The sequence below is a fragment of the Moschus berezovskii genome, chromosome 21 (assembly GCF_049115385.1).
Source record: "Moschus berezovskii isolate FMDL1 chromosome 21, NW_MosBer_1.0, whole genome shotgun sequence".
NCBI classification, from domain to species: domain Eukaryota; kingdom Metazoa; phylum Chordata; class Mammalia; order Artiodactyla; family Moschidae; genus Moschus; species Moschus berezovskii.
Window position 1 is genome coordinate 43,882,509 of NC_142480.1, and position 71,764 is coordinate 43,954,272.

The window sequence follows — 71,764 nt, forward strand, 5'->3', positions numbered from 1 at the left end:
CCTGGAAAGAGTAGCCGTGTCTAAGCATTTGCAAATGAATAGGTTATAACAGAGACTAGAAAATTGGAACTAAAAAATTACAATATTCTGTATAATTAAAATATTGCTCTGTCCAAAGACCTGGGTTAAAAAAAAGACTGCAATAGGTTCAAATCCAGGAGACAATTAAGTGTAATGGAGCCTGAAGGGCTTAAAATGAGAGAGATGAGCTATTGAAAGTATTAACGAAGTCAAGGCTTTGATAAAGTTTGAAGCTAAGATGAACTTCTAATTGAACTCACCTTTAGTGAGATTTAAGCGAGACCCCTAGGCCACTATAAGCCATATGTTTCATGAAGATTTATCCTTAATGGAAGATCCCTAACTCGCAACGCAGACATTTTTTTAAATTTAATAATTTAAAATTATATTCTTTTCATTACATGGTAATTATACATGACTAAGTTTCATTTTGAGATACTTATGCCTCATCTTCCTAACTGTCATGCAAAATGTATTAGAGCATCAGATTAAACGGCCAACTTTCGAACCTCACCTCTGGCTCTTCTTGTGACGTGGTTGCTGTTAGTCACTCATTTCAGTTCAGTTCAGTTCAGTCGCTCAGTCATGTCCGACTCTTTGCTACCCCATGAACTGCAGCACGCCAGGCCTCTCTGTCCATCACCAACTGCTGGAGTCTACCCAAACCCATGTCCATTGAGTCGGTGATGCCGTCCAACCATCTCATTCTCTGTCGTCCCCTTCTCCTCCTGCCCTCAATCTTTCCCAGCATCTTCTCAGGGTCTTTTCAAATGAGTCAGCTCTTCGCATCAGGTGGCCAAAGGATTGGAGTTTCAGCTTCAACATCAGTCTTTCCAATGAACACCCAGGACTGATCTCCTTTAGGATGGACTGGTTGGATCTCCTGGCAGTCCAAGGGACTCTCAAGAGTCTTCGCCAGCACCACAGTTCAAAAGCATCAATTCTTTGGTGCTCAACTTTCTTTATAGTCCAACTCTCACATCCATACATGACTACTGGAAAAACCATAGTCTTGACGAGACAGATCTTTGTTGACAATGTAATGTCTCTGATTTTTAATATGCTGTCTAGATTGGTCATAACTTTCCTTTCAAGGAGTAAGCGTCTTTTAATTTCTTGGCTGCAGTCACCATCTGCAGTGATTCTGGAGCACAAAAAAGTCAGCCACTTTTTCCACTGTTTCCCCATCTATTTGTCATGAAGTGATGGGACCGGATGCCGTGGTCTTAGTTTTCTGAATGTTGAGCTTCAAGCCAACTTTTTCACACTCCTCTTTCACTTTCATCAAGAGGCTCTTTAGTTCTTCACTTTCTGCACTCAGTCGTGTCCAATTCTTTGGGACCACCAGGCTCCTCTGTCCAAGGAATTCTCCAGGCAAGAATACTGGATTGGGTTGCCACTCCCTTCTCCAGTTTGATCTCCAAGAGATCAAACCCAGGTCTCCTGCACTACAGGAAGATTCTTTACCATCTGATCCACCAGGTAAAGTGTGGAGCAATTAACTCCAACTAGATGAAGCATAGTAACATGCCTCTCTCCCACCTCTTCTGCTATCCTGTCAATCCTAAAGGAAATGAAGCCTGAATATTCACTGAAGGACTGATGCTGAAGCTGAAGGTCCAATGCTTTCGCCATCTGATGCGAAGAGCCGACTCATTGGAAAAGATCCTGATGCTTGGAAAGATTGAGGTCAGAAGGAGAAGGGTGAGCCAAACTGCCTAGTTGCTGAAGCCCCTCAATGCCCCCAGGACCCCCTAAATCTTGCTTGTCTGGGAGCTTGGGGCCAATGGGAGTCAGAGAGCCCCAGTGAGGAAAGGAGGACAGCTGAGAGTCTAGCAGGTGCTGATGTGTTCATGAGGAATGGTCAACATAGCATAGCTTCCTGCTCACCTTCCTGCTGACTTGAAGGGTATTTGCTTATACTTAGTTTTTTTACCTGTCTAATAAAGGGGAGATATTCAGCCAATACTAGACCTTTTTTAAAAGTCATATTTATTTATTTTATTTGGGTGGTGGGAGGCTGTGCTGGTTCTTTACTTTGTTGTGCCATGAAGGCTAAGTTGCCCATGGCATGTATAATAGTGTATCATTGAAATACTTTCAGCTGAGAGTTAACATGATCTGATACAGATCTTAAGATCTCTCTGGCTACTGTATGTGAAATGTCAAGAAGGAAGGAGGCAAGAGTAAAAACAGTCATAGGATGAAGGTAACCTAAACGAAGGGCTTCTCAGGTAGCACTGGTGGTAAAGAACCCACCTCCAATGCAGGAGATGCAAGAGACACAGGTTTAATCCCTGGGTCGGCAAGGTCTCCTAGAGGAGGAAACGACAACCCTCTCCAGTATTCTTGCCTGGAGAATTCCATGGACAGAGGAGCCTGGCGGGCTACAGTCCATGGGGTCACAAAGAGCAGACATGACTGAGTAACTGAACAAAACATGTAGAATCCTAGTTCCTTGACCAGGAGTTGAACCCACATCCCCTGCATTGCAAAGTGGATTCTTAACCACTGGACCCCCAGGGAAGTTCCCCAATACAGTGCCTTTGTAGTGAGAAGCTAAAGTGCAATGGAACGGAGTAGGAGGTGGGATTGAGGAAACTCACCTGGACAGTTGCAGGCCTTATACCTCATGTCAGACTCTTCGCTGGTCCCTCTGACCCCGCTGTCCACAAAGCCTGCCCCTGTAAAATCTCTGCCAACAGTCTGACCTTTCCTTGTTCTGTGTTTTGGAGCAGTTGGGACCTGCCCCACCTGTGAGATCACCACATTCCACTAATGACTATAATGGCTTAATTTTTCTGCCATCTGTGCCCAGCCTCAGTAATGATGCTGAGTGGAGGCAAGGAGCCCGTGAGTTGGTGATTGTGATGTTTGAGGAATGCTTCCCAGATGCAGAGGGGCACAGGATGGCCAAGAATCCAAAGGCTGTCTTCAGGAGCTCTCCCCTTGGGCCGGGAAGTGGGTGTTGCAGACTTGAGGAGTCTGATGTTGGTGCACATTATCATGTGGCAATACCTCCAGAGTAAAGTCCCTTGTCTTAACCATATTGAAAAAAGAAAACTTCAGACTTACAGGAGAAAATAATATGAAGACATGTTGTCCCCTCCAGGAAGTGGAACTTTTTTTAAGGTTCCCCCCCCGATGGGGACCATTTTAAAAGTCTTTACTGAATTTATTATAATATTGCTTCTGTTTTATGCTTTGGTTTTTTGACCCCCAGACATATGGGATCGAACCCGCACCCTCTGTATTTGGAAGGTGAAGTCTTAACCCCCTGCTGGATTAAGTCTGGGCTATCAGAGAAGTCCTGAGTAGGTGGAACTTTGTGCAAAATAGAACTCCCTTCCTCCAACAGACACGGCACACAGAGGGTGGACACCTTGGCCTCTTGGCTGAGTGTAGCACAGCCTTACAGGCTCACATAGTGGCTGTATTCATGGTCCTGCACAATCTGGTCTTGAATTGTCCTGGCTTCATCTCCCATTGCTCCCTTTTTTGTTGGGGGACCATCAGACAACGCTCCTGCCCACCGTGACGTGGGCTCTGTAAGGCCCGTATCTCTGATGCCCTTCTCCCTTCTCTGCTTGGTGGAGTCCTCTATACTGTATTTTCCCCCCAGTAATTTTTGTCTCTTCTTAAAAATTATTGTGAAATGTAACACACAGGAAAAAAGTGCATAAAATATAAATTCACAGCTCCGTGGATTATTATAAAGCAAATATCCAAGTAACAACACCTACTTCAAGAAATAGAACCTCCTTAGTTGGCCAGCGTCGCCACCTCCAGCTTCAATTTTCCTCCCCCAAGCCTTTTCTAATTACAATCCTCTCTCTCCATCATCCTGACTTTAATGTAAACCACGTCCCTTTTTTTCTTGTTACCACATAGGAATGCAGCCCTAAATTCTACCATTGAGTTTTGCCTGTTTCAAGCACTGTATCTATGGAATCACGCAGAATGTCCTTTTATGTTTGGTTTCTCTGCCTCAGTTGTGGCCTCATGAGATTCATCGAGGTTGTTGTGCATAGCTGCAGGTAGTTCACTTACGAAGTTGCATAGATTTCCTTCGTATAAATACACCACAGATTATTTTTCCATTCTACGGTGACAGGCGTTTGGATTATTTCTGTTTTTGCTGACTGTGAATAACGTTACTGTGGATATTCTTTAGCACCTCTGCTGTTCTATGCACACCTTCATTTCTGCTGGAGACATGCCTTAGAGTGGGATTTTTGGATCTTAGGGTATGCGTGTTCCCCACTGGAACAGATCCAGCGTACTAGTGATTGTATCAGTTTATGTTCCCATCAGAAGGTTACGGGAGTAGAGGCTGCTCTGTATCTGTGCCAACACTTGGTATTGTTGGTCTTTTAAGTTTTAGCCATTCTGGTGGGAGTAAATGGCTTTAATTTGCATTTCTCTGATGATTAGTGAAATTGAACACCTTTATATCTATTTATTGGCCCTTTAGTATTCTCTATTGCAAAGTGCTCATCCAAGTCTTTCACTAACTTTTTTTATTGTGTACTCTTTCCTTATTCTAGATATATATATATCTGGGATGATATATATATATATATAGAATAATATATAATAAAATAATAATTGATATATATACATGTGTGCGTAAATATGCATTTATTTCATATGTGTGTATATATATGTATCCATAATAAAATATATAGCAATAAATAAAATAAAAAATATATATGTGTGCATGTGTCTGTAAATGTACATATTTTTATACATGTATGTATAGATATCTGGAGGAGGGCATGACAACACTCCAGTATTCTTGCTTGGAGAATTCCATGGACAGAGGAGCCTGGTCGGCTATAGTCCATAGGATCGCAAAGAGTTGGATATGACTAAAGTGACTCAACATGCATGCTCCTCTGAGAGCTTAAGTATACAACTCAGGGAATTTTTACAGAGTACAAACCCATGTAATCACCACTCAGATCAAGACAGAAACTTACAGCAAACAGAAAAACTTCCCAGTGTCTTTTCAAATCACTTAGCCTCCTTGCTAAGAGAACTACTATTCTAAATCTGTTTCTCTCTTCTCTGTTGGGGGCTATCTGAGTTGTTTCAGTTTTTGACTAAAATGAATAAGTTGCTATGAACACTCTCTTATACACAGCTCCAAGTACATCTTTCCTAAGCTGCAGACCCCTTGGACTGCCTCCCTTGGATATTCCTGCAGCATGTCCTAGGCAGCTCTCCTCCTGTCCACAAGACATGCCCTCCTTCTTGGGTGTTGAGAGTGTGTCCTTTCCCTTATGTGCCCCTCCAGCTTCCTCATCCCCCTGTCGCTAGTTGTTGCTGGTCTGCTTCACAAATGCCTCTCCCCCATCTTTTCCTCTCTATCCTCAGGAGCTCTACTTTTATTTGCGTCCCGAGCATCTCTCTCCTAGTTATACAAGCATTGTGTGTGTGCATGCTCAGTCGTGTCCGACTCTTTGCTACCCTATGGACTGTAGTTCACCAGGCTCCTCTGTCCATGGGATTCTCCAGGCAAGAATACTGGAGTGGGTTGCCATGTCCTGCTCCATGGTGTCTCTTCTGTCTCCTGCATTGGTGGGCAGGTTTTTTTTTTACCATTAGCGCCACCTAGGAAGCCCACACAAGCATTACAAAATTACGAAAGAATCCTAGGTCTTCCCTAGGGGTTCAGTGGCTAAGACTCCACACTCCCAATGCAGGGCCCCTGGGTTTTATCCTTGAGCATGGAACTAGATCCCTCATGGCTCCATAAAGACCTGTTGCAGCCAAATAATTAAAAATGAATATTGAAAAGAAAAAAACCTAAAGCATCCTACCCGGCCTTCATCCTTTCCAGTCCTCTCCCATACAGAGTCTCCTCTGTTCCTGAAATGTTCTTTCTCAAATGCAGATCTGACCTTGTCAATGCCCTACTTCAAGCCCCACCATCCACAGGATAAGTGCTACTCTTGTTAGTATGGCTTAAGACTCTATGACTGGGGCCCCTGACCACTGCTCCCCTTTCTTCCCCTGGTTTTTGAGTCTCCGTTTGTAGGGCACTGGGTGATATTGAGCTTGCCCCTGATGTCTATTCTCTTTCCCACCCCATCTCTCCACGTCTCAGCCTGAGAAACTCCTACACGTGCTGGAGTGCCAGTTCCCTGGTAATCTCGTGGGGAGTCTCTCCAACCTGCCCTGTGTTCCCTTCTATCAGAGCACTTGGCACATGGGATTACAATGCTCAAGAACTTGGCCATCTCCTTTCTAGACTGTGAACAACTCAAAGGACAACCTCTTTCCTCCCATATCTCTGGTGTCTCCCAAACAGCTGTGACAGACAGGGGATTTCTTAAAATACAAAGGACTTTATTGTAAACAAAAGAGATAGCCACTTAGATTTGCAGGTGCTTCCCCATGAAGGGTTGCTATTGCCCTTGCCAGGGGCTTGGATTTTTTCAGTCCAAGCCAAATCTTGCACTGCAGCCCTTTTCACACAACATTGTTGGTGGTATTCAGTCGCTCAGTCGTGTCCAACTCTTTTCGATTCCATGGCCTGCAGCTTGCCAGGGTTTCTTGTCTTTCACTATCTCCCAGAGTTTGCTCAAACTCGTGTCCATTGCGTCAGTGATGCTATCTAACCATCTGATCCTCTGTCATCCCCTTCTCCTCCTGCCTTCAATCTTTCCCGGCATCAGGGTCTTCTCCAAAGAGTTGGCTCTTCGCATCAGGTGGCCAAAGTACTGGAGCTTCAGCTTCAGGATTGGTCGTTCCAATGAATATTCAGGGTTGATTTCCTTTAGGATTGACTGGTTTAACTCCTGCATTGGCAGGCAGATTCTTTACCATCTGAGTCACCAGGGAACCCCCTCTCTGAATATTAAACCTAGGCAAAGGCTTCTGTTCCTCCACTGCAGTCCCACCTGGAAACACGAGGTGGCGATCTCCGGAGGCCAGTGGAGGTAGGTTCTGGGCTAGGAGCTTGCCTAGTCCAGCAACAAAGGAGCCCCGATGATCCGGAACAAAACTGACAATTCACGTGTTTGTCATGATGAATAGAGGTAACAGATGTTTGCATCTCTTCATTTGTGTGTGTATGTGAATGAAAGAAAAACTTACAGGCAGCATTTTATATATGTATTTTGGATTCAGGCCATGCTGGTTTACTCCTGGTTCTGCTGCTTCTAGCTGTGTTACCTGTCAGGTTTTGGGGGCAGGTTCCATCCCAGTGGAACAGAGTTGATTCTTCTATGAGCTTTGAATGAAATGAGGTTTTCAAGGTTTCTGGCATCCTTTCTGGCACATGCTGGATGTTCAAAAAATATTCATTTTCCTTTTAAGCATTTTTGTATCACTATCTATGCCTCCTTGACACTCACTGCTTTCTATTTTCTTTTCTTTTTTTTAGTTCTACCAGTTTATTGCTACCAACCTATTTCCCTTCACCCTCATGCACGCATGCTCAGTTATGTAACCCTATAGACTGCAGCCCTCCAGGCTCCTCTGTCCACAGACTTTTCCAAGAAAGAGTACTGGAGTAGGTTGCCATTTCCTCCTCTATTTTCTTTTTTAATAGCTTCTATATCTGTCTCAGGCTCCCCAGGTGGCTCACTGGTAAAGAATCTGCCTGCTAAACAGGAGACGTGGGTTCGATCCCTGGGCCAGAAAGATCCCCAGGAGAAGGAAACAGCAACACACTCCAGTTTTCTTGCCTGGGAAATCCCATGGACAGAGGAGCCTGGCAGGCTACAGTCCACGGGGTCATAAAGAGTCAGACACGACTTAGCCACTCAATAAGAACATCATCTGTCTTGTTGCTGCTGCTGCTAAGTCACTTCAGTCGTGTTCGACTCTGTGAGACCCCATAGATGGAAGCCCACCAGGTTCCCCCGTCCCTGGGATTCTCCAGGCAAGAACACTGGAGTGGGTTGCCATTTCCTTCTCCAATGTGTGAAAGTGAAAAGTGAAAGTGAAGTCGCTCAGTTGTGTCCGACCCTTAGCGACCCCACAGACTACAGCCAACCAGGCTCCTCCATCCATGGGATTTCCTAGGCAATAGTACTGGAGTGGCTTGCCATTGCCTTCTCCGGTCTTGTTGCTACTTAATCTAATCTGAGAACTCCTTGAGGGCAGGGCTTGTCTGATCTTTCTCTAACTTCAGCAGGCAGCTCAGAACCAGGTACATAGTGGATATTTGGAAAATATTCCATGAAATGATATTAACTAAACACAGCACTCTTTTCCCTTCCCTCTCCCATAATCCTCCCCTGGCACCAGTGTCCAGATAAAAACCTAAGTTATTCAGGTCTAGGTTCATGGCTATTTTTTTGCATAAAACACACAAAGGGGAAAATCTGGTAAAATCTGAACTGATACTTATGCTGCCAGCAAGCCTGGAGGCTTGTTTGGCTGCAGGCACCATCTGCAGCCTGCCTGCAGTCCCATGGTTGGAAAAGCAGTCCCGTGATTGGAAAGGCCGCCCTCCTGGGCTGTGCACAGGTGCACAGCTCCTCAAGGTAGATGCATACTCACCTGTTGTGGGCAGGAGCCAGTAGGTGGCCCTTACAAACCTGGCTTGCTGGGCAGGGAGCGCACAGAGCCAGAGAGGGCGCGTGGGCTGGGGTTGCCCTCCTTCTGTTTAGGGTTCTGTTTTTTTCTTTTTTTAATATTTATTTGACTGCACCAGGTCTTAGTTGTAGCCCATGGGATCAAGTCCTGGGGTTCTGTTTCAGTTTCAGTAATCCTGCCAGCAGGTGGCTCAGTGGTAAAGAACCTGCCTGCCAATATGTAGGAGACGCAGGTTCAATCCTTGGGTCAGGAAGATCCCCAGAGGAGGAAATGACAACCCACTCCAGTATTCTTGCCTGGGAAATCACAGGGACAGAAGAGCCCAGTGGGCTACAGTCCAAGGGGTTGCAAAGAGTCGCACATGACTTAGCGACTAATCCAAAAGTAATCCTGAAAACCCTTTTTTCCCCCGAGGGAAGAGGTTCAGTCATCTCCCTGGGAGCCCTTTCCTAGGTCTGGAGAGAAGAGCACGTGCCCTTGGGTTTGCCAGCCCAGCCAGGTTGGCAATGGGGAGTGACCTCAAGTCCTCTCAGGCTGAGGCAAGAGCTGAGCAGCTAACCCCGAACTGCAACCAGTTCACCAGTGAGCAGCTCCCCTGGGAGGTTTCCTTAAAACCCCTAACTTGGCTGACCCTGGATTTGAGTTTTCCCCTGCTTGTGACTTTTTCCTTTAGAAATGTGATAGTTCATCTCTTGAGAAATGGGAAGTGGGAATTGAAGATTCTGGAAAGTCCCCAAGCTTTTCTAACACTGGAGCAGCATAGTAGCCGAAGCTGTCTGTCCCAGGGATGGAGATGCAGATGCCAAGGGTGACAAAGAGAGGGGCTTTCCTTTGGAAGGTACCTGTTATTAGGATGGTTACTTCTCGAGGGTGCCAGAAAACGAAGATCATAGAGACACTCAAATTCAATGGAACTTTTATTAAAAAAAAAAAAAGACAAAAAACCATTTTTTAGCATAGAATTTAAAACAATTTGTATTTATTTTTGTGCTGGGTCTTCATTGCTGCATGCGGGCTTTCTCTAGTTTGAGTGAAAGGGGCCACTCTCTAGTTGTCGTCCACAGGCTTCTTGTTTTGGTGACTTTTCTTGTTGCAGAGCACGGGCACTAGGTGCTCAGGCTTCAGTAGTTGCAGCACATGAGCTCAGTACTTTCGGCTCTCAGGCTCTAGAGGACAGGCTAAATATTTGTGGTGCGTGGGTTTAGTTTCCCCAAGGCATGTGGGATCTTCCTGGATCAGGGATTGAACCCATGTCTCCTGCATTGGTAGGCAGATTCTTCACCACTGAGCCACATGAGAAACCCTAGCGTAGAAAAACGGAGTTAATAACATACACAAGGTAGAGAGACTAGAGAACTCCCAAGTGCTCCTCAGCCAGCTTCACATATTTCCAGCCTTTTGCCTAGCTTGTTTCATCTCTCTCCCGACTTCTCCCTGCCCCCACCTTTTTGTTAGAGTAGCCACTACTCGACTTATTTTAGAAGGCTAATAAGGCCTTATAAGAATTTAAGATAAGGATTGAAGAGTTTGTGGAGGTAGAAGGGAATCTGAAAATGTTCTGGTCCAACATTCTTAGGTTGTTGTTTAGTCGTTCAGTTGTGTCCGACTCTTTACGACCCCATGGACTATAGCCCACCAGCCTCCTCTGTCCATGGGGATTCTCCAGGCAAGAATACTGGAGTAGGTTGCCATTTCCTTCTCCAGGGGATCTTCCTGACCCAGGGATCGAATCCATGTCTCCTGCCTTAGCAGGCAGTTCTTTACCACTGAGCCACCAGGGAAGCCTTTCTTAGGTTTCAGGTGCAAAAACTGAGGCCCTATAAGGAAAATGGGCCAAGAAACCAGGTCTGGGCATTCCCAGTGTCATGGACTCTTCTGGTTCCAGGCAATGAAAGGCCACTGGCCCCTGCAGCAAAATCTACTGTGAAGAAGGGAAAATGTTAGGAGCACTCAAATCCCAGAGGCCTGAGAGCACAAAGAAGCAGCTCACACTGACATGGAGCAGCTCGTTATGGAATTTGGTTATGGAGTTTGATCCCCACATCTATAACGGTAGGTGTTATCATTCTAGGGACTTCCCAGGTGGCGCTAGTGGTAAAGAATCCACCTGCCAATGCAGGAGACACAGGAGACTTGGGTTTGATCCCTGAGTCAGGAAGATCCCCTGCAAAAGGGAACGGCTACCCACTCCAGTATTCTTGCCTAGAGAATCCCACGGACAGAGGGGTTCAGGGGGTCACAGTTCATGGGGTCACAAAGAGTCGGACACGACTGAGCGCACAGTGTGTATATATGTCAGTGCTAATCTCCCAATTCTTCCTGCCCTCCCCTTCCTCCCCTGTGGCCACTAAAGCCATAGAAGCTTCTGGAAGGTAAAGGGGTTTAAGTGAGTGGTAAAGCCAGGACTAATACCCAGATCTGAGAACATCTTTCCCAGCCCCAGGGCCATTCTCTCATCTGGGCTGTGTCCCCGCTGGAAGGTGGGGGTAGGGCTTTACTGCTGGGTCCCTGTTCTCTGAAGTCCAAGAGCCTTGGGCCTCCAAGGACTAATTATAGCCTCTCCTTGAAGAAGAAAACCCACAGAGTCAGTAGCTTTGTCAGGGGAGGGAATCTGTTCTCCTTTGAGAGATCTGCTCATGGCTGATGCCACAGTGACTTCTGACTAAGGCCAGGGTGCAGGGGTTCCCCCTCAAGCAAGAGAGCATCTTCCTGCTTCCTGGTGCAGCGGAGCAAAAGAGCATCCCAGAAACTTTTGGGTATGAAGAAACACAGGCTTTTTCCAGAGTGAGTCTTCTCCTTCACTGCCCACTGGGAGGTATCCTGAAAGGCAGGGGAGGGGCTAAGACCCTGTGCTCCCAATGCAGGGTGCCTGGGTTCCATCCCTGGTCAGGGCAATTCAGATCCCACATGCCACAACTAAAGACTGCCCGCATGTTGCTGCAATAAGGATAGAAGATCCCGCATGCAGCAATCAAGACCCAGTGCAACCAAAAATAATACTACTACTAATAATAATGGAGGTCATGAGACCACCATTCCACACTGGAAAGGGAGAAACACCGGACCTGACACTCACAATGCATCCAGCTCATGGCAGCCACTGTTCACCTCCCTCGATGATGAACTGTGTTTTGCAGGACACTTTAATCTGGACCATTTTTTTTTCAGGAAAGTTCTTAGCAGAGACAAAACCTGCTCTTCTGCTGGCGCTGTGTTGGGGAAATACATTTGTTTGAAGCCCTTCTATGAAACAAATCTAACTTTGACAAGAAGGAAAATTTATTGGGCTTCCCTGGTGGTCCAATGGTTAAAAATCCACCTTGCAACACAGGGGACACCAGGTTAATCCCTGGTTCAGGAACATCCCACATGCCTTGGAGCTAAGCCTATGAGCCACAACTACTGAGCCCATGTACCTCAACCACTAAAGCCTGCATGCCCTAAAGCCCGTTCTCCACAACAAGAGAAGCCACCGCAATGAGAAGCCCACATACCCCACCCAACTAGAGAGTAGCCCCCTCTCGCTGCTACTAGAGAAAGCCTGCATGTAGCAACTGAGACCCAGAGCAGCCAATAATAATTTTTTTTTAAAGAATTTATAGGAAGCCCCCTGAGATGTCTCAGATACCTGAACAGGGATGGAACAACTGGAACAAAGGATTGGAAGGCCTCAGGGACCCTCTCACCATCTGTTAGCCCCCCTGCTTTCTGCACATGGGCTTCATTCACTTTCACCAACTTCCTTCCCAAAGCAGGAAGTATGGCCACATCCCAGCCTTCTCTGGGAAGTCCTTACTTTCTCCTTCAGGCTGAACTTTCATGTCTCGGAGTCTCGTGGCACTTATTCTGCATTTGAATTTTCCAGTGGTTTTATGTGAGATCCCCTTACACCTGTGTTAATGAAACAAACTCCCTGCATACCCATCCCCAGCTCCAGGACAGGGCCAGTGCATGATGGGAGCTTTGTAAAATTTGTCGTGCAATTAGCCTGGTGAGTGGCTGTGGCTGTCAGTGCTTGGCTGTTCGGGGAAATCTGAGTTCTGGCCTTTCCAACAGAGACTTGCCCTTAAGGGGCCCAGTTTCACTTGCTCTCACCAAGCACACTTCCTGCATTTGCTTTGTGTCTTATGGCCATTCCATTTAGGGAGTGGAAAGTCCGAGACCCTCTACCCAGATCACTTGAAGGTCCTATTCAAATAGATTTCTGTCTTGTACTTCCCCTGAAATGACATTTGGGGAAAGAAAAGATAATTTTACTTTTGCTTTGCCAAGTAAAACTTCACAGACTTAGTAATACAGCTTCAGCACCTCGTGGCTCAGACAGTAAAGATTCTGCCTGCCGTGCAGGAGACCTGGGTTCAATCTCTGGATCAGGAAGATTCCCTGGAGAAGGGAATGGCAATCATTCCAGTATTCTTGCCTGGAGAATCCATGGACAGAGGAGCCTGGTGGGCTAGAGTCCGTGTTGTTGCAAAGAGTTGGCACAACTGATCAACTTATTTTTCTGAAAAAAGAAAGTCCAAGTCCTCCTGCCCAGATCACTTGAAGGTCTTATTCAAATAGGCTTTTCTCTAGTACTTCTCCCAAGGTGACAATTGAGGAAAGAAAAGATAATTTTACTTTTGGTTGGACAAGTAAAACTTCACAGACATAGTAACGAAGCTTCAGCCCCAGGATCGGTCTGATTGTGAAGTGGGCAATTGGTTGAATATTTGGCGTTACTGGCAATGATGATAGTAGAATCCAGTCCATGCGTGTCTTGAATGTCAAAGAGAAATAGACAGCTCTCTTCTTTGGGGAGCCACCAGCCAAGGGCACCAGACAGCACCATGGCTTCAGTATAAGATGTACCAGGAGATGTGCACAGGCACAGGGTCCCATGGGAACACATGCTGAGATTTCTTCCGGCTCAGGTGAGTGGGAAAGGCTTATTTTCACTGGATGTGGAAGATGGAGGAGGTTTGAAGACACATTCATGAAAGAGAAAAGCCACTGCCATTGGAGACAGCTGGAAGACCAAGTTCCTAGAGACAAGAGAATACATCACAGAGTCAGGTCAGGGGGCAGAATTGGGGTGAGAGGAGGTCAAATCAGAGCACCAGGACCCTTCCACGATTTGGACTCGTCTTCATAGTCAACATGAAGCCCTTCATTTGGGGAGCAGAATGAGCAATGAGTGTTCCAGTGAGATTCAGAGAGGGTAAGGGAAAATGGGTCTGAGTATGCACCTGTCCACACAGGTGTGCAAAAGGGATGTATCACAAATCAACACATCAGACATGTTGCACTCAGACATTCTACCTTATGTGTGACCGTCTATAATTTTAACCTCTGCTGGGACTTTCCTGGTGGTCCAGTAGTTAAGATTCTGCACTTTCACTGCACAGGACACGTGAACTGTTTGATCCCTGGTTGTTGTTCAGTTGCTAAGTCCTATCCAATTATTTGCGACCCCATGGAATGCAGCACACCAAGCTCTCCTTTCCTTCAACTATCTCCCGGAGTTTGCTCAAACTCACGTCCATTGAGTCGGTGATGCCATCCAATCATCTCATCCTCTATTGTCCCCTTCTCCTCCCGCCCTCAGTCTTTCCCAGCATCAGGGTCTTTTCTTAGTGAGTCGACTCTTTGCATCAGGTGGCCAAAGTATAGGGGCTTCAGCTTCAGCCTCAGTCCTTCCAGTGAATATTCAGTGTGGGGGAACTAAGATCCCACATGCCATGAGGCACAGCCAAAAAATAGACCAAAAAAAAAAAAAATCAACCTCTCTCTGGCTTTCCCCGCTCCTCTTTTCACCTCCATCTCCTTTGTAGCCTCTACAATGTTAGTCAAAAACCCACCCCCACAAGCCGCATTTATGACACCTGCCGTCTTCACTCTGCCTCTCAGCTTCCTTGGTTCACAACTGGTTGTTCTCTCCAGGGCCCACTTTCAGCCTTGTCTCCAAATTTGACAGGGGAACTGGGGGAAGTCCTGCCTGCTTATTTTGCTCATAGGATTTCCTGGATATTGATCTCCTCGGATAGGAACCAAGCTTCCGCTGGGAGCCCTGTCATACTGAGCAACTCGTTTTTCCTGACACAGAGTTTGCAAGCTTCCATTGTGCTTTCTGATGATCAAGGCTTGGCCCCACCAGACCCAGGGAGATGATGCAGGGGTGGGGGGCACGCAGGTGACTTCTATTCTCCCCTCCCCCTTTTGTGTTATGACGGCGTTCTCACTGAAGACCATTGTTCTCTGCTTGGCCCCGGTCAGAGACGTGGAAAAAGGAAGTTGTCATGATAAGCTCAGAGGACCTAAAGAGTAAGCCAGGCTGGGAGTTTCCCCAGGCCACATCCTCTGAAGCAGCCAAAAGTGCAGCAAGTTTCCTCCCAACGTCTGCATTTGGAGAAAAGAGAGCTTGACCTCAGCAGCCCCTCGCTGAAGTCACGCACACGGGCCCCTCATCCCGAAGTTTGGGTTCCTCTGGCCGCTTGGCAGCCAGGATGGCTTCAGAGTTCTCCCCTCAGATTCCCCATCAAAACTCCACCTCTGTCAGTCGTTTCTCTCTCCTCCTGGGTCACAGCAGGAGGTGGGCTCATGACCTAATGAGATCTCCGAGGTCAGGAGGGAGATGAAATCTTCAGGCAACTGTGCTTCAGGCCACTTAGAATACCTCTGTCTTTGGAGGGTCTACTTCAGAGTATTCTCAGACCTCCCATAACTTGATGGTTATAGAGATGAGCCAGGTGGCTTTGAAGGACCTCCTGGATCACTCCAAGATTTGAACTGCCTCCCTGCTTTCCCAGTCCAAAGGATGGCAGGAGGGTATTGTTGTTCAGTCACTAAGTCGTGTCCGACTCTTTGGGACCCCATGGACTGCAGCACACCAGGCTTCCCTGTCCTTCACCATCTCCCAGAGCTTGCTCAAACTCATGTCCATTGAATCGGTGATGCTGTCCAACCATCTTGTCCTCTGTCGTCCCCTTCTCCTCCTGCCTTCAATCTTTCCCAGCATCAGTGTAAGGAGAGTGACATTGGTTAAATTGTACATGATTGTGTCTATAAGTGACCTTGCATGTGAGTTGCATGCTGTGGCAATTTTAAAACATGGCTACCAATTCTTGACACTCTTCTTATCAATAAAAATATCTATGTTTCCTTTCCTTGAATTTTAGCAGTCATGTAATAACTTGTACAACTAGATTAGTATGAAATGATACTGTGTGAGTTCTTTTCTTTTTTTTTTTTTTACTTTTTTTTTTTGGCTGTATAGCATGTGGGATCTTAGTTTTCTGACCAGGGATTGAACCCGTGCCTCCTGCAGTGGAAGCAAGGATTCTTAACCACTGGACCACCAGAACTGGGAAGTTCTGATACTCTGTGAATTCTAACCTGGATTATAAAAAGCTATTCAACTCCTATATCGGTCACTGGAAGGCTTGCTCTTGGCGCCTTCAGCCAACACATGAGCAGTATGACCAATCTGAGATTGCCACACTGGACAGACCACACAGAAAAATTCTGTGACTACGTGAAGAGAGATGCCCAGCCAGCCCCAGCTGTTCCAGCTGCCACTGTTAGAACCATTCCAGCCAAACCCCAGACACTGTGGAGGAGAGATCAGTCATCCAGCTGAGCCCTGCCCAAGGTTCATTTCATGAGCAAAATGCGTGATTATTGTTTGAAGCCACTGAATTTGGGGAACTCCTTTGTGAGGAAGCAGTTAGAAAGCAATAGATAACATGTGTACAGATGTGGCGATTTACATAAACACCACAGATAGACACGAAGGTGTAGTTCGTGTGTGTGTGTGTGTGTGTGTGTTTAGTTGCTCAGTCATGTGTGACTCTTTGTGACCCTATGGACTGTAACCCACCAGGCTCCTCTGTCCATGGGATTCTCCAGGTAAGAATACTGGTGTGGTTGCCATTCCCTTCTCCAGGGAACTTCCCGACCCAGGGATCCAACTACATCTCCTGCATTGCAGGCAGATACTTTACTGTCTGGGCCACCAGGGAAACCCTGGAGCCTGCTGAATGCAAACACAGGTCACAGTGGCATTGAAAAAGGGTATGTCCTTCTGTCTCTGTACCTTCTTCATGATCAGCTACTTGTCTCTGTCCCACACAGCCCTCCATCCCAACACACCTGAGAAATGGGACATTTCCTGCCCTATCAGTAAATAAGAATGTCACAGTCATCAGCAGGTGGCACCCTCCAGAGTCAGGGAGCCTGAAGGAGCTTAAGAAGGAAAGAACACCTGCTATCTAGCAGCCATGCCCTACGGTAAGCCCTGAGGAAACTCAGGATGAGAGAACACAGGACACTGGTCCCAGATACCTGGGATGCATATCAAAGGAATGATTTCAGTGAGCCCAGACGCTTGCATCTTCCTATACAAAGAAAAGCACTATCTTGAGATGTCTGATTTTCCTTTAACAGACAATAACCTTTTGACCTTCAGACTACCTTCCCTCTGTTGCAAAACTTCTATAAACTGGCTCCCACTCACCTTGGAGCAGTTCTCTCAGGGTTACTTAAGATGCTACCTCCTAGCCTGAAGTCCTAAAAATTCCCACTGAATAAAACAACTCAACTTTTAGGTTGTGATTGTTTTTTAAGCCTACACACCCCATTCCTGTCTTTTCATACTTTATATACAAATAATTCTTTCTGGAAAAGACTTTGTCTTTTATCCACCTATCCTGGAAAAGTGATTATTTGGAAATGCTGCAAAATAAACTAAAGCAGACTAAAATATTTAAGGCTTTTTACAACAATTTCTTTTCAATTCCAGATAAGGAACTCAGAGCCCTAAATGTAGTTAGCTCCAGGTGTGACATTGGTCATTTTTTATTTATTCAACAGAGATCTGTCCCTGGTTTCCCTAGGTCCAGGCTTGAACACTGGCAAGAGAGGGGGGAAAAGGTAGACCCGACCTTAGGAGACTGAATTGCAACTCTTTAAAGTCAGATATTTTTTTAAAGTCTTTATTGAATTTATTGTAACACTGCTTCTATTTTATGTCTTGATTTTTTGGCCCGGAGGCTTGTGGAATCTTAACTCCCAGACCAGGGTTCGAACCTGCACTCCCTGCATTGAAAGGCAAAATCTTAACCACTGGACCACCAGGGAAGTCCCCTGTATAATAACTCCTAAACCACCTGCTCATACTGTTTTTCCAGAAATGCTCATCACCACAGGAATGTAATTGGGCAGGGGTGGGGGGTGGCAGGATATAATAAATTTTCCATCATTGCCATGGTTCTTATGGTGCTTGAGGATGATTTGAGTAGAAAAAGCTGGCTGCACTTGGCTTCCTGCTCCTGTGGGCCAAGAGGCATCGTCCCAGGTGGTGGGAGGAGGGGAGGAGGAACCTCCCCAGGGGAAATCCCAGAGAAGTGACTTGACCACAGATCTGTGTGCTCCTTTGCTCTATAACTCTAGGCAGAAAATGCCAAGAGAGGATTAGATGTGTGAGAGATTTAGTGGGGGGAATGCCTGTGAGGGAGAATGGGGAGGGAGCTGTCAGACCACAGTGTGGGCCGGCCTGGCTGAAGAAGAACCAGGAGGAAGGAGGACCCAGGAGGAAGAGTCTCAGTTGGAGCAAAGTCTCAGCCATTCTTCATAAGGCTGATGATGAGTTACCGAGCCACCTTTCAAAGGAGGCTGACCTACAGGGATGGCTCTTCCGACTCCTGCCTTGACCAGTCATTGACAGGGACAGCCTGCAGGCAGCGCAACCTTCATGCCAAGTCATGGGGGCGATAGATTAAGGGCCCAGCCGTAGGGCCCTTGGTCAATTACACCAATTACACCACTGTGGTACAAGGTTCACAGTGCATTGTTGTTTTCTTTCTTCTTTTTCATTTTTACCAAAAATTTTTATTTTTTAAGTAATTAATTTATTTTAACTTTGGCCACACCCTGTGGCATTTAGGGTCTTAGTTCCCCCGACCAGGGATCTAACCTGCACCCTCTGCATTGGGAGGCTGAGCCTTAACTACCGGACCACCAAGGAAGTCCCAGGGGTGCATTTTCACGGCCACCACAAGTCCCTCTCAGCCAGCACCCTAAGCAGCAGCTCTCCCGTCCTCCTTAACCCTTTGGAGATAATTCAGAAATACAAGGTATGTGGGATTTTTTTTTTTTTTTCCTGTTTGCCACTCTTTAGAGACGCTGAGGCGAAGAATTAAAGTTACTCCATATGTGGATAGAACAACAACAACAACAAATATAGTGAATCCCATCTCTCTAAGGACCCTGCACTGTTTACTCTTCTCCCACTCTCTACTCCTGCCTACTCCCTGGCTCCTCGGTCGACAGAAAGATGCAGCCAGCAGACAGGGATACAGTGCCCTGACTGCCTTCATTGCCACATGCTCTGTTCCCCATGGCTCTCCTAACCAACACTTTTACTGTTTTCACCAACTGTTTCCCAGAACTGGTGCCAAAGCTAAATGAATAACAGATTTGTGATTCATTTGAACCTGAGCATTTAGGAAGTTATGCCCTTATTGGGAAGCTGAATTTCTCATTAGTCTGTAAAAGACTGATGGAGAATTACGGCTGATGAAGTCCCCACACTGTGCCAGCTGTGGTCACAGGTGCTACACGGGTCATCAGTTGCATACCTCACCCGTGGGAGTACTTTGTGTATGGCTGCATTTTACAAACCCTGGGCACATACTGAGTAAGGGAACAGAGATTTGAGTAGGAATGAGGCTTGGGTCCTCTGACTCCAAGTTTAGTGTTCCTTCTGGCCCCTAAATTCTATCTGCACGTTGGACAATTTGGCTGACTTAATAAGAGTAAATAGAGATATTGGCTTATAGCAGGATTTTGTCTTTTTTTTAAAAATTATTTGTTTATTTGGCTGTGCTGGGTCTTAGTTGTAGCATGTGGGATCTAGTTCCCTATTTGTGTGCTCTGTCGCTTCGTCGTGTCCGAGTTTTTGCGACCCCATGGAGATGTAGTCCACCAAGCTCCTCTGTTCATGGCATTTTCCCAGGCAAGAATACTGGAGTGGGTAGCCATTCCCTTCTCCAGGGCATCTTCCCAACCCAGGGATCGAACCCACATCTCCTGTGCCCCTGCATTGGCAGGTGGACTCCTTACCCACTGAAGTATCAACCCAGGCCCCCTACACTGGGAGCCCAGAGTCTTAGCTACTAGACCACCAGGGAAGTCCCGAACCCCTTTAGTTTTTTCTAGAAGTATCTCGTGTTGCAGTCTCTAGATTTGTATGTGTTTAATGCGTAACCATTGTTTAATGTTCTTGGGAAACATATTTTTCATTATTGATTGTATTTTTAAAAAATTTGTGTTCATCTGGTAGTTATGCAACAAATATTTGCCTAAAAAACAAAGTTCTAGGGTAAATGGGATGTGAGGAATGAAGCAGATACGTTTTTCTTCCCTCCCATGTCATCCTATCTGAGCACCAAAGTGTCAAGCGCCATGTTGCCTCAGCAGTGCTTGAGAGGCCCTGTTTACTGGCCATTTGCTAATCTGTATTCCAAATTTTCATTGATTCAGCTTAGCCACTGGGCTATATTGAACTTTTTTCTTTTGGAGGTTAAAGTCACATAATGTAAAAATGATCCGTTTTATTCCCTTTATTTTTTATATTTATTTATTTCACTGTGCTGGGTCTTAGTTGTGGCATATAGGATCTTCATTGTGGCATGTGAGATCTAGTTCCCTAACCAGTGATCGAACCTGGGCCCCGTGCCTTGGGAGCTCGGAGTCTTACCCACTGGACCACCAGAGAAGTCCCCACATGCCCCATTTTAAAGTGTACAATTTAGTGACGTTTAGTAAGCCACTCCAGTACTCTTGCCTAGAAAATCCCATGGACAGAGGAGCCTGGTGGGCTGCAGTCCATGGGGTCGCTACTAGTCGGACACGACTGAGCGACTTCACTTTCACTTTTCACTTTCACACATTGGAGAAGGAAATGGCAACCCACTCCAGTGTTCTTGCCTGGAGAATCCCAGGGACAGCGGAGCCTGGTCGGCTGCCGTCTATGGGGTCGCATAGAGTCGGACACGACTGAAGTGACTTAGCAACAGCAGCAGCAGCAGCAGCATCTTCACAATGTTTCACAGCCAGCCACCACCTCGATGTAGTTCCAAACCATTTTCACCACAAGACAGAAACCTGTACCTACTCAGCAGTTACTCCCTTCTCCCCTCAGCCCCCAGCAATCACCGATTTGCTTTCTGTCTCTGTGGATTTACTTATTCTGGCTATTTCACATAATGGGATCATACAGTAGGAGAGCTCTTACATTTGGCTTATTCCACTGGGCGTCCTGTTTTTGAGGTTTGTCCGTGCTGTAAAGTGTATGGGCACTTCATTTCTTTCTGTGGCATAAGAACGTTCCACAGTTCTTTTATCCCTTCATCTGTGGATGAACATTTGGTTTGTCTCCACCTTTTGGCTATTGTAAGTGATGCTGCTGTGAAATTTCGTGTGTCAGGAATTGTGTGAGTCCCTATTTTCATTTCTTTTGGGCATATAACTGGAATTGCTGGGTTATATGGAAATTCTTTATTTAACTTTTTTTCTTTGTTTTTGGCCACACTACTCGGCATGTAGAATCTTAGTTCCTCCACCAGGGATAAAACCTGCGCCCCCTGCGTTGGAAGTGGAAATTAAACACTGGCCCCCAGGAAAGTCTCTATATTTAAGGAGGAACTGCCAAACTTTTCACAGTAAAAGTTCGCGAAAACAGTTTTACAATCCTACCAGCAATGCAGGAGGGTTTTGATTCCTCCACTTCCTTGAATTTAAGGCTGCAAAAACTACATTAATCATTTACAGGATGAGGAAGTGGCCTGTCTTTGAGACATTTTCCTCTTTCACATTTTATACTTTCTCTTTCACATGCAGCCCACGCCTGAAAGCGACCAGGAGGAAGGATAGCTTTAGATGATGCAAACAGAAATTCCACCGGCCTCCAGATACCATCATGTGTCATGTTTCGCCAGGCTCCACAAGCTTGTGCTTCAGACTGTCTTGGTCAGTTGCAGGTGAGCAGGCTCAAGACTCTGCTCCCCAGCAAGGAGAAGATGACTGAGACTGAGTTTGGCTACGTTCACAGGCTGGCCGAGGACTATCTGAAATATGTGTTGCAGATACAGCAAACTGGATCCAGGCCAAGCAAAACATCCAGGGTGTTACAAGACGTGGCTTCCTCTGTCCAGAACGAAGTGGAAAGGACTTTGAAGCAGTGCTTGGATAAGTTTGATGTGGTGTCCGTAGACACTGCCAGAACAATATTCAACCAAGTGATGGAAAAGGAATTTGAAGATGGCGTTGTTAACTGGGGCAGGATTGTAACTATATTTGCCTTTGAAGGTATTCTTATCAAGAAACTTCAGGGCAAGTGTATTGCCCCAGACATGGACATGTGCAAGGACATTTCTTACTTTGTGGCAGAGTTCATCACCGAAAAAACAGGAGAGTGGATAAGGCAAAATGGAGGCTGGGTATGTGTGATGGAAGTATTCTTCTTTGTTCTTTACTTTAAAATAGGAATTGAAATAGCAAGTCTCTTTGCTAATTTAAAAAAGAAATCTACCTAAAGGATTATATTTTCTTTGAGTAGCTTGTTTTAAAAATTTTTTTAATTTTAAAATAAAGAGGAATTTCCCTGGTTGTCTAGTGGCTAACACTCTGCACTTCTAACTCAGGGGGCCTCGATTTGAATCCCTGGTCAGGGAATTAGATCCCACATGGTGCAACTAAGACCCAGCACAGCAAAATAAATTAAAATAATAAAAAAAGACATTTCCAGCTGATTTCCAGTGAATCTTAAAACTTTATAGCTGGGAAATACTTGTGGTTTCAGTTTTTATTCCTACAGTGTAAACTGGAGAAGTGAGTTTGGGGGATTAATAAAGCACCTCCCTAATGCTTCTTCAGAGTCTAGTCCACAGGACTGAGCTCTTGCTAGGGTTGTCATGACAATGTAGAATTAGTACAGAATGAGTTGGTATTAGAATCTGCTATATTTAGGTATTTATTATGTTGCAAAAGACAGGTGTAAATTTTTGCGAGTTTGTTGCTCCCTGCCCTGCCAGTTTTCTAATATACCAAATTCTGGCCAGTAAAGCTTGGCGATTAAAAAAAATAATAATATACTGTATCACCAGCTAGAATCTATTCAAGATTTTCCAAATAAAAATTCACTTTATTATCAATGCCTCAAAAACTGAGACCATGCAGGGGTCCTAGATTACAACTCAAACTGTAGCATATCATGCGTGCTCAGTTGTGTCTGACTCTTTGCAGCCCCGTGGACTGTAGCCTGCCAGGCTCCCCTGTCCATGGGATTCTCCAGGCAAGAATACTAGACTAGGTTGCCATGCTCTCCTCCATGGGGCTCTTCCTGAACCAGGGATCGAACCTGGGTCTCTTGCATTGCAGGCAGATTCTTTACTGTCTGAGCCACCAGGGAAACCCCACACAACTCATTGATAAGGGGCCTGTCCCGGCTGAATGTACATGCTTTTCTTGATATTCCAATAAACTTAATGCTCAGTTTTCTTACAGCACTGATTTCCCATAGATCTTCTCTTCAACCCACAATCCCCGGCTTCCCTTCTTCTCAAAGCTGTCCACTGTTATCAATTATTTTACATGCAAAGCATCCCTATTAATAAAAAAAAATGCTTGTTGGATATATCCATAGAAAATATACATAGCACCTCTTTGTAAAAAAAATTATAAGTTGTTAAATAATATTTAACAATACTAATACTAATATTTGAAGTGAAAGTTGCTCAGTTGTGTCCAACTCTTTGCGACCCCATCGACTATACAGTCCATGGAATTCTCCAGGCCAGAATACCAGAATGGGTAGCCTTTCAGAAATTGTTTATGTAAATAGTTCTTGGTACTTATTCTGCTTTTTTTTTTCCACCCAGGGATATTTAATAAGTATTTTAGAGGGTACTACGGGGACTTCCTTGGGGCTTCCCTGTTGGCTCAGTGGTAAAGAACCTGACTACCAATGTAGGAGACATAAGAGACATGGGCTTGATCTCTGGGTCAGGAAGATCGCCTGGAGGAGAGCATGGCAAACCCACTCCACTGTTCCTGCCTGGAAAATCCCATAGACAGAGAAGCCTGGCGGGTTACAGTCCATGGGGTCCAAAAGAGTCAGACATGACTGAGCTCAGCACAAGGACTTCCCTGGAGATCCAGTGGTTAAGATTCCTGCAGGGGGATGGGTTCCAATCCCTGGTTGGGGAACTAAGATCCCGTCCTTCTCCAGGAGATCTTCCCGACCTAGGGATTGGACCCGGGTCTCCCACATTGTAGGCAGATGCTTTATCATCTGAGCCACCAAGGAAGTCCTAACATGGCCACACACACACACACAAAAAGAGTACTACATATATGCTGTTGTGTGTGAATGCTGTTGAATGACCATTTCTAGCTGACACTGCTTGATGGAATACACCACGTTTCCTTTCATCCCAGCTGACTAATATTACGTTATGATGGTCTGTCATAGTTTCCCTACTCTGTTGGCTTAAAAATACATACCTAATTATTTTTTTTTTTTTTGTCATTGTTGTCCACACCTTGTGGCATATGGAATCTTAGCCCCATGCCCCCTGCAGTGGAAGCGCAGAGTCTTAACTATTGGACTGCCAGGGAAGTCTTCTGTCTCGCTGTTTTCTTTTTTTTTAATCAGTTCCCTTGATTACTAGTGTCTTTTCACATTGAGCATCTTTTCATATGTTTATTGACTATTTGTAATTCTTATTCAGGGAACTACCTATTTCTCTCCGTTGTCCATTTTCCCATTTTTTTGTCTTTTTATCACTGATTTGTGGGAATTCTTGGAATATTCTGGGCACAAATTATTTTTTTATATGTTTTATATATGCTAAGTCACTTCGGTCATGTCCGACTGTTTGCTACCCCATGGACTGTAGCCCACCAGTCTCCTCTGTCCATGGGATTTGCCAGGCAAGAATACTGGAGTGGGTTGTCATTTTCTTCTCCAGGGGAATCTTCCCCAGGGATCGAATGTCTCTTACATCTCCTGCATTGACAGGCAGATTCTTTACCACTAATACCACCTGGGAAGCCCTTTGTATATGGTGGATATCTTCTAATATGTTGATTGCCTTTTAAAACTATAGATGTCTTTGGTGCTTATAAATGTTTTAAAAGTTGATAAAATAATATGTATTCATCTTTTACTCGATGTCTTTTGCACTTTGTTTGAGATCTTTCTGCATAATGAAAGGGCTTCCTTCAATCACTCTCCTTTCTCTATCACCTTTTTTTCTTGGAACTCAGCCTGACTTGGGGCTGGACAAAGCATGTGAGATGTTTGGTCATGTTTTCTTCTGGTTGCTGTGGGGAGCTATACTGAAGGATGGGTGGAAATTGCAGCTATTATGCTGTGTAGATTTCAAGTAAATGCAGAAGGTCTTTAGCACAGAGGTCCATGTGTAGAGAAATCCTAATTGGCAAACTCTATGTCAGTGGCTCAATGGTAAAGATTCTGCCTGCCATTGCATGAGATGCAGGTTTGATCTCTGGGTCAGGAAGATTCCCTGGAGGAGGAAATGGCAACCCACTCCAGTATTCTTGCCTGGAAAATTCCATGCACAGAGGAGCCTATCTGGCTACAGTCCATGGGGTCGCAAAGAGTCAGACACGACTTAGTGACTCAACAACAGCAACAAAAACAATGTATGAGCTTGCACTGTATTTGTAACACACAAAATTAAGAAATGTTCCTGAAAATTTTTAACTTACTCACAGTAAATGTTGTAAGTTCCTGGAATTCATAATTAGTGGATGGTATGGAATTGTTTCTGAGAAATTCTAGAAGGGTACTGATCTTTCAGGGGCGGTACAGGTGTATGGAGGTTTGTAGCATTGTACAGAAGGCGGTAATCAAAACTATCCCAAAGAAAAAGAAATGCAAGAAGGCAAAGTGGTTGCCTAAGGAGGCCTTACAAATAGCTGAGAAAAGAAGACAAGCAGAAGGCAAAGGAGAAAGGGAAAGATATATCCAATTGAATGCAGAATTCTAGAGAATAGCAAGGAAAGAAAGAAAGCCTTCTTAAGTAGTAAACTCAATACAAGTTTAGGGCTACTGTTATTATTAGTAGCATCATAGTATTGCCTAAGTTTCCTGAATACCTGCTCAGTCACTCAGTTGTGTCCGATTCTTTGCATCCCATGGACTGTAGGGTTCCTCTGTCCGTGGGATTCTCCAGGTAAGAATACTGGAGTGCGTTGCCATTTCCTCCTCCAGGGGATCTTCCCCACCCAGGGATCGAACAGGAGTCTCACATGTCTCCTGCACTGGCAGGCAGGTTCTTTACCACTGGGACCACCTAGGGAAGCCCAACTTCCCTGAATAGATAGGTATAATCTCCAAAAATTATATCACCAGCTATAGTTAGATATTAGCCACCATCTAAAACAGATGCCCTTAAAGGGGGTGGGGGGGAAGACCAGTGAGATTTATTCTTTTTTTCATTTTTATCATCTTGAGCTGCTTTCCTTTCCTTCTTCCTTCCCTCCTTTCCCTTCTCCCTTGTTTCTCCCTTTCTTTCTTTCCTTCTTTTCTTTGCTGCTTCTCATGTCACTTTTTATTCCTCTTCCACATTACCATTACTTCCTCCTGTCTCTACCAGCGTGACGTACTAGAAATGAAAAGGCTCTCATAGATCTGACAGGAGAGGCAGTGTTTTTTTTTTTTTTTTAGCAGTCTTTGGCATTCATGAGGAAAGGCTGGTTCTTAAAAGCCGGCAGAATGTGTCTGAGAAGAAATTCATCTCACTGCCTGGGACTGCCTTTCCTTTGCAGCTAGGTGGCTTTCCTGCTTTTGCCCACTTCAGTAAAACACTCTCCTGCCCCTGTGCTGGTCGAGTGGAAAGGATACTCTACCTGCAGCTTCACGTGAGAGGAATCGCCTCTACCTAATGCATACTGAATACATCATGCTTGGCCCAGGGCCTGTGGTATAGAACATAGCCAGCAAATATTTGTTAATGGGGTGATGGAATGAACAACATTGAAAGTGAGACCTAAATTCTGGTTTTCCCACTCACTAGAAGTGCCATCTTGGGTGAGTTACTGAAGTCACTTGAGACAGAAATTCCTAATATAAAATAATATTTTCCATAATATATGGGCTTCGCCGGTGGCTCAAACAGTGAAGAATTCCCCTACAATGCAGGGGATATGGGTTCAATCCCAGGGTGGAGAAGATCCCCTGGAGAAGGGAATGGCTGCCCACTCTAGTATGCTTGCCTGGAGAATCCCATGGACAGAGGAACCTGGGTGTCTACAGCCATGGGTTCGCAAAGAGTCAGACACAACTGAGGGACTAACATTTTCACTTCACCTCACATAATATATAATAAAGACAATAATATAGACCGTTAAAAGTTAAAAGTTGAAAGAACTTTTCTGTAAGAGTGTTTTGTAAACTGTCAGGTACAATACAACTGTGAAGGTTACATGGGAAATTCCAAAAAATTTAAATATGCAAATTCTTAAAACTACTCTAATGCCAAAAGAAAGCCCCTTTTGAAAGTAGGAATGTACAATCAGAACTGGTGCTTTCCATGTAACCAGCATGTTAAAGTCTGAGTCATAAGAGTTATGCAAGGTAGGTTTTACTTTCTTATGATCATCTTGCTCTCAATAATGGTCTGGTGAATTTGAGGGCAAACCAAAGGACCTACCCAGGCATGTAGATGATTGACCAAGTGTTCAGCCTGGCAAAGGCATTTCCAAAATGATGTAATACAAGCTCAAAATTTTTTATATATCCTTTGATATATAAAATAGATTTGGGGGCCAGAGTTTTCTTGTATGTCTTTTTTAATTTTAACTTGAGATTTAAAAATCATTTAATAAAGAATAGGGTTAGATGTAGTTTAGGTCTCCCTGAGGGCTCCTTCAGGGAGCATCTGTGGAGTATCCTTTCCACTTGACCAGCTCAGCTCTCTCCCCTCGGGAGTCCTCTATGACTCCTGTGTGTACCCTGCATTTGACGCATCAGCAGATTCTGATTCTGCACACCCAGCACATTGGAGCAACTCTCTTCTCTCACTTAACTGTATCAGTAGGCTCCTCCCAGCTTCCCTGCTTCCAAGCTTGCCCTGCGATGCTCTGTTCCCCACAAAGCAGAGTGATCAGAGCCATCAGAGGAATTTTTTAAAATAACTCACCTTACATGTTCCATGTTAACACTTCCAATGTTTATAGACTATCCCATCATTTTTATGCATCATAATTTACTTAAGCAGTTTCCAACAGCTAGACATTTGGGTTGTTTTCTGTTTTTCCTTCTTAGAGATAATGCTTCAATACTAAACATGGAGATGGTTTTCCACCCCCCACATAAAAGCCTGCCTTTCAGTGCCTCTCCCTCTCCATTCTGCCTTTTGGCTTTAGTTCCTCACTGCTTCTCTCCCTGACACTATGAAAGAACTTGGTATCCAGGGCCCAACAAATGGTTACTTTGAGACTAACGTCTACCATCTTCTCAGTCATCTGGTTTCCGAATAAAGTCTTATTCCTTGCCTCAAAAAAAAAAAAAGAAGGCTGCCTCATGATCACCTTCTTACAATAGAATGATTGGTTCATCTATAATAGAACGATTGGTTCATCTATAATCACACTACTCATACATTTTGGAATACGCATTGCCTTCAAAAGTTTTGTTACCGATGGGACAAGCTCACAACTTGATCAGCATTAGGTGGAACCATTAAACATAATCTTGAGGGTTTAATAGACTTCTATTAACAAGATCAAGTTAATAGGTCTAAAAAACAGTAAGATTCCATTAAAATGTGAATTTAACAGCTGGTAATATGGAGTTTTTTTCCATATACTTGCTCATGATTGATATTTATCTTCTCAGCAGCCTTTGCCTTTAAATTAGTGAGGGCTTGATGATTTTCTCTTACGTTTGAATGAACTCTTTCATGGCAAATGTGTAATAAATAGTGTTACACTGTTCTTATTTTAGTTTCTTATAGCTTTAAAAAAAAAGAATCTTCATATAGCTGAATTGTCAGCTTTTTTCCTTTGTTCTTGCTTTAGAACTTTAATAAATATAAGAGAGTGACATATTAACACATTAACTTCCTGATCATAATGGTGATCATTGTGATGATAATAAAAATCATTGTAGAGTGCCCCCACAGTACGGGGTTTATAGAAATTCTAGGAAGAGGAGCACTGAAGTGGATCCCATACCTGGGATGGGTGGGAAATGCCTGAGTATGTAAAGGCAGGAGAAAGAGGAAGAAAAGCAGGAGCAGCCTGTCCCCTGTGAGCGTGTGACAGCAAGCGTCTCAGGGCATGACATCACACTTCACACGGAGGCGGAAGTTGACTTTCTTACACAATCTTTTCAATGGAAAATTCCTATGAATGGTGTTAGTCTTCGCTGCCGGTAATGCTCCAAAAGACAGTTCCACAGCATTACGAAGTTCTCAGTCAAAGAAATATGTTTGGTTTTTTCTTTCGTGTTAGTCACACTAGATTGTGAACTACGAACTACTTAAAGACGTTTGTAACCCCAGAAGTGGAACTTTACTAGATGAACATCTAAAAAAAATTCTTTAAACAATTTTCTAATCTTCTTGGGATTGGTTTGAAAATTTATGGAGTGAAAAGAGTAGTGTTTGCATTTCAGTACAGGTCCAGGTACTAAGAAATCAGGTAACCTTACTTACATAACATTTTTTTCTGGATCTCCGTTTCCTCGTTTGTCAAAATAAGAGAGGACATTAGGCTGGATAAGCTTAGAGGTGCTTTTCAGTGAGATGCTCTATAATAATACATCAAAAGTTAATTAAATACAGTGTCTAGTTTATGTGTACATGCATTCTCAGTTGCTCAGTTGTGTCCAACTCTTTGCAACCCCATGGACTATAGCCTGCCAGGCTTCTCTGTTCATGGAATTTTCTGGGCAAGAATACTGGATTGGGTTGCCATTTCCTACTCCAGGGGTTCCAGTTTATATGCTTCTTAAAAAAACAAAGTCTGATTAAAAAAGGAATGAATGTAATCTTGCTTTACTGTTGCATCCTCATGACTCTCAACACAAGTTCAGTTCAGTTCAGTCGCTCAGTCGTGTCCGACTCTTTGCGACCCCATGAATCACAGCACGCCAGGCCTCCCTGTCCATCACCAACTCCTGGAGTTCACTCAAACTCATGTCCATCGAGTCAGTGATGCCATCCAGCCATCTCATTCTCTGTCGTCCCCTTCTCCTCCTGCCCTCAATCCCTCCCAGCATCAGAGTCTTTTCCAGTGAGTCAACTCTTCGCATGAGGTAGCCAAAGTACTGGAGTTTCAGCTTTAGCGTCAGTCCTTCCAAAAAACACCCAGGACTGATCTCCTTTAGAAAGGACTGGTTGGATCTCCTTGCAGTCCAAGGGACTCTCAAGAGTCTTCTCCAACACCACAGTTCAGAAGCATCAATTAATTCTTCGGCGCTCAGCTTTCTTCACAGTCCAACTCTCACATCCATACATGACCACGGGAAAAACCATTGCCTTGACTAGACGGACCTTGGTTGGCAAAGTAATGTCTTTGCTTTTGAATATACTATCTAGGTTGGTCGTAACTGTCCTTCCAAGGAGTAAGCGTCTTTTAATTTCATGGCTGCAATCAGCATCTGCAGTGATTTTGGAGCCCAAAAAAAATAAAGTCTGACACTGTTTCCCCATCTATTTCCCATGAAGTGATGGGACCAGATGCCATGATCTTCGTTTTCTGAATGTTGAGCTTCAAGCCAACATTTCACTCTCTTCTTTCACTTTCATCAAGAGGCTTTTGAGTTCCTCTTCACTTTCTGCCATAAGGGTGGTGTCATCTGCATATCTGAGGTTATTGATATTTCTCCTGGCAATCTTGATTCCAGCTTGTGCTTCTTCCAGCCCAGCGTTCCTCATGATGTACTCTGCATATAAGTTACATAAGCAGGGTGACAATATACAACCTTGACGTACTCCTTTTCCTATTTGGAACCAGTCTGTTGTTCCATGACCAGTTCTAACTGTTGCTTCCTGACCTGCATACAGGTTTCTCAAGAGGCAGGTCAGGTGGTCTGGTATTCCCATCTCTTTCAGAATGTTCCACAGTTTATTGTGGTCCACACAGTCAAAGGCTTGGGCATAGTCAATGAAGCAGAAATATATGTTTTTCTGGAACTCTCTTGCTTTTTCCATTAACCAGCGGATGTTGGCAATTTGATCTCTGGTTCCTCTGCCTTTTCTAAATCCAGCTTCAACATCTGGAAGTTCACAGTTCACGTATTGCTAAAGCCTGGCTTGGAGAATTTTGAGCATGACTTTACTAGCATGTGAGATGAGTGCAATTGTGCAGTAGTTTGAGCATTCTTTGGCATTGCCTTTCTTTGGGACTGGAATGAAGACTGACCTTTTCCAGTCCTGTGGCCACTGCTGAGTATTCCAAATTTGCTGGCATATTGAGTGCAGCACTTTCACAGCATCATCTTTCAGGGTTTGAAATAGCTCAATTGGAATTCCATCACCTCCACTAGCTTTGTTCATAGTGATGCTTTCTAAGGCCCACTTGACTTCACATTCCAAGATGTCTGGCTCTAGGTGAGTGATCACACCATCGTGATTATCTTGGTTGGGAAGATCTTTTTTGTACAGTTCTTCTGTGTATTCTTGCCACCTCTTCTTAATATCTTCTGCTTCTGTTAGGTCCACACCATTTCTGTCCTTTATCAAGCCCATCTTTGCGTGAAATATTCCCTTGGTATCTCTAATTTTCTTGAAGAGATCTCTTGTTTTTCCTATTCTGTTGTTTTCCTCTATTTCTTTGCATTAATCATTGAGGAAGGCTTTCTTATCTCACCTTGTTATTCTTTGGAACTCTGCATTCAGATGCTTATAGTTTACAAATAAATGATTATTTCAAGGGCTTCCCTAGTGGCTTAATGGTAAAGAATCCGCCTGCCAATGCAGGAGACATGGGTTCGATCCTTGATCCGTGAGGATCCCACATGCCTTGGAGCAACTAAGCCGATGTGCCACAACTATTGAGCCTGTGCTCTAGAGCCAGAGAGCCACAACTACTGAGCCCACATATTGCAACTGCTGAAGCCTAAGCACCTACAGCCCTTGCTCTGCAACAAGAGAAGCCACTGCAACGAGAAGCCTGAGCACTGAAACTAGACAGTTACCCCTCATTTGCCCCAACTAGAGAAAGCCCGCATGCAGCAACAAAGACACAGCACAGCCAAAGACAAATCAATAAATAACATTATTTAATAAATGCATATTTTAGTCCCAAACATTCAGAAGAAAAAGAGGAGTGGGGGGCAGGGGGGAAAAGACAGACTCTCTACACTCTAGCGCTATGCCGTCCAATACAGTAGCCACTTGTCACAGGTGACTGTTGAACAGTTTCAATGTGGCTGGTCTGAATTGAGATATGCTGTAAGTTCAAACACACATTGGATTGTAAAAATTTAGTACCAATAAAGTAAAATATCTTATTTCCATTTTGCTTACATATTGAAATCACAGTTTATTTGTTTGCTTATCTATTTATTTTTGGTCATGCGCAGCAAGGCATCTGGGATCCTAGTTTTCCACCAGCGATCAAACCCACACCCCTCACATTGGAAGCACAACGTCTTAATCACTGAACCACCTGGGAAGTCCCGAAATCATAATATTTTTAGATAAATTGATTATATTTTTAAAATTAATTTTGCCTCTTTTTACTTTTAAATATGTGGCTACTGGGAATTCCCTGGCGGTCCAGTTGTTAGGACTCCATGGTGTCAATGCCAGGGGAGAAGATTCAATCCCTGCTTGGAGAAATAAGAAAGATCCAGCAAAAAAAACCTATGGCTAAAAAGATTACATATGTAGCTTGCACTATATTTCTGTTGGACAGTACTGCACTAGGGTGGTCTGCAATTGAAGATAGAGAATGGTAAAGTGAAGTCGCTCAGTTGTGTCCGACTCTTTGTGACCCCATGGCCTGTAGCCTACCGGGATTCTCCAGGCAAGAGTACTGGAGTGGGTTGCCATTTCTAAGGATGAATAGAATAAAACCAGTGAAAATATAGAGAAGACTACCTATATTAATTAAATGAAAGTTTATTTGCTTTTCATTCCAACAAATTTAGTCTCCACTGATTTTTAAAATGTTAACTTTGTTCTCTTGTAGGAAAATGGTTTTGTAAAGAAGTTTGAAATCAAATCTGGCTGGCTGACTTTTCTGGAAGTTACAGGAAAGATCTGTGAAACATTATGTCGCCTGAAGCAATACTATTGACTGAAAAGGACACTCCACATGGTGAAATTTGTCTAATTTTTAAAAATCATACAAGAAGTACTGTCAACACTTACTTCTTCTAAACAGAGAACTTTGATGATGTAACTTGACATTCTGGAGTTATGGGAATCTTGTCCCCATTTTAGTGAATAAATTGTATGTATTACTTGCGGCTATATGTGATGTGTACTGTCTGGGAGTCTAACAACAAAATTATTAAGCTCAATATAGGGAACAGGGGCTGAACTAAGAGAATGATGACCCGGAAGGTGACGTCTTTGGCAGATTTTCTTAAGGGTGTGTCCACTACCCCCAAATCATTTCCAGTGTCTCTAGATTGATGGGCTTCCCAGGTTCTGTGCTCAATCACTCAGTTGTGTCCCAACTCTTTGCAACCCCATGGATTGTAGCCCACCAGACTCCTCTGTCCATGGGAATTCTCCAGGCAAAAATACTGGAGTGGGTTGCCATGCCGTCCTCCAGGGGATCTTCCCGACCCAGGGGTCAAATTACAGTCAGATTCTTTACTTCTGAGCCAGCAGGGAAGCCCCCTCCCAGGCGGCTCAGTCCGTAAAGAATCCGCTGCCAAGAAGGATGCAGGAAACCCAGGTTTGACCCCTGGGTCAGGGAGATCCCCTGGAGGAAGAAATGGCAACCCACTCCAGTATTCTTGCCTGGAAAATTCCATGGGCCAAGGAAACTGGTGGGCTATAGTCAGACACAACTTACCGAATAAAGCACTACACCACAGTCTAGACTGATAGTGGGTGAGGTCTGCTGCTCACATGCCTCTGGGATCCAAGTTTTCTGAAGACCCCAGGGCCCCTGAATAGTTACGTGTGGTTTTCTACTGATGCCCTCTCAGCTCACTTCAGAGGTGTCCTTTAAAGTTTATGAATATGGCAGCGAGATATGGAGGATACCTTGGGAGAATCTGAACAAGGATAGTCAGGTAAATAACTCAATGTTGAGCCACTGTTAAGCTCTCCATTTAAGAAATTTCACAAAGTGGGGACTCCCTTGTGGTTCAGTGGAAGGTCCATTGGAAGGTCCACCTTCCAATACGGGGAACATGGGTTCAATCTTTGGTTGGTGAACTAAGATCCCACATGCCACAGGGCAACTAAGCCCACGATCTACAGCTACTGAGCCTGTGCACCGCTACAATCTAACCCTAAGATCGGACGCAGCCAAAAACAAATACAAAAAAATTTTCACAAAGTGGAAAATGATATCATTTATTAGCCCCTGTGTTCTGATTTTTAAGTCAACACATCTGATTGCAATATGGGAGCACTGTATCTTGTTGTAGACTTTCTCCTTCTTCCTCTCCCACAATACAATCTCTACCCACCCTGGGGCTGTTTTACCCTTCCTCTGAAGTTGTTGATGGATCCAGTAAAGAAACCAGAGCCTTCTTTCCCCATTGCCCTTCAGGCTATGGGCATGTTGACAGGGGATTTCAGTTAATTTATGTTTTACCTCTCATGGTGATTCTTTTTCTTTTTTTGGTTGTGCCATGCCCCATGTGGGATCCTAGCTCCCTGTTGTTCAGTTGCTGTGGAGTCTATCTCTTTGCAATCCGATGAACTGAAGCATGCCAGGCTTCCCTGTCCACTTTTTAGCTCTCTGATCTGGGATCCAATCTGTGCCCCCTGAAGAAGAGTTGGATACAATTTAGCAACTTAATAGCAACAACTGCATTCATTGGAAACTTGGAGTCTTTAGCGCTGGACCACAGGTGATTCTTAACAGTGGGGATTAGGACACGGGTGAGTTAGCAGGGAAATATTTCCGATGAAAGTAGCTCTGGCTACTGAGCAAATCCTAGGTCACCTGGGCAGTGTCTGCAGCAGGCGAAGAGCATTTTCCTTTTCCTCCTTCACCTCCCCTCCCCCTACCAAATTGTGTTCAGTATTAATCACTTTTTGCATTAATCAGCACTAACGGTGGGAATGAATAGTCATGAATGGACGTCAACAGGAAGTGTGTGTCAGAGCACTGCTACCTGGAATAGGTTTGCACAGGAAACCACAAACCCTGGCTTTTCTGTTCTGTGATAATCTATTTAACAAAGTGATGGTGAGAGATCACTGACCATTTCTGGCTTGGCTGGTGACCTGGTCTTTCAAACTACAGCTTGCTGTGTGCTTTGTTTAGCATCTTACTTGAAAGAAAAAAAGCTCTAGGGACCTCAACTTCTAACTGATGCCATAAACAAAAATGAAAGTGAAACAGTTCACAAACTTAAATGTTAAGTTGAAACTATAAAGCTCCTGGAGGAACACACAGGAGAAAACCTTCACAACCTTGGAATAGGTAGATTTCTTAGTGACAACACAAAAAAACCTGACCTGGAAAAGAAAAGATTGGTAATTTAGAAATCACCAAACTTTTAAAAACTATTTTTAAAAGACACAGTTGAGAAGTCAGAGAGGGTATGTGAATTATATCTCAATAAAGCTGTTTAAAAAAATATCTCAAAGCGAGTCACAGAATGGGAGATAATATATGTCACATTACTATCTGACAAAGGACTTGTATCCCGAATAAATATAATACTCTTAAAATTTGATAAAAATATGACCATTGACCTAATTTACAAATTGGCAAAAAAATTGACCACACACTTCGCAAATGTAGATGGTCAACAGACATGAGAAAGATTCTGGACACCATTAATCATGAGGGAAATGCAAATTAAAACCACAATGAGAGGACTTCCCTGAAGGTCCAGTGGTTAAGAATCCACCTGTCAACGCAGGAGACATGGGTTCTATCCCTGGTCTGGGAAGATTCCACATGCTGTGGAGTAACTAATCCTGTGTGACACAACCAACAGGAGCCCATGTACTGCAATCAAAAGCCCACATGCTGCAACTAGGGAGAAGCCCCTGCATGCTGCAGCTAAGACCCAGTGCAGTCAAAATATAAAAATCTTAAAGCAAAAATAAAAACCCACAATGAGACCATTGCACACCCTCCAGGATGGCCAAAATGAAGAGGATTGATAATACCATCCTTGAGGAAGATATGGAATAACTGGAAATCTTGTCCACCTCTGGTGGTAATGGGAAACCACAACTGCTTTGGAAAACAGCTTGTAAATTTCTCATAAAGTAAAAGTATACTTACTGTAAGACCCAGACTTTCTACTCCTAGGTATTTACTCAAAAGAAATAAAAACATATGTTTGTACTATTCATCAAAACTCTATTCACAATGGCCAAAAGAAAAAAAAAAAAACACCAAAACCCTAGAAACAACCCAAATGTTTATTTGATGGGTGAGTGGTTCAGCACATTGTAGCATATCCACATGCTGGAATATTACACAGGAAAAAAACAAATGAAGAACTGATACACACAGTGGAATGGATAAACCTCGAAAGCATGCTGAGCAGAAGCAGCTGGCCACAAAAGCAGTATATGTCATACTATATCATCTAAGTGAGATTCTAGAAAAGACTCATCTAACACATAGTGACAGAGAGCAGCTGAGTAGTGGCCTGGGACTGGTGTGTGGGTGAAAGGAGTGAAGAAAACATTCTATATCTTGCTTGAGCTGGTAGAAATTTGCCAAAATTCAGAGAGGTTCACACTTAATTTTTTTTTCACGTTTTATTTTTTATTTTTTTAATTTTTATTTAATAAATGGTACAAAGCACAATGCCAAAAACATTAACAGTTAAAATATCACCAAATGAAAAAATACTATAGAATACACAGTTGCAAAAAGCTACATTAAGTTATTTTACAACTGCCTCAAGCTTCAAAAAGAAAAAAAAACCCAATGCCATACCTAAGCTATCCCTCTCTCAAAATAATGCCATTTATGAGCACCCCATCAAAAGACAGGAACTGCTTTTGTTAATTCACATATATATATATATATATATATATATATATATGACTGTATCACTTTGCTGTACACCTGAAACAAACAAAACACTGTAAATGAAGTATCAGTTCAGTTCAGTCACTCAGTCGTGTCCGACTCATTGCGACCCCATGAATCACAGCACGCCAGGCCTCCCTGTCCATCACTAACTCCCAGAGTTCACTCAAACTCATGTCCATTGAGTTGGTGATGCCATCTAGCCATCTCATTCTCTGTCATCCCCGTCTCCTCCCACCCCCAATCCCTCCTAGCATCAGACTCTTTTCCAGTGAGTCAACTCGTTGCATGAGGTGGCCAAAGTATTGGAGTTTCAGCTTTAGCATCAGTCCTTCCAATGAACACCCAGGATTGATCTCCTCTAGAATGGACTGGTTGGATCTCCTTGCAGTCTAAGGGACTCTCAAGAGTCTTCTCCAGCACCACAGTTCAAAAGCATCAGTTCTTCCGCGCTCAGCTTTCTTCACAGTCCAACTCTCACATCCATACATGACCACGGGAAAAACCATAGCCTTGACTAGACAGACCTTTGTTGGCAAAGTAATATCTCTGCTTTTGAATATGCTATCTAGGTTGGTCATGACTTTCCTTCCAAGGAGTAAGAGTCTTTTAATTTCATGGCTGCAATCAACATCTGCAGTGATTCTGGAGCCCAAAAAAATAAAGTCTGACACTGTTTCCACTGTTTTTCCATCTATTTCCCATGAAGTTATGGGACCAGATGCCATGATCTTCGTTTTCTGAGTGTTGAGCTTCAAGCCAACCTTTTCACTCTCCTCTTTCACTTTCATCAAGACGCTTTTGAGTTCCTCTTCACTTTCTGCCATAAGGGTAGTGTCATCTGCATATCTGAGGTTATTGATATTTCTCCCGGCAATCTTGATTCCAGCTGTGCTTCTTCCAGCCCAGCGTTCCTCATGATGTACTCTGCATACAAGTTAAATAAGCAGGGTGACAATATACAACCTTGACGTACTCCTTTTCCTATTTGGAACCAGTCTGTTGTTCCATGACCAGTTCCAACTGTTGCTTCCTGACCTGCATACAGGTTTCTCAAGAGGCAGGTCAGGTGGTCTGGTATGCCCATGTCTTTCAGAATTTTCCACAGTTTATTGTGATCCACACAGTCAAAGGCTTTGGCATAGTCAATGAAGCAGAAAATAGATGTTTTTCTGGAAATGTCTTGCTTTCTCCATGATCCAGCAGATGTTGGCAATTTGATCTCTGGTTCCTCTGCCTTTTCTAAAACCTGCTTGAACATCTGGGAGTTCACAGTTCACATATTGCTGAAGCGTGGCTTGGAGAATTTTGAGCATGACTTCACTAGTGTGTGAGATGAGTGCAATTGTGCTGTAGTTTGAGCATTTTGAGCATTCTTTGGCATTGCTTTTCTTTGGGATGGGAATGAAGACTGACCTTTTCCAGTCCTGTGGGCACTGCTGAGTTTTCCAAATTTGCTGGCATATTGAGTGCAGCACTTTCACAGCATCATCTTTCAGGATTTGAAATAGCTCAATTGGAATTCCATCAGCTCCACTAGCTTTGTTTGTAGTGATGCTCTCTAAGGCCCACTTGACTTCACATTCCATATAGTACAATATAAAATAAAATAAGTAACAGACCTTTGGGGCTTTACACCGAGTTAGAGTTCCTATCAGAAGGATAACAGCACCACAGCCATACTGAATCCTCATGAAGAAGGCACATGAATGACTGGATTACAAGAGTTACAGGAATGAGAGCTGCTCACTTTCCAGAAACTACAGCTCACAGAAAGCCAATTAGTATTGTGTGAATTCTGAAGTACTTTCAACATGTTGTAGGAATAGTGTGGACCTTCTTGAGTCTTACACATTCGTAAGTAAATGGTCTGTATCTCGTGCCTTTATTGGCTTTCTGTGAGCTGAGGTTCACACTTAAAATAGGTGCCTTTTTTTGTAGATAAATAATATCTCAATGAAGTTGACTTAGAAAAAAAGCTCTTGTGAGGGAAAAAAATGATAAACACTCATTACAAACGACATAAACAATAAGGAAAAATACACAAGGAGAGAAATAAATACCACTCTCAATACTAACTTGAAGTGAAATGCTATTCACACTCAGATAAAATCATTTAGCACTTGATTTTCACTTCCTTGTCATGTAAAAGGACTTGGCCAGATACTAAAGACTTGCTGATGCCCTACTAGGCACTGTGTGTGTCTGGCCCTCCCTTCATTTATCCCTCTTGTTTCCAATGCTTCCTCCCAGTGGCTTGTCTTTTCCGCAGCTTTGCTGGTCTGTTTTCATAACCCTTGAGACCACAGTTTTTTTCATCTGTTGTTCCCTCTGCTCAGGACACATCTCTGCCCCCCACACCTGGTCATGTTTACTTGCCCTTTGGATTTCAGTTTAAAGGTTATTTGCTTAAGGATGCCTCCCCTGACTAGGTTAGACTCTCTTATTATAGTCTCTGGAAACACCACAATCTCAATTACAGTTTTGTATTTGTGTGAGTTTGGAATCTATAGACCTGTTTCCTCAACAGGAGGGCAGGATCCATGGCTCTCTGTACTCACTGTTCTCTCTCAGTCCTGTTCAGAGCCAAATGAAAGTTCAATAAACATGTGTTTCAAAAATAAATGATTGAGGACTTCCCTGGCAGTCCAGTGGTTAAGACTCCGCCTTCCAATGCAGAGGGTGCAAGTCCCCATCCCTGGTCAGGAAGCTAAGATTCTACATGCCCTGCAGCCAAAAGAAAAAAAAATGTAAAACGGAAGCAATATTGTAACAAGCTCAATAAAAAACTTTTTAAATGGTCCACACTTTAAAAAAATCTTAAAAAAATAATGAATGGATGTCAACTGGTTTGGGGACGGGTCACACACGAGGCTGCAGTGGGGCTGAGTGTTGTGCATGGAAGGGAGTGATGGCTGTTTATTGGTTGTCTTCCACATGCTAGGAGCTTCAGATATTCAATCTCTTTCTATTTTCATGGCAGTTCCCTGAAGTAGGTCAAACAAGTCAATCCTAAATCAATCCTGAATATTCATTGGAAGGACAGATGCTGAAGCTGCAATACTTTGGCCATGTGATGCAAAGAGCCAACTCATTGGAAAAGACCCTGATGTTGGGAAAGATTGAAGGGCAGGAAGAGAAAGGGATGAAAGAGAATGAGATGATTGGATGGCATCATTGATTCAATGGATCTGAGTTTGAGCAAACTCCAGGAGATGGTGAAGGACAGGGGAAGCCTGGAATGCTGCACTACATGGGATTGCAAAGAGTCAGACAGGACCAGCGACTCAACACCACCACCAAGAACAAGGTATTACTCCCATTTTGTATGCGTGTGTGTTAGTCATTCGGCCATGTCCGACTCTTTGTGATCTCGTGGACTGTAGCCTGCCAGGCTCCTTTGTCCATGGAATTTTCCAGGCAAGAATACTGGAGTGGCTAGCCATTCCCGTCTCTAGGGGATCTTCCCAACCTGAGGATCAACCTGAGATCTCCTGCACTGAAGGCAGATTCTTTACCATCTGAGCCACCAGAACAGCCTACTCCCATTTTACTAACTGGAGAAACAGGCATAAGGGCAGTGAGAAACTCGCTCCAGGTCCTGGAGCTGCATGGGTGTGTCACACTGGCCCCCGGGCCCCAAACTGGGGCTCGCTCAGCCTTGGGCTTCCTCTCTCTATTGCACTTCCTCCTCATCTCCTGGGGCCGCCCAGACCCTCCACTTCCTTCTCTAGCCCTTTCACAAGCTGGGGTTGTGTGTGAAGGCCAGCTGGCTCCCAGCTGACCGCGCGTGTCTTTAGCAACCCCGTGGGTGTCCTCGGCCTCTCCCCTCATCATCTTCACTCCACGATGCACGTCCTCCTTGGAGCATCAGCCCAATTCAAGTTGGCCATTATGATTCTGGATCTGGAAACTTAAAAAAAAAATTAATTAATGGCTGCACTGGGTCTTCATTGCTGTGTGTGCTTTCTCTAGTTGTGGCGAGTTGGGGCTCCTCTCTGTTGGGGTGCTTGGGCTTCTCATCTTGCTGGTTTCTCTGGTTGCCGAGCACACGTTCCAGGAGAGAGGGCTTCAGTAGTCGTGGTGCACGGGCTTCGTTGTTCCTCCACATGTGGGATCTTCCTAGACCAGGGCTGGAAGCTGTGTCTCCTGCACTGGCAGGTCAGTTCTTTACCACAGAGTCTCCAGGAAGGTCCTACATCTTGAAACTGTTTTCAGAGGCTGCAAAGCTGCTGACCGGGAAATTTTGCTTTCTATTAATATAATTCCACGGAACATAAAGATAAAACAGACTATTTCCTTATAATCGGTTGCTCTGTGTGGCCATTTCTGCTGGAAGATGCAGTTAGGGATTGGGCATTGGGGTTAAATCATTTCCCCATGGTGCTAGCGGGTTTCTCTGATTCATCTGCCTGATGACCAAAGGTGGGACTTCAAGACAGCTGAATGAGCCTACGGCTACGATTTATTGCCTGAACAGCATAAATGCAACCAACTCACATGAGAGTCAGACCCATCACCAACATTCTCTGAAATTATGTTCAAATTAAAGGTTGATGATTGTGACATGAGGACATCTATACGAGAAGCAGTTTTTAGAAACACTTGCAACATGATTATTTCAATACAATTTGATTCCCATTGACTCTGCTTTTTATTTCACTGAGAATTTCCACATATCTTCTCCCCCATATCTAGTTACCTACCTGTATCGAAACTGGTTTATCTTTCCTTCCCTCTTATTATTATTGTGAGTCAGCTGTTGGAAGGCCAACCCCTATTGTTGTTGTTCAGTCACTCATGTTCAACTCTTTGCGACCCCATGGACTGCAGCACACCAGGCTTCCCTGTCCTTCACTATCTCCCGGAGTTTGCTCAAACTCATGTCCATTGAGTCAGTGATGCCATCCAGCCATCTCATCCTCTTTCATCTCCTTCCGCCCTTGATCGTTCCAAATACCAAGATCTTTTCTAATGAGTTGACTCTTCACATCAGGTGGTCAAAGTATTGGAGCTTGAGCTTGAGCTTCAGTATCAATGCTTCCAATGAATATTCAGGGTTGATTTTCTTTATGATTGACTGGTTTGTTCTCCTTGCTGTCCAGGTGACTCTCAAGAGCCTTCTCCAGCACCACAGTTACCCTGTTCCTTACTGCCTCTGCAGAAACAGTTCTGCAGCCTCACTCTTCTGCATCCTAGAATGTTCCCTCGACTGGACCAGTGCAGTTAGCCCACAGACTTCCCTGATGGTTCAGTGGTTAAGACTCCCCGCTTCCACTGAATGTTCTGTCAGAGAGAGAGGTGAGAAGGTTCACATCCACTATCAGATAGCATCCAACTGAGAAAATCCTTTTGACATTTTTGTTCTCCAGAGTTCTTCTTCCTGGCTGTGTTGCTCCAAGGGCTTTTCTGCCTCTTCCTTGTCATGGCAGTCAGAACGCAGGTTGGAAAAGAATTTCCAGACGGAGTATTGCAGAAAGGAGTGAGCTTATTAAAAGCAAAGAGCTGGGACAATGTGGGCAATATGAGCACAGCAGGCTGACCTCCTGACAGGCCAGAGAGAGTCAACGCTTTGGGGTTAATATCCAAGTTTTTAAAAAACTTTTCTTTTGTATTGGCGTATAGCTGATTAACAATGTTGTGATAGTTTCAGGTGAATAGCAAAGGGACTTATCCATACATATACATGGATCCATTCTCCTCCAAACTCCCTTCCCATCCAGGCTGCCACATGACACTGAGCAGAGTTCCATGTGCTATATACAGTAGGACCTTGTTAGTTATCCATTTTAAATATAGCAGGGTGGACATGTCCATTCCAAACTTCCAAACTATCCTTTCCCCCATCCTTCCCTCACCCCCGGCAACCAAAAGTTTATTCTCTAAGTCAGGGAGAATCTTTCTGTTTTGTCAGTAACTTCACTTGTCTCATTTCTTTTTAGATTCCATATATAAGGGATGTCATACAATATTTCTCCTTCTCTGACTTACTTCACTCAATATGACACTAAGTCCATTCATGTTGCTGCAAATCGCATTATTTCATTCTTTTTAATGAGTAGCTAATTCTTATAGCCTCAAGTCAAAGAAAATTTCTGCTGGAATGTTGGTGTTAGGTGATTTGTTAGGGTGCTATGGGGAGACTACCTAGGTGGGCGTTTTTGCCTAATTTGGGGCCAGGAAGCCTGCTGGTGATGATCAGGAGGCTTTTGGCAATGGTTACAAAGGGGTTCCATCAGTTGCAGATGTGACCTTGGTTCTGGGCTCCATGTCTGTGGCCTTGGTGCAAGGCCTGCCATCTGTGGCCTTGGGGCAGGACTCCACATTTCTCTTCCCTCAAATGCAGTGGAAACTAGCTTCATGAGCTCCACAATCTCTCCCCCTCCCTTTTTTTTCCCCCCAATTTGAGTCACTATCCTCCTTCTCTTCCTTTGAGGAGCAACGTAAAGTCATCTTACGCACAGCAGTTTAGGGACCATCTTTTCAGCACTCTGGTTTTCACTCTCTAACCCAAGTGAATGAAGCTTTCTCCATATCAGCACATTGTGGCAGCTGTGACATCAGCCACGCACAGAGGTCTATAGGAGCACTGCACACTGTGGCCCAAGTGGTGAGTTATGGAGCTGCTCAGTCCATCTAGGTCCAGGCTGAGAGGAGCCTTGTATCCCATGATGCGAGGCTGGTTTTAAAAGTAATTTTTAAAAGAGACAGTGATATGGACAGAATGTTTTCTTTGTAAGGAAGCTGGGTTTGGTGGTGGTGGTGTACCCTGACTGCAGGAGAGCTTACTGGCTGGGAGATGTATGAGGAGCCTGCTGGAATAGATGGTTAGTGAATACTTGTTGATTTACACCTGGGTCAACTAAAATTTCACAGTAGAAGCTTTCCCATTCCATGCTTTCACTAGTTTATTTCTAAAACTTTTATTGTGAATTGGGATTTCCCTGGTGGTCCAGGGATAAGACGCTGAGTTCCCAGTGCAGGGGGCCTGGGTTAGATCCCTGGTTGGGGAACTAGATCCTGAATGCTACAACTAAAGATCCTGCACGTCTCAACAAAGATCAACGAGCCTGAGTGACGGTGCAGCCAAATAACCACCCCCTCCCACTATATTTAAAACCATAGCTTCATACTGACACTTCTATTTTTGTGTGTTAGTTTAAATACTGACAGTTCTTTTTTTTGGCCATATCGCCCAGCATGTGGGCTCTTAATACCCCCACCAGGTATTGAACCTATGCTCCCTGCAGTGGAAGTGCAGAGCCTTAACCACTGGACTGCCAGGGAAGTCCTGGTACTGAGACTTCTAATTACAACCCTTTATTTTTGTGGACTCCAAAATCACTGCAGATGGTGATTGAAGCCATGAAATTAAGACTCTTGCTCCTTGGAAGAAAAGTTATGACAAACCTAGACAGTGTATTAAAAAACAGATATCACTTTGCTGACAAAGGTCCGTAAAGTCAAAGCTGTGGTTTTTCCAGTAGTCACATATGGATATGAGAGTTGGACCACAAAGAAGGCTGAGTGCCAAAGAATGGATGCTTTTGAATTGTGGTACTGGAGAAGACTCTTGAGAGTCCCTTGGACAGCAAGGAGATAAAACCAGTCAATCCTAAAGGAAATCAATCCTGAATATTAATTGGAAGGACTGATGCTGAAGCTCCAATACTTTGGCCACCTGATGTGAAGAGGTGACTCATTAGAAAAGACCCTGATACTGGGAAAGATTGAAGGCAGGAGGAGAGGGGATGATAGAGGACAAGATGGTTGGATGGCATCACCAACTCAATGGACATGAATTTGAGCAAGCTCCTGGAGATGGTGAAGGACAGGGAAGCCTGGCATACTGCAGTCCATGAGGTCACGAAGAGTCGAACACGACTGAGTGACTGAACAACAGCAACAATTACAACCCAGCACTAGAGGGTTCATTCCCTAAATCTCTCTTTATTTTTAACTTGTTTTTCCAACAGGGAGAAACCTGGCTCTCACTATCCACAATATCTTTTGTTATTGTTCAACTCTAGAATAAAGTCATTTCACAATTGTTAATACTCAAGGCTATGGTTTTTCCTGTGGTCATGTATGGATGTGAGAGTTGGACTGTGAAGAAGGCTGATCGCCGAAGAATTGATGCTTTTGAACTGTGGTGCTGGAGAAGACTCTTGAGAGTCCCTTGTACCGCAAGGAGATCCAACCAGTCCATTCTAAGGGAGATCGATCCTGGGTGTTCATTGGAAGGACTGAGCTAAAGCTGAAACTGCAATACTTTGGCCACCTCATGCGACGGGTTGACTCACTGGAAAAGACTCTGATGCTGGGAAAGGTTGGGGGCGGGAGAAGAAGGGGACGACCGAGAATGAGATGGCTGGATGGCATCACCGACTCTGTGGACATGAGTTTGAGTGAGCTCCGGGAGTTGGTGATGGACAGGGAGGCCTGGCGTGCTGTGATTCATGGGGTCGCGGAGAGTCGGACACGACTGAGCGACTGAACTGAACTGAACTGAATACTCACTCCTGTGAAAAACAAATGTACTAACTAGAGTGCGATATTTTTATAAGTTATTTTTGTCTCTGGCCTTATGGTAAACAGTCAAAATACTCTTTTCCAAAGTTACTTAACTTAGTTCTTTTCTTCTCTACCCACTTCGTTGCGGTTATGTTAATCATTTACATTACAGTTCAGTTTGTTTGTCCCTGCATGGATTCTAATATTTTGACATCTCTTCACACTTGGCTTGCATGTATATATATGTAGAATATTATAGTGGTTTCAATTTCTCTGAACTCTTGTCAACATTTGTCTCCTGTTTTTTTGTCTGTTGACACTCTAGTGCGAAATGGTATCTCTCTGTGGTTTTGATTTGAATTTCTCTAATGACCAGTTATGATCTTTTTAACTGCTTACTGGTCATTTGGATATTTGATGTGGAGAAATGTCTATTCAAGTCCTTAGCTCATTTTTAAATAGGATTATCTTTTTTTCTTAAATTGTTGAGTTTTATGAGTTTTTGTATATTTTAGATACAGGCCCCTTTTAGATATATGACTTGTGAATAGTCTCTCCCATTCTGTAGGCTGTCTTTTCATTTTCTTGATGGTGTCCTTTGGTGCACAAATGTTTTTAATTTTGATGAAGTCCAATGTACTTTTCCTGCTTGTGGTTTTGGTTTTATAACTAAGAAACCATTGCCTAATCCAAGGTGATGAAAATTTGTGCCTATGTTTTCTGCCAAGAGTTTCATTTGAGCTCTTATATTTAGGCTTTTTAAAATCTATTTTGAGTTAACTTTTGCATGTAGACATTCAATTGTCCCAGCATCATTTGTTAGAAAAGACTATACTTTCCCTATAGAATTATCTTGGTACTCCTGTTAAAAAAAACACAATTGACTATAAATGTAAAGGCTTATTTCTGGATTCTCAATTCTGTGACATTTTCCTATCTCCCTTTAATCAAACACTGTACTGTCTTGATCACTGCAGCCTTGAAATAACTTTTAAAGTTGGAAAGAGTGAGTTTTCCAACTTTGTTCTTCAAGATTGCTTTGGTTATTCTGGGTTCCCTGCATTTCCATATGAATTTTAGGACTGGCTTATTGGTTTCTGCAAAAAGGGCAAGTTAGATAGGTATTGCATCGATTCTATAATTTGTGGAGTATTACTATCTTAAAAATACTAAGTCTTCCAATCTACAACTATGGGCTGTCCTTTCGCTTATACAGGTCTTTCTTTCAACAATGCATTTGGCTTTCAGAAGTTTAACACTCTCTTTGTTAAAGTTATTACTAAGTATTTTGTTTTTTTAACGCTGTAGTGGTGGTGGTTTAGTTGCTAAGTCAGTGTCCAACTATTGTGACCCCATGGACTGTAGCCTGCCAGGCTCTTTTATCCCTGGGATTCTCCAGGCAAGAATACTGGAGTGGTTTGCCATTTCCTTCTCCAGGGGATCTTTCCAACCCAGGAGTCAAACATAGGTCTCCTGCATTGCAGGCAGATTCTTTACCAACTGAGCTACTAGGGAAACCCCTTTTGATGCTATAGTAAATGGAATTGTTTTTTAAATGTGAGATTGCTCATTGCTAGCATATAGAAATCTATATTAATCAGCTTTCTTCAGAGAAGCTGATCCTATAGAATATAAATACATATGCCTTATGTTTATTATACATACTTAAGAATGTATCTATTATCTTTTGATATGTGTGTGTATATATAAATATTTATATATACACTATGGTTTTTTCAGTAGTCACATACAGATATGAGAGTTGGACCTTAAGGAAGGGGGAGCACCAAAGAACTGATGCTTTCAAATTGTGGTGCTGGAAGATTCTTTAGAGTCTCTTGGACAGCAAGATCAAACCGGAAAAGAAATCAATACTGAATATTCATTGGAAGGACAGATGCTGAAACAAAAGCTCCAAAACTTTGGCCAACTGATGCAAAGAGCTGACTCACTGGAAAAGACCCTGATATTGGGAAAGACTGAAGACAAAAGGACAAGAGGGAGGCAGAAGATGAGACAGTTAGGAGCCTCTCTGAGTCAACGGACATGAGTTTGAGCAAACTCTGGGAATTATGAAGGACAGGGAAGCCTGGGGTGCTGCAATCCATAGGGTCGCAGAATCAGATATGACTTAGCCACTGAGCACACCCAACAGATTCTGTGAGTCAATGATGCCATCCAACCACCTCATCCTTCCAGCTTCTGGAAAAGAAAAAGAGGAAGGCACTGAAACAGTAAGGAAAGTAAGCAGGGCACAACCTTGAACAGAATGACACAGCCCAGGGACACAACATAACTGATTAGATTAGAAACAAATAGATTCAAGATGGCATATCTCAAAAGATCTTGAGCCATAAGACCTTGAGCCTCAGTATAGGCTCATTATTACACATCAGAAAGTAGATAACAACCCACCAACACCAAGACAGTTCCAAGGCTGACCACAAAGGTCAAAAAGTGGGCAGTGGCCCACTTTCTGGAAATCCCCGCCCCTTTCCCAAAATAGCTGGAATAGGCCTTCTACTCATTAGTCTATGAATTTACCCACCCCTATAAAAAGTGACAATCCGGCAACCCCCGAACCCTGAGGCTGCTCTTGCTTTCTAAGTGGGCTCACACTCTGTGGACTGTGTCTGTCTCCAAATAAATCCACCTTTCAGTCCACAATGAGACATCAAGAACCTGAACTTAATAAGTCCAGAGGCTAGGTGTAAGATCTCAGTTAACAGATCATGGTTTCCGGTCCCGATCTGAGTTACACAGTTTCAGAGTTATTACAAACAAAAATGGTCATTTTCCCTTTAGCTAGTAGGACTGCCATGTCATGGGAATTTCTCAACTCCACCTGCCTCTGCTTTTTCAGGCCCCAGTACTGCAGGGGCCATGGCACCCAGGGAATCGAGAGCATTTGTGTGTGTGTGTGTGTGTACAGGAGGCACTATAGTACTCCTTCCATCAGTACCCCAGGTCGAGAGGTCAGGCGTGTAGAGCCGTCACCGCTGCAGAGCCAGAGAGCAGCAGGGAAGACTGCCCTTCAGCTGCTGGGGGTGGGGCGCGCACCGATCGCAAAGGTTGCACGGTGCCGGGTCGCAGGGCGGGAGGCGTGGTTCGCCCGGGGCCGGAAGCGGAGGGGGTGGGGGGCGCGCCCGGACCCTCCCTTGGGCCGGCCGACCTCGCGGAGTGCGGACAGGGGCCGGATCGCACCACGAGATGGCGGCAGCGGTGGCCGTGAGCGGCGCCAAGCGGAGCCTGCGGGCCGAGCTGAAGCAGCGACTGCGGGCGCTGAGCGCTGAGGAGCGGCTGCGCCAGTCCCATCTCTTGGCCCAGAAGGTGAGAGACCGCGACAACAGCCACCGCAGCGCCGGGGCTGCAGCCGGGCCACGCCAGACCTGCGGATCTGCGCAGGCGCGGCCTTTTGGGCGCGCGCACGTCCGCCCGCCGCGCGCACGTCCGCTGAGCGCGCGCGTGCCGTGTCCCCGTGAGCGCGCGCGAGTCCCACGGTGGGTGTGGGGTACTGTTGGGCACAGTGTGGAGGGAATCAGCGCGACGTGGAGAGTTATGGGCCTTGTGAGGGAGAGGATGGAGGTGGGTGAAAGGGTGCTGAGGCAAGAGCAGCGTGAGAACAGAAAGATCCGGAGGGCGGGACCACCTGGGTCCAAGGTGCCTTCAGTTCAGTTCAGTCGCTCGATGCCTTCACTGACTCTTAAAGAATTACAGGGACTTCGGATGGTTCGGACTGCGGCCTCCCAATGCAGGGGCCACGGGTTTGATCTCTGGTCTTGGAGAACTGAGAACCCTCACGCTTCGAGATGTGGCCGAAAAAAAAAAAGTTATAAGAAAGAGTCCATAGCATTAAAATGACCAGAGAAAGATACAGTTACTTCAGAGGAGCGAGTGCAGAATAGGGTGCGGAGATGCTCAAGGATGGAAGCCCTTTGGAGCCTGTGGACGGCTGGGCCCTGTCTCCGTGGCCTCGGGCCTATCCTGTCACGTAGGTGAACAGTTAAGAACATTTTTGAATTAATGACAGAAAGAACTGATTCTCATACTCAGCCTGCTCAAGAAGATAGGAAGCAGCAGAGATTAGGGAACTGAGTCCGGTTTCCTGTCCCTTGGTTGTGGTGCCTTTGTTGCTTTGGCAGACTAACTTGCTATATATTAATACTTTGTTCGTGTGATGATACCACTTTCTCTTATCAGTAAAACGGTCGACAGATCCTGTCCCAGAGGCATGTGCCAAAGGTGTCTGTGAGACTGGTTTTTGTTGGACACCAGAGAGGGGAAAAATGAGGGTCCTGTGAATAACTAAATATTAGTGATTCTGTGTCAAACTAGTGATCCGTCTTCCTCAACATCCGGATGTTATATTTGGGTGTTATCAGGATGTTATATACCAGTGTTATATTTGGTAAATGTATTTGTTAGATTAGCTTCTTTGCCTTGATGTGGCTTGAAATTAGATGTGCCATAAGAATTTCTTAGTTACCCTTCACTATTCTACCATCCATTAGTTTCTCAAATTCAAAGTTCCTATGGTTTAAAGCAGTAAAGCGAATACAAGCATTTCATTCCACTCTTTGTGTGTATAGGTGTGGATGAGAGGTCTATGCGGATGGCGTCTATGCAGATGTTAGTTTCTTCAGACTCAGTATTTTTAGCGATTATGAGGATGGCATTGGTTGCTTTAGTGAATGTAGAGACGCATACCATCTTATCCTTTCTCTCCAGGTGCTTAAATTTTAGCTAATTAATTCACGTATACTGAAACCTTTGTTGTTGTTTAGTCGCTAAGGCATGTCTGACTCTTGTGATCCCATGAACTGTAGCACACTAGCACACTCTGTCCATGGAATTTTTCTGGCAAGACTACTGCTGCGGGTTGCTGTTTCCTTCTCCAGGTGATCTCCCCAGACCAAGGATTGAACCCATGTCTCCTGCATTGGAGGAGCCATCAAGCTTTACCGCTGAGCCACTAGGGAAGCCCATATTGAACCCCACTGTGGCCCATACTTTGCCATGTGCTTGGTTATAGGATGAAAAAGATAGGATTGTTGCTCTAAAGGAGCAGAGTCTGAAAGAAGAAGCAGATATATGAATAAAGAATTCCAGTGCTTTCAGATAATCTGGATCTGGTAAACATCAATTGTAGAAATATAACTTAGGGGAGGGGAACTCAGAAGGCTTTCCTTCTATAGGGAGATGTTTGAAATGTTTTTTGTAGTACAAGATGAATTTTTTCAGGTGAAGAAAAGGTAGGATGGATGAACATGTACAGGAATATTTTGGCAAGAGAAGGAAAGGCACAGTTGAACATGGATTTTGGAGCTCTGCAGATCTGGATTTAATCTGGCTACACTGCATTTTAGCTGCCTAGGGCCTTGGACAAATCCCTTAATCATTCTGAGCCTCTGATTCCTTATCTGTAAAAGGGATAATGCCATCCTTGGAAGACCTACTGTGAGGATTAAATAAGTGGCTAGGGGATGTATTGATAAATCCTGTAGGAAGAGAATATTGGCAGTACTTTTGGAAAATAGGTTGGAGATGGAAGAATGAGGAAAAAATATATGGAGGGCAGTAAGGGGCTGTTGTGATAGTTTGGATGAGAGATAATAAAGCTGTAAATAAGGGCGTGGATGGTGAAGCTGAGGGGGAAAAGGCAGGTGAATGGGAGACTATGCAGTGAGACCCAGCAGGATTGGGCAATTAATTGGATGACATTAGAAAGTACTGGGAAAGGGGAGTGACTTATGATTTCAGAATTTAGAGCTGGAGGTAAAGGTTTGTTTATTTATTTTTTAATATTTATTTGGCTATGTTGGGTCTTAGTTGAGGTTCATGGGCTTAGTTGCTCCCCAGCATGTGGGATCTTAGCTCTCCAACTAGGGATTGAACCTGCTTTCCTTGGATTGCAAGGTGGATTTTTAAATACTGGACCACCAGGGAAGTCCTGATAAAGGTTTTTAACATTACTCAGTGCAAGGAATGTAGGTGTTGGAGTGGATTTTGGAGAGGCATGGGGAAAATAAAGATGAGTTCAGTTTGGTTTCTCTGTCTTATGGTAGATTAGAAACAAAACACTCCAGGTGGGAATAGGAGCCATATAGAGACAGGACCACTGGTAGTAGCACACTGACAGCTGAGCACTGGCATCTGAGGAGAGACCCACAACTCTCAGTAATAAATACACTGGAGCCCATATACCCGGATGTCCTCATATAAGACATCTGCTTCATAACCAAAGATTTCATAACTCTTACTGTATATGATGAACTCTCATATTTTCTATTTCATTTGCTGATTATAACTCACTGTTGTTTGATGACCAACCATGGATCAAGGCCCAAAATATCAACGTACTAAGACTAAAACAGTGATTTGCCATAATGTGTATTCAATACAATAAAGGTATTAAGTGATTTCTTTCTCCAATGATTTTAAAGTAGGCATATTCTTATTGACACATAAATTTTTAAAAAATAATTTAGAATTTTACCAGAAAATGATATACAGTAAAGAAATTAAACTTTATGCTGTCGTTTGACTCCTCAGCAAATAAGATGAGGAAATTAGTGCCCAGAACTCATTTTATCTTACATCCTATGTGCCAATTTCTTTCTTTTTTAAAAAATATTTATTTATTTGACTGTGCTGGGACTGCTTCCCTGGGGGCTCAGATGGTAAAGAGTCTGCCTGCAATGCGGGATACCTGGGTTCGATCCCTGGGTTGGGAAGATCCCCTGGAGGAGGGCATGGCAACCCGCTCCAATATCCTTGACTGGAGAATCCCCATGGACAGAGGAGCCTGGCAGGCTACAGTCCATAGGGTCGCAAAGAGTCGGACACAAGTGAGTGACTAAGCACACAGGAGGGACTTAGTTACAGCAGGTGGGATCTAGTTTCCTGACCAGGGATGGAACCCAGGACCCTTCCATTGGGAACACAGAGTCTTAGCCACTGGACCAGCATGGAAGTCCCACTTCTGAATTGTTTTAATTTTGGTAATCTTAATTTTAATTTCCAAGTATTTAAAAAAAATTCTCTGCTTTCTTTCCATAGCAGGCTTTTTTTGCCCTCTATAGATGAATCTATCTTCTTGAACTTGTCTGAGAAGACTAATTAAAAAAAAAGCAAAACCCATGTTCTCTGAATTATAATTATGTTTCCTGCTGGATCACTCCCCTCACCTCCCCTTTTAAAAAATCCTTCTCTTAGTGTTTGGCTTTCTAAAATGTTTGATGAACCTTTATTGTCTGTACATATTTATGAATGAAGGTGTGATCACTAAAATGGGGATTTCATTTGCTTTTAGTAGTCACTTTGGAATTCTGTGGTAAGAACGGACTCTTGTCTGACCTACATCCTCGTTCTCCCAGTGTTGTAATCTGTTGCTCTTATCTGTAAATATTGTCCTGTCCAGGGCTTTTCTGGTGGCTCAGTGGTAAAGAACCCACCTGACAATGCAGAAGATGCAGGTTCCATCCCTGGGTCGGAAAGATCTCCTGGAGAAGGAAATGGCAACCCACTCCAGTATTTTTACCTGGGAAATCCCATGAACAGAGGAGCCTGCTGGGCTACAGTCCATGGGGTTGCAAAAGAATCAGACAGGACTGTGTGCGCGCGCATGCACGCATGCACGCACACACACTGTCACACACATACACACTCTGTCCCATTCACTCTGTCTTGCAGAAACTAGATAAATACCTATTCTCTTGTTATCATGCTTTTCTTTTTTACTGTGTTTCTTTACTGTCATATAAATGAGGTTTGAGGAAGAAAGGTAAGTGTGTATACACAGTCTCATGCTGAATTTTAACTGATGTTTGTTATTGCTTGTTCAGGTTTTGATTTTCTGTGTTCTGCTTTAAAAAGCCCAAGGTAAACGCTTAACTTTCCCAGAAAGTACTTGGGTGCCAAAAAGCCTCAGGTCTGCCCAATGTCCAGGTCTTACAGTTCCACTTGCTTTGCCACTTCGGGCCTGATAACAGCTTTGTCACTGCTCAGAAAGATGGAGTTAGCTTCCTTCCTTGGCACTGATTTGGTGTGCTGTGTCCCTTTTTATTAGAAATAACTGGACACTCTGTGCCTGTGTCTTGCTGGCACTCATATTTATAAGCCACCTTTGCAGTCACTTTTCCTTCTTAGCTCGGAGAACAGGGCAGAACAGAAAAGGAAGAAAAAGGGAGCTGAGGGCTAACTTCAGAGACTGGGGGTGTTCTGGGATTATTAACATTTCTATAGTGAGCAAAGCTCAGCCCATTGCTTCTGCTTCTTGTTAAACTGAGTACAAAAGAATGCTTTCACCCAGGTCCTCCTTATTAACACAACATGGCACTCTTTTAGAGGGCCTTTGCTTCTCTAGGATCCCCCACCTTTCATCTTTGTGATCACTTTTATTTTTTATATCATTAAAAAATTATTTTTGGTGCACCTACTGCTGCTGCTACTGCTGCTGCTGCTAAGTCACTTCAGTCGTGTCCGACTCTGTGTGACCCCATAGACGGAAGCCCACCTACTACTAACCCTAAATATTTATTGGAAGGAATAATGCCCAAGCTGATGCTCCAATACTTTGGCCACCTGATGTGAAGAGCTGACCTGTTGGAAAAGACCCTGGTGTTGGGAAAGATTGAGGACAGTAGGAGAAGGTGGGCAACAGAGGATGAGATGGGTGGATGGCATCACTGACTCAATGGACCTAAATTTGAGCAAACTCTGGGAGATGGTGAAGGACAGGGAAGCCTGGTGTGCTGCAGTCCGTGGGGTTGCAAAGAGTTGGACAAACTGAGCGACTGAACAGCAATGACTGTGGCTTGTGGCATCTTAGTTGCCCGACCAGGAATCAACCCTTGCCCCCTGCGGTGGAAGTCTTAACCACTGGACCAAAAAGTCCTTGTCTTTGTTAGCATTTTAACATTCATTGGAATAGAAGAGCTTTAGCAATTGGGAGGGAGGTGGGTAGTGCCAGCAGAATTGTATGGCATGTCCTCTGCCCCAGGGAGTTTATAGACTGGCTAGGATGCTATGTTTAGGGCACACAAAACAATGAATAATTGACTTATGATAGCACATAGCTGTTAGGTTGTATAGTGACTCTACACATGGTAAGGGTTCTGCAGAAGTCCGGAAAAGTTAGGACTTGAATTGGGCTTAAGTGGTGGAATTTGAGAGGAGAGAAGGCTGACAATCTAGGGAGTAAAGAAACTGTCTGGTTGGGGGTTGGGGGGTGGCCTCCCTGGTGGTCCAGTGCCTAAGACTATGTGCTTCCAATGCAGGAGGCTGGGTTCCATCCCTGGTCAGAGAGATAGATCCCACATGCTGCATCCCACGTGTTGCAACTAAGATGTGGTGCAGTCAAATAAATAAATAAATATTAAAACAACGACCACAACAGCCACAGAGAAAAAAAAACAAGCTTATGGGAGCCAAGGTTCAGAGTTAAAGCAGAGACTCTCAGGGAAAGACACAGAAGTCTGCTAGAATGGGCACTCCCCATTCTACCCATTGGCACTACCCACCTCCCTCCCAATTGCTAAAGCTCTTCTATGCAAATGAATGTTAAAATGCTAACAAAGACAAGGACTTCCCTGGTGGTCCAGTGCTGGGGGTCAAGTTTGGAATTTTCCATGTTTTTAGACAGCAGGGTCCCACCGTGACCTTTTAATGAAATTTTGCATCTGCCAGAGTAGGAAACGGAGAAGGCAATGGCAAACCACTCCAGTACTCTTGCTTAGAAAATCCCATGGATGGAGGAGCCTGGTAGGCTGCAGTCCGTGGGGTCGCTAAGGGTCGGACATGACTGAGCGACTTCACTTTCACACATTGGAGAAGGAAATGGCAACCCACTCCAGTGTTCTTGCCTGGAGAATCCCAGGGACGGGGGAGCCTGGTGGGCTTCCGTCTATGAGGTCACACAGAATCGGACACGACTGAAGTGACTTAGCAGCAGCAGCAGCAGAGTAGGAGAAGATCTGGGAAGATTAAAGGCAAAAGGAGAATGGGCCAGCAGAGGATGAGATGGTTATATGGTATCACTGACTCAGTGAACATGAATCTGAGCAACTCTGGGAGATAGTGGAGGGCAGGGGAGTCTGGCGTGCTGCAGTCCATGGGGTCCCAAAGAGTCAGACACGACCTAGAGACTGAACAACTTCAAAGGGTGGATGTGCCAGAGAGGCGTTAAGGGATCAGAGAAGTAAGCGCTGGGTCCAGAAGTGAAGTCAGGCTTCAGGGTGCAATATTATTTGACATATTGTATCACTCCGCTGTTTGTGTGTTTGTGTTTGGTTATAGAGTTTGGAGAAGGCTGAGAGAAAAGGGAGGAAGTGTTAAAACTGTTAAGGGGAGCCACTTGTTTTAAAAAGTATCATCTGGGAAAATTTAACCGCCATCATTTCTCGCTTAGGTGTTTACCCATAGTGAATATCAAAAGTCCAAAAGAGTGTCCATCTTTCTGAGCATGCTAGATGAAATTGAGACTGAGGAGATCATCAAGGACATTTTCCGACAAGGCAAAACCTGCTTTATCCCGCGGTACCAGTTTAAGAGCAATCACATGGATATGGTGAAGTTAGCATCGCCAGAGGAAATTGCTTCACTGCCCAGAACTTCCTGGAACATTCAGCAGCCCAGTGAGGATGAGGTTCTGGAGGAGGCCTTGTCAACAGGTGAGCATTACAGTATTAGAAGTACCATCTTAGGATGCTGTCCTGCTGCATTGGCTTGTTAGATCTCTGATCCACTTATGGTGGTTGAGTTGGGAGGGTCACTTTTTCTACAGGGATGAATGTGTATTTCACTTATGTTCCAAGCCACCCACCTAACCTGACTTAGGGTGAGATGCCCTCTGTAAGCTGTGACATGTCAACTGTAATAGTAAAGTATCAAGGTATTGTTTGGGGCTTCCCTGGTAGCTCAGTTGGCAAAGAATCCATCTACAATGCAAGGAGACCTGGGTTCACTCCCTGGGTCGGGAAGATCCCCTGGGAAAAGAAATGGCAACCCACTCCACCTTTCTTGCCTGGAGAATCCCATGGACAGAGGAGCTTGGCGGATTGCAGTCCATGGGGTCACAAAGAGTCAGACACACTGAGTGACTAAGCAGGATGAAGGTATTGTTCCTTTTCACAGACTCTTGCCCTGAACTTCTGGGTTGGATAATACGTTTTTCCTAAATAATACTCTGTTTCCCAGGACTTCCCTGGAGGTCCAGTGTTTAAGAACCCGCCTTCCAGTGCAGGGGATGCGGGTTCAATCACTGGTTGGGAAACAGATCCCACATGGCTTGGGGCAACTAAACCCTCTAGCTGTAGGAAGAACCCTTGTGCTGCAGCAAAGACCCGTTTCATTCATTCCGTTCTGTTGCTCAGTTGTGTCCGACTCTTTGTGACCCCGTGGACTGTAGCTTACCAGGCTTCTCCGTCCATGGGATTCTCCAGGCAAGAATACTGGAGTGGGTTACCGTTTCCTTCTCCAGGGGATCTTCCCGACCCAGGGATCGAACCCGGGTCTCCCGCATTGGAGGCAGACGCTTTAACCTCTGAGCCAGCACAGCCAAATTTAAAAAAAAGAACCTGCATTTTCCGTGGTTTCAGTTGCAGTCTGTCTGGTAGTGAGTGAGTGAGTGAAGTCGCTTGGTTGTGTCCGACTCTTTGCTACCCCATGAACTGTAGGCTCCTCCGTCTATGGGATTTTCCAGGCAAGAATACTGGAATGGGTTGCCATTTCCTTCTCCAGGAGATCTTCCTGACCCAGGGATTGAACCCAGGTCTCGCACATTGTAGGCAGTTGCTTTACTGTCTGAGCCACCAGAGAAGTCCAGCAGGGAAGTCTGGTCATGAGTATTATTATTAATGCTATCAGCATTTGTGTCTCCAGCACAGACTTGTAACTACTTGGGCATCACATGGTCATATCACACACAGCATGTTCCAAAGTGAATCGTGCTCCCTCATGCCTCCTGTCTTGTATTTCTCTTAGTGTGTAGTACCATCACTCACCCACTTGACCACGTCAGAAGTCTCAAGATCACTCTTGACTCTTCCCTTTCTCCCATGTTCCATGTGTGGCCCATTGCCAGCTCCTGGTGATTTTACTTGTTGTTCAGTCGCTAAGTTGTGTCCAACTCTTTGTGACCCCATGGACTGCAGCCTGACAGACTTCTCTGTTCCTGAGATTTCCCAGGCAAGAATACTGGATGGGTTCCCATTTCCTTCTCATGGGGATCTTCCTGATCCAGGGATTGAACCCAGGTCTCCTGCATTGGCAGATAGGTTCTTTACTACTGTGCCACCAGGGAAACCCCTGAGGATTTATACTTATTGAATCTGTCCACTTCTGTCTTACCCCACTGCAGTCCAAGCCACCATCCCCCCTTGTCTGGGTTGTTATTATAGCCTCCCAACTCTTCTTCCTCTCCACGCCTTGTATTCTGTCCTCCCTCTCAGTCATATTATTTATATAGTCATTGCAACAAGATTTCTGAAATGCAAAGTTGACTTCTTCTCTCCCCAGCTTAAAGTCTTTCGGTGACTTTCTGCTGCCCTTACTTTGAAGTAAACATTCCTTAACAAGGTTCTTCCTGAACTTCCCTGGAGGTCCAGTGGTTTAGATGCCACCTTCCAGTGTGAGGGATGCAGGTTAGATCCCTGGTGAGGGAACTAAGGTCCCACATGCTGCAAGGTGTGACCAAAAAAATAAAAACGAAACAAAAAATCCAAGACTCTTCCTGATTGAGCCTTGCTATTCTTTCCTTTTGTACATCTTTCTACTCCCTTACTTTATCATCTGAATTCCAGCCACTCTGAATCTCTTTCAGTTTCCCAACCCTATTTAAAAAAAATTGAAATATAGTTGATTTACAATATTGTGTTAGTTTTAGGTGTGTAGCAAGGTGATTTAGTCATACATATGTTACATATGTGTATTTTTTCCATTGTTGTCCATTAAAAGTTATTTTAAGACATTGAACATAGTTTCCTGTGCTATATAGCAAATCCTTGTTGCTTATCTGTTTTATGCATAGTAATTTGTGTCTGTTAGTCCTATACTCCTAATTTATCCAAACCTGTTTCCCCCTTTGGTAAACATTTGTTTGTTTTCTGTGTATATAGATTCATTTGTATTATGTTTTTAGGTTCCACATACAAGTGAGATCATACAATATTTGATATTATATCCATCCATGATGGGCTTCACTGGTGGCTTGGTAAAGAATCTGCTTGCAATGCGGGAGCCACGGGAGACATGGGTTGGATCCCTGGGTCGGTCAAGAAGATCCTCTGGAGGAGGAAATGACAACCCACTGCAGTATTCTTGCCTGGAGAATCCCATGGACAGAGGAGCCTGGCGGGCTACTGTCCATGGAGCCACAGAAGAAGAGTTGAACATGACTGAGCGACTAAACAACAACAACAGAATATCTTGCACCCTGCACCCGCAGCTCCTCTGCACCCCTGGCTCTAAGGCACTTGTTCTTGTCCTCTCTCCTCTGTCTGGTCGACTGAGGTCACCTGTGCCTTTCAGTGGCAGGAGCAGCGTATGCTGTGGAATTGCGATCCACCTGGACCGCAAGCCCTCAGCTTCATTTCTTATGAGCTGAATGCCTTGAGGGAGCAGTTAGACCTCTCTGAGCACTGTGTATGTTTCTTTCTTCAGGGGATGGTAGTAATGCTTGCCCTCCTGCCTCACCAGGTAGATGAACTGATCAGCTTATGTGAGTCATCCTTCTGTCCCTGGGGTATAGAATGGTGCCTGCCACATTGTAGACACTTCACAAATGTTAGCTTCTGTGCTGCTTCTCCTCTTCTAGAAGCTGGACTTTGAATAAGAGTCAGATGTTGCATAGGATGATCTGAACAGGTAGCTACTTGAATATAGTGAGGAAACTTAGATAAATATGATCAAGAGATGTCTTATTTTATCTTTTACTCTCATTCTTCCCTTCATAGTAAATAGTACTGAGATCAGCATCTTTCTGGGGAACCACAGTAACTTTTCCCAGAGGTAGGGGAAAGGATTCCACCTGTTTAGAGGACCATGGGCACCTCGCAGTGTAGGATACAAGCTGGTCACACTAGACTGTGTGGGCAGGGATGGATGGATGGACATTTCACTGAGGTCCATGAGGACTGTTATAATTAGACAATTTGATGAAAAGATTAGACATGTGCACACTGCTATATTTAAAATGGATAACCGACAAGGACCTACTGTACAGCACAGGGAACTCTGCTGAATGTTATGTGGTAGCCTGGACGGGAGGGGAGTTTGAAGGAGAATGGATGCATGTATATGTATGGCTGAGTCCCTTCTCTGTTCACCTGAAACTATCACAACATTGTTAATCGACTATACCCCAAAACAAAATAAAAAGTTTTTTTAAAAAAGATGATTTACAGACATGGAAAATAGCATCCCAAAAGCAAAAGCAGGAAGTCGTGGGGCAGGCGTGTGGGACAAGGAATCTATCCATTTATCTAGGATCACCCAAGTGTAATGGGAGATGCTATGGGCAAGGTGATTGGGGTGAGAGTGTCGTGGCTGTGCACCCAGTTAAGGATGTGGATGTTACCTTTAGGAGATTGTTACTGATGGAGAGTTTTGGGGCATGGGGAGTCATGGTGAAGGATGGATTGGGACAGCAGGGCCTGGAGGTGGGATGACAATTGGAATTCCAGGAGAAATGGCATCTTCAAAAAGTTGAGCTGCGGTTTCTGGCAGTATGCAGAGCGGGCATGGAGAAGTTTATCAAGTTCCTGCAGAGGACTTTGTGGGAGATGTGGCCATGACACTGAACTTAGCAAGAAGAGCAATGGAAAGAGAGAGAAGGTTATGCATAGGATGTGTTGAAAGGAGTGTTAGAAAGCTCCGTTTAACTGCCGGACTCTCACACTTGCTGTTTTCAGCTTTCTCGTTAGTATTAAAGGGAGTCCTCTGGCCAAGCTAATTATATTGTCCTGCAAAACCCAGGATGGACAGTCTGAGTTCAGAGCATCCTAAGAGGTGTCTGTGGCCCAGCTGCCGCCTCCTTGGCCAGAGGTAGAAAGGATGTTTTGTGAAGGTGAACTGAATCCTCAGTGCCTAGCGTGTACTTTCAGTCTCAAGAATAAATCAAGGCCTTCAGAGAACCCTTTTTCCTTATTTTCTTTCAGGGCCTAGTTCCTGGGCTTTTATTTTTTTGCCAGGGGGCGGGGGGTGTCGGTGAAGATTCTACAGCTCAGTCTGCCCCATCTCCCAAAGTTAACCTTACCCTGCCAGTTCCCTTGCTGCTGACTCTGATGATACTGCCCTGTCTGCACCTTACTGTCCTTTTGGCCAGCTCCTGACGTTGTTTCCACTTCCTTCTACGGAAAACTCTTTCCTTATGTTCTGTGATGTGGGTCTGCAAAGGAACGGAGGAAAAGATGTGTGCAGGTGTGTTCTGGGCGTAATGACAGAGCTGAACTCTAAGCTCAGGAGGAGGACTTGGAAGGGGCGGAGTCTGAGCCATAAGTCACTGTGATTCCCAAGAGAGATGAGCAGATCAGGGACAGGGAGGGAAGGTGACGGTCAGTGGCCAGAGCCTTATAGCAAGTTGGGATTAGAGTAGATGAGCAGGTTTCCTCAAGAAGGTCATACCTGTCATTGGAGGTGTGCTCAGCCAGGTTTTGGCAGGCAGGGGTTGGCAGGTGTGCTGGGCACCCAGGAGAAGCTGAGTTCATCTCGCAGTTCCGCAAGCAGTCAGAACAGCTGCTGATAGCGGGGGGCCAGCCTGGCTGGCAGTCTGAACACTTTTACTCTGAACAGCCCATTCCAGAGAATTCATGGCTCCCAGCCCTCACTGGTACGTTTTTGCCAGCAACACTGTGTGCGTGGTCAGTCCCTGCTAAGCTGGAGGTCACTTGGACCCCCCAGGACAGCCCTCAGAAGGCTGAGGCTCGGTACAGGATGGCCACTGGGTAAATGACAGTTGGGTGTGTGCTGCTGCTCGTGAGCAGTGCTGTTGTGTCCAGCTCCCCGCCAGGGGCTGGAGGGTCACTCCCTGGACCTCACAGAGTCGACGGAGCTCCTCGCGACCTTTGTGGCCTTCTGCACACCTCTAACTGTGGGCAGCTTTTTGTAACTTTGAAGACCCCGCCTTCCTCTCTGAGCCCTGTGCTGACAAGGCCGTGGCCAGTTCTGGTCCTTGTGTCCCTGGGAGAGTTCCAGCCAGAGGACCAACCTTGGGACCCCATCTGGTACCTTCAGAATGTTCCTGAATAGGTCAAAGGTCGCATTCATGTGAATTCAGGAAAGCAGGACAATTTGGCCTCCCTGCTTCTGTAAGAGGGGAGATGAAAAGGGTCAGCTTAGCCCTGTTAACAACTCATCCTACTGCTGCTCATCAACTTTGACAAGAGCTCTGTCCTTCCTGATTTCCCTCTGACCCTCTCCCACTCTGCCAGTTGTCAGCGCCCTGAGACATTGGCTCCCAAACTTGGCAGGAGTGTGTCTAGGGTCATCTGTATGCTTAGATAAAGAAATTAAGAGAAAAAGGACTTCTTAGACCCTATCCCTGGAGATTCTCTTTATCTTCTTTAACATTTATTTTTATTTTATTTATTTGGCTGTGTCAGTCTTAGTTGTGGCATGTGGGATCTTTAGTTGAGCCATGTCAACTCTTAATTGTGGCTCATGGGATCTAGTTCCCTGACCAGAGATAGGATCCGGGCACCTGTATAGGGATAGCAGCCTCTCAGCCACTGAACCACCAGGGAAGTCTTGAGATTCTCTTTAACTAGGTGTGGATAGGGCCTGGGAATCTGGCATTTTTGTACATGAATACATGAAAAATGGAGAAGGGCACGGCAACCCACGCCAGTATTCTTGCCTGGAGAATCCCATGGACAGAGGAGCCTGGCAGGCTACAGTCCGTGGGGTCGCAGAATCAGACACGACTGAAGCAACTTAGCATGCATACTTGAAAGAACTGCCAGAGAATGGATGATGGGCTTACTGGTTGCTGAGTAATTTTTATTTCTTTCTTTTAGTTTTTTCAGATTTTCAACAGTGATCGTGTATTTCATTAAAAATCATAGAAAAAATAGACATCATTTATCAATCATTATATACACTACCATGTGTGAAATAGAGAGCTAGTGGGAAGCTGCTGTATAGCACAGGGAGCTCAGCTTGGTGCTCTGTGATGACCTAGATGGGTGAGGGTGGGAGATCCAAATGGGAGCGGACATATGTAAACATATAGCTGATTCACTTTGCTGTACAGCAGAAACTAACACAACATTGTAAAGCAGCTATACTCAAAAAAAATAAAAGGCATCATAGCAAAACAAAAACCAGATCAGGAAGTGATCGGTCTTTTCTTGCCCACATGGGACATTGTGCCATGGTAGGGCCTGAGGAGAAAGACGGGTGGGTTGTTACTGACGTCTTGTACCTTGATAATGAACTCCGATGGGGGCTCCAGGGATCAGTTGGCTGTCTGATTCACGGCTTGGGCCAGTAGCACGTACTGTGCCTTCCCCTCCTGGCCCAGGCTCTTGGTGGCCTGGATATTGCCTGTGGCCTCATCAATCACAAATACAGTAGCTGCCGCCTCTCCTCAGTGGGTACCTGGTGTGGCCCTGGTCCCTGTCCATATTAACCTTCCTTATAAATTTGCTCCTCTTTTCCACAGGGGGACTTGACCTCATCTTCGTGCCGGGTCTCGGGTTCGACAAACAGAGCAACCGTTTGGGACGGGGCAAGGGCTACTATGACGCCTACCTGAAGCGCTGTCTGCAGTCCCAGGACGTGAAGCCCTACACCCTGGCCTTGGCTTTCAAAGAGCAGATCTGCCTCCAGGTCCCAGTGGATGAGAATGATGTGAAGGTAGACGAAGTGCTTTACGAAGACTCCTGAGCACTTTTGGCTCTGACGACCCCAGCTGGATAATCAAGGTTTTGTGCCAGAAAAAAGTCGAATATGTGTATTTTCTCTTTGTCAGAAATTAGTGGAAATTGCACACTAATGTGATTATGGGCTATATTGTTTTTAACATAAGATACACCTAACATGAAACCAGTTATTAAAAATCAATAGCCGTGTGTGTAATGGAACATTGATTAAAACGGAGGCTATCACCGTGTGATTTTCAGTTTAGCTTTCTGGCCTTAATGTTCCGGGTTGGTCTCTCTGCTTTGTGGTGGTGGTGGTTTAGTTGCTGAGTTGAGCCTGACTCTTGGCGACCCCATGGACTAAGCCTGCCAGGCTCCTCTGTCTATGGGATTCTCCAGGCAAGAATACTGGGGTGGTTTGCCGTTACCTCCTCTTGACCCAGGGATCAAACCCAGGTCTTTCACATTGCAGACAGACTTTTTACCACTTGAGCCTTTAGGGAATCCCTGGTTCTGCTTTGAAGTGTAAGCTGAACATTCATGAGGCGCTGTGCTCAAATTGAGAGTGTGAGAGGAAAGGAAACTTACAGGGAATGGACACAGTCATGAAGTCTTGTCAGGGGTCTGGGTCAGTCTGGCAGGCACACAGAGACCCAGCAATTACTAAATGACTTGGAGTTTGCTTTGCATTCAAAGTTCCCCAAGAATATTCTCCCGTTTCATCATGGCTTCACTTACTCAACCTGAAATTATTTCTGATGCTTTCTAACACTTGGTGGACAACAGCCTGAAACCTTTTATGATTTAAATATTTAAATCTGTCTGATGTGTTCCCATCTCTGCTGTTCCAGGTGTCAGTCACTGATGAGTTTAAGATCTGGTGTCTTAAAAAGACGCATTTGAATCAGTTCTAATGAGATGGATGAAACTAGAGCCTGTTATACAGAGTGAAGTAAGTCAGAAAGAAAAACACCAATAGAGTATATTAATGCATATAGATGGAATTTAGAAAGATGGTAACGATGACCCTATATGCGAGACAGCAAAAGAGACACAGATATAAAGAACAGACTTTTGGACTCTGTGGGAGAAGGCGAGGGTGGAATGATTTGAGAGAATAGCATTGAAACATGTATATTACGATATGTGAAATAGATGACCAGTCCAAGTTTGATGCATGAAGCAGGGCACTCAAAGCCGGTGCACTGGGACAACCCTGAGGGATGGGATGGGGAGGGAGGAGGGAGGGGGGGTTCAGGATGGGGACACATGTACACACATGGCTGATTCATGTCACTGTATGGCAAAAACCGCCACAATATTGTAAAGTAATTAGCCTCCAATTAAAATAAATAAATTAATTAAAAAAAAAAAGATCTGGTGTCCTGCAAGTTAGACTTTATTTCTGTTGATTGGTGGTGTCTGTTCAGGAGATGAGATTTGAGCTGATGGTTGGTAGATGGCATCACAGCCAGGGAACAGGAGTCTCATGGGGGAAGTCTGGTTTTAGCCAGAGACCAGGAGGCTTCCAGGGTGCTGCTCTTGCACTCACATCTCACACTGTACCTGTCCCCAAGTCCCTTTGATTCTGCCTCTGAGCATGCATATGAGCTCAGTCTCTTCAGTCATGTCCGATTGTCTCTTTGAGACCCTATGGACTATAGCCCACCAGGCTCCTCTGTTCATGGGATTCTCCAGGCAAGAATGCTGGAGTGTGTTGCCATGCCTTTCTCCAGGGGGTCTTCCTAACCCCACGATCAAACCCACGTCTCCTTTGTCTCCTGGACTGCAGGCGGATTCCTTACCCACTAAGCCACCTGGGAAGTCTCTCTCAACCTGTTCCCTCCTCTCCTCATCCTGTTGTCCCTTTTGTCCAGACTCTGAGTGTCTAAGCTAAACTGGGCAAGAGCCCCATCCTTGGCTCCTGCCTTCAGTCTACTTCTCTTCACTTTATTTCTCAGACCACAGTCAAGGTGATCTTATCAGACATGAACCTGACCATGAAGTACCCCTACTCATCTCCTTCCAGGCTCAGCTCTCCCTGTACTCTTCCCTGTCCCAGCTGTGTGGACAACCACACAGCTCAAACCACCTGTTTCTTCCACCCTTCCTGCCTCTCGGGCTGCTTTTTCTCTGGCTGCAGTGCTTCTTCCTCTTTTGTTCATCTGGGAGCCTCCTGTTTATCTTTCAAGACTTAGCTCCATTGCCTCCTCTCCTGTGAAGTCTTCCCCTGTCCCTTCACTTGCATAAGTGTCCCTGGGCATTGTTCTCCTCATCACATCATCCTACATGTCAATTTAGTTGTCATGGGACCTCCCATGCCAATCCCATGGTTCAGAATCCATTTTCCAATGCAGGGGATGTGGGTTCGATCCCTGGGTCAGGAAGGTCCTCTGGAGAAGGAAATGACAACCCACTCCAGTATTTTTTTTTCAAATTTATTTTTATTCTTCAAGCAGGTTTTAGAAAAGGCAGAGGCACCAGAGATCAAATTGCCAACATCCGCTGGATCATGGAGAAAGCAAGAGAGTTCCAGAAGAGCATCTATTTCTGCTTCATTGACTATGCCAAAGCCTTTGACTGTGTGGATCACAATAAACTGTGGAAGATTCTGAAAGAGATGGGAATACCAGACCACCTGACCTGCCTCTTGAGAAACCTGTATGCAGGTCAGGAAGCAACAGTCAGAACTGGACATGGAACAACAGACTGGTTCCAAATAGGAAAAGGAGTGCGTCAAGGCTGTATATTGTCACCTTGCTTATTTAACTTATATGCAGATTACATCATGAGGAACGCTGGGCTGGAAGAAGCACAAGCTGGAATCAAGATTGCCGGGAGAAATATCAATAATCTCAGATATGCAGATGACACTACCCTTATGGCAGAAAGTGAAGAGGAACTCAAAAGCCTCTTGATGAAAGTGAAAGAGGAGAGTGAAAAGGTTGGCTTGAAGCTCAACATTCAGAAAACAAAGATCATGGCATCTGGTCCCATCACTTCATGGGAAATAGATGGGGAAACAGTGGAAGCAGTGTCAGACTTTATTTTTTGGGCTCCAAAATCACTGCAGATGCTGATTGCAGCCATGAAATTAAAAGACGCTTGCTCCTTGGAAGGAAAGTTATGACCAACATTGATAATATATTAAAAAGCAGAGACATTACTTTGCCAACCAAGGTCCGTCTAGTCAAGGCTATGGTTTTTCCCGTGGTCATGTATGGATGTGAGAGTTGGACTGTGAAGAAAGCTTATCGCCGAAGAACTGATGCTTTTGAACTGTGGTGCTGGAGAAGACGCTTGAGAGTCCCTCGTACCGCAAGGAGATCCAACCAGTCCATTCTAAAGGAGATCGATCCTGGGTGTTCATTGGAAGGACTGATGCTAAAGCTGAAACTGCAATACTTTGGCCACCTCATGCAACGAGTTGACTCACTGGAAAAGACTGATGCTGGGAAAGGTTGGGGGCGGGAGGAGAAGGGGACGACCGAGAATGAGGTGGCTGGATGGCATCACCGACTCTGTGTACATGAGTTTGAGTGAACTCCGGGAGTTGGTGATGGACAGGGAGGCCTGGCGTGCTGTGATTCATGGGGTCGCAGAGAGTCGGACACAACTGAGAGACTGAACTGAACTGAACACATAAACATTTTGTATTGGGGTATAGCCAATTAACAATGTTGTGATAGTTTCGAGAGAACAGTGGAGGAACTCAGCCATACATATACATGTATCCATTCTCCCCCAAACCCCCCTCCCATTCAGGCTGACACATAATGTTGAGCAGAATTCCATGTGTCATACAATAGTTTTTTGTTACCCATTTTAAATATAGCAGTGTGTACATGTCCCAGCAAGACGGTAGGAGGGGCAGAAACGCATTTAGAATCAAACCCCATACCCACCAGAGACACTCAGAGGGCTCAAACAAAACCTTGTGCACACCAGGAGACTCCACAGAGACTGAGCCAGACCTGCCTTTGAGTGTTTGAGTGTCTCTTGTGGAGGTATGGGTCAGCAGTGGCCTGCCACAGGGGCAGGGACTCTGAGTGCAGCAGAACTGGGTATGGCATAAGCCGTCTTGGAGGAGGTTGCCATTAACCCCACCATAGTGCTTCCAGAACTTATACAGGATGAGGGAAACAGACTCCTGGAGGGCACAAACAAAACCTTGTGCACACCAGGACCCAGGAGAAAGGAGCAGTGACCCAACAAGAGACTGACCCAGACTTGTCTGTGAGTGTCCAGGAGTCTGGCAGAGGCATGGGTCGGCTGTGGCCTGGTGCAGGGTCTGGGGCATGAGTGTGGTAGTGCCTGCATGGGACCTTTTGAAGGAAGTCGCTATTGTCTTCATTACCTACACTATAGTTTGACCTCAGGTCAAACAATAGGAAGCACTGCCCCACCCATCAATAGAAAATTGGATTAAAGATTTACTGAGTATAGCCCCGCCCATCAGAAAAGACCCAGTTTCCCCCTCAGTCAGTCTCTCCCATCAGGAAACTTCCATTTGCCTCTTATCCTTATCCATCAAAGGGCTGGTCAGAATGAAAACCACAATCACAGAAAACTAATCAAACTGATCACATGGACCACAGCTTTGTCTAATTCAATGAAACCATGAGCCATGCTGTGTAGGGCCACCCAAGACAGACGGGTCATGGTGGAGAGTTCTGACAAAATGTGGTCCACTGGAGAAGGGAATGGCAAACCACTTCAGTATTCTTGCCTTGAGAACTCCATGAACAGTATAAAAAGGCAGAAAGACAGGACACTGAAAGATGAACTCCCCAGGTTGGTAGGAGCCCAATATGCTACTGGAGGTCAGTGGAGAAATAACTCCAGAAAGAATGAAGAGACAGAGCCAAAGCAAAAACACCCAGTTGTGGATGTGACTGGTGATAGAAGTAAAGTCTGATGCTGTAAAGAACAATATTGCATAGGAACCTGGAATGTTAGGTCCATGAATCAAGGTAAATTGGAAGTGGTCAAACAGGAGATGGCAAGTGTGAACATTGACATTTTAGAAATCAGCGAACTAAAATGGACTGGAATGGGTGAATTTAACTCAGATGACCATTATATCTACTACTGTGGGCTGGAATCCCTTAGAAGAAATGGAGTAGACATCATGGTCAACAAAAGAGTCCGAAATGCAGTACTTGGGTGCAATCTCAAAAACGACAGAATGATTTCTGTTCGTTTCCAAGCAAGCCATTCAATATTACAGTAATCCAAAACTATACCCCTACCAGTAATGCTGAAGAAGCTGAAATTGAACTGTTCTATGAAGACCTACAAGACCTCCTAGAACTAACACCCAAAAAATATGTCCTTTTCATTATAGGGGACTGGAATGCAAAAGTAGGAAGTCAAGAGATACCTGGAGTAACAGGCAAATTTGGTCTTGGAGTAAAGAATGAAGCAGGGCAAAGGCTAACAGAGTTTTGCCAAGAGAATGCACTGGTCATAGCAAACACCCTCTTCCAACAACCCAAGAGAAGACTCTACACATGGACATCACCAGATGGTCAACTCCAAAATCAGATTGATTATATTCTTTGCGGCCAAAGATGGAGAATCTCTAAACAGTCAACAAAAATAAGACTGGGAGCTGACTGTGGCTCATATTATGAACTCCTTATTGCCAAATTCAGACTTAAATTGAAGAAAGTAGGAAAAACCACTAGACCATTCAGGTATGACCTAAATCAAAACCCTTACGATTATACAGTGGAAACTACAAATACATTCAAGGGATTAGATCTGATAGAGTGCCTGAAGAAGTATGGATAGAGGTTCATGACATTGTACTGGAGGCAGTGGTCAAGACCATACCCAAGCAAAAGAAATGCAAAAAGGAGGACTGAGGAGGACTTCCTAGAAAAGAAGAGAAGCAAAAGGCAAAGGAGAAAAGGAAAGATATACCCATTTGAATACAGAGTTCCAAAGAATAGCAAGGAGAGATAAGAAAGCCTTCTTCAGTGATCAATGCAAAGAAATAGAGGAAAACAATAGAACGGGAAAGAATAGAGATCTCTTCAAGAAAATTAGAGATACCAAGGGAACATTTCATGCAAAGATAGGCACAATAAAGGACAGAAATGGTATGAACCTAACAAAAGCAGAAGATATTAAGAAGAGATGGAAAGCATACACAGAAGCACTATACAAAAAAGATCTTCACAACCTAGATAACCATGAGGGTGTGATCACTCACTTAGAGCCAGACATCCTGGAATGCGAAGTCAAGTGGGCCTTAAGAAGCATCACTATGAACAAAGCTAGTGGAGGATGGAATTGCAGTTCAGCTATTTCAAATCCGAAAAGATGATGCTGTGAAAGTGCCGCACTCAATATCAGCAAATTTGGAAAACTCAGCAGCGGCCATAGGACTTGAAAAGGTCAATTTTCATTCCAGTCCCAAAGAAAGGCAATGCCAAAGAATGTTCAAACTACCACACAATTGCACTCATCTCACAGGCTATCGAAGTAATGCTCAAAATTCTCTAAGCCAGGCTTCAACAGTACGTGAACCGTGAACTTCCAGATGTTCAAACTGGATTTAGAAAAGGCAGAGGAACCAGAGATCAAATTGCCAACATCCGTTGGATCATAGAAAAAGCAAGAGATTTCCAGAAATACATCTACTTCTGCTTTATTGACTACGCCAAAGCCTTTGACTGTGTGGATCACAGCAAACTGTGGAAAATTCTTAAAGAGTTGGGAATACCAGACCACCTGACCTGCCTCCTAGGAAACCTGTACGCAGGTCAAGAAGCAACAATTAGAACTGGACATAGAAAAACAGACTGGTTCCAAATCGGGAAAGGAGTACATCAAGGCTGTATTTGTCACCCTGCTTATTTAACTTATATGCAGAGTACATCATGAGAAATGCCAGGCTAGATGAAGTACAATCTTTAATCAAGATTTCTGGGAGAAATATCAATAACCTCAGATATGCAGATGACACCACCCTTATGGCAGAAAGCAAAGAGCTGCTTGATGAAAGTGAAAGAGGAGAGTGGAAAAGTTGGCTTAAGACTCAACATTGGAAAACTAAGATCGTGGCATCCGGTCCCATTCACTTCATTGCAAATAGATGGGGAAACAATGGAAACAGTGATAGACTTCATTTTGGGGGGCTCCAAAATCACTGCAGATGGTGACTGCAGCCATGAAATTAAAAGATGCTTGCTCCTTGGAAGAAAAGCTATTACCAACCTAGACAGCATATTAAAACGCAGAGACATTACTTTGTCAACAAGGTCTGTCTATGATTTTTCCAGTACCATGTATGGATGTGAGAGTTGGACTACAAAGAAAGCTGAGTGCTGATGAATCAGCTTCAACATCAATGTTGGAGAAGACTCTTGAGAGTCCCTTGGACTGCAAAGAGATCAAACCAGTCAATTCTAAAGGAAATCAACCCTGAATATTCATTGGAAGGACTGATGCTGAGGCTGAAACTCCAATAATTTGGCCACCAAATGCGAAGAACTGACTCATTTGAAAAGACCCTGATGGTGGGAAAGATTGAAGGTGGGAGGAGAAGGGGACGACAGAGGATGAGATGGTTGGATGGCATCACCAACTCAATGGACATGAGTTTGAGTAAGCTCCAGGAGTTGGTGATGGACAGGGAAGCCTGGCTTGCTGCAGTCCATGGGGTCACAAAGAGTCGGCTACGACTGAGTTACTGAACTGACATGTCCATCCCAAACTCCCTAACTATCCTGTCCCCCCAGCAACCATAAGTTTGTTCAGAAAGTGATATTATTTTGATGACTATAGTGTCAAGATCCCTTGGAGAAGGGAATGACTGCCCACTCCAGTATTCTTGCTGGGAAAATCCCATGGATAGGGGGGCCTGGTGAGATACAGTCCATGGGGTCGCAAAGAGTTCTACATGACTGAGTGACTGAGCACACAAACACACAGACCCATTTTAAGAGGATGGATTTAGTGAAAACTACATAATAATCTACATGTCTGGGAATATTGAAAAAACACAATACATCACAATATGCGGAAAGGAACTAAACACCTCCGTTCACACTTCCAACAACTATTTTCTGGCCTGCGTCCTAACTGGACATGGGACCTTGTGATGTGCCTTTGGAGTTCAGGGCAGATGCCAATCTATGTTTTAAGTTTTAGCAAAACTTAATTCATTGTCTTTTGAAGATAAAAAGTAAGTACAAATAGATATTCTAATTTCTTCTTCTGGAGCCCCAGTGGTTCACCTTGCCCACTCCCTGGTGCATGTCACCTTGTTTGGAGGCCACTGCTCCAAGGACTTGTCCTCCTAGTGGGATTGGTAGAGGTTTCAGTTCTCTGGTCCCTCCACTAACAGACTTGCCTGAGCTTTGGGGCACTGACTTCATCCAACCCTTCTCTCCTTGCGTCTTTGAAAACATTTTTTAATTGATCTATTATTTTTGGCTGCGCTGGGTCTTCATTGCTGCCTGCAGCCTTTCTCTAGTTGCAACGAGTAGGGGCTACTCTCTAGTTGCAGTGCACAGGCTTCTTATCGCAGTGGCTTCTCTTGTGGAGCACGGGCTCTGGTGCATAGGCTCAGTAGTTGTGAACAGGCTTAG

At 44.6% G+C, this 71,764-nt stretch overlaps 2 protein-coding genes across 2 annotated transcripts; both read left to right on the forward strand.

Annotated features, from left to right (window-relative positions):
- The first annotated feature begins 21,432 nt into the window (after positions 1–21,432).
- Positions 21,433–33,063, forward strand: BCL2A1 (BCL2 related protein A1). The gene is made up of 2 exons (XM_055417939.2): positions 21,433–22,052; positions 32,785–33,063. Exons 1-2 carry the CDS (start codon positions 21,540–21,542, stop codon positions 32,890–32,892), a joined length of 621 nt encoding a protein of 206 aa, XP_055273914.2. The 5' UTR covers positions 21,433–21,539; the 3' UTR covers positions 32,893–33,063.
- Positions 33,064–48,428: 15,365 nt separating this feature from the next.
- Positions 48,429–63,970, forward strand: MTHFS (methenyltetrahydrofolate synthetase). Its single transcript, XM_055417938.2, has 3 exons — positions 48,429–48,633; positions 55,712–55,973; positions 62,963–63,970. The coding sequence occupies exons 1-3, from the start codon at positions 48,514–48,516 to the stop codon at positions 63,184–63,186; spliced, it is 606 nt and encodes a 201-aa protein (XP_055273913.1). The 5' UTR covers positions 48,429–48,513; the 3' UTR covers positions 63,187–63,970.
- The last annotated feature ends 7,794 nt before the right edge of the window (positions 63,971–71,764 follow it).

What these genes read in the sequence shown, in the direction of transcription:
- BCL2A1 (XM_055417939.2), top strand. Translation starts at nt 21,540, where the DNA reads ATGTTTCGCCAGGCTCCACAAGCTTGTGCTTCAGACTGTCTTGGTCAG. An exon ending in TAAGGCAAAATGGAGGCTGG is followed by an intron (nt 22,053 to 32,784) that starts GTATGTGTGATG and finishes GTTCTCTTGTAG; the next exon opens with GAAAATGGTTTTGTAAAGAA.
- MTHFS (XM_055417938.2), top strand. Translation starts at nt 48,514, where the DNA reads ATGGCGGCAGCGGTGGCCGTGAGCGGCGCCAAGCGGAGCCTGCGGGCC. An exon ending in CCCATCTCTTGGCCCAGAAG is followed by an intron (nt 48,634 to 55,711) that starts GTGAGAGACCGC and finishes TTTCTCGCTTAG; the next exon opens with GTGTTTACCCATAGTGAATA. An exon ending in GGAGGAGGCCTTGTCAACAG is followed by an intron (nt 55,974 to 62,962) that starts GTGAGCATTACA and finishes TCTTTTCCACAG; the next exon opens with GGGGACTTGACCTCATCTTC.